The sequence below is a fragment of the Stegostoma tigrinum genome, chromosome 36, assembly GCF_030684315.1.
Source record: "Stegostoma tigrinum isolate sSteTig4 chromosome 36, sSteTig4.hap1, whole genome shotgun sequence".
Lineage (NCBI taxonomy): Eukaryota > Metazoa > Chordata > Chondrichthyes > Orectolobiformes > Stegostomatidae > Stegostoma > Stegostoma tigrinum.
Genome location: NC_081389.1, coordinates 7709933 through 7770880, shown reverse-complemented (window position 1 = coordinate 7770880; position 60948 = coordinate 7709933). Strand labels below are relative to the sequence as shown.

The 60948-nt window shown below is 46.5% G+C and overlaps 1 protein-coding gene across 1 annotated transcript; it reads left to right on the top strand.

Moving 5' to 3' along the window:
• The first annotated feature begins 2452 nt into the window (after nucleotides 1–2452).
• Nucleotides 2453–54252, top strand: LOC125446929 (annexin A2-like). Its single transcript, XM_048520943.1, has 13 exons — nucleotides 2453–2570; nucleotides 6121–6188; nucleotides 31009–31096; nucleotides 32884–32978; nucleotides 37056–37169; nucleotides 39417–39507; nucleotides 43234–43313; nucleotides 45340–45399; nucleotides 45627–45720; nucleotides 47674–47769; nucleotides 50238–50293; nucleotides 50383–50502; nucleotides 53699–54252. The coding sequence occupies exons 2-13, from the start codon at nucleotides 6138–6140 to the stop codon at nucleotides 53756–53758; spliced, it is 1005 nt and encodes a 334-aa protein (XP_048376900.1). The 5' UTR covers nucleotides 2453–2570; nucleotides 6121–6137; the 3' UTR covers nucleotides 53759–54252.
• Nucleotides 54253–60948: the final 6696 nt, after the last annotated feature.

The following is a 60948-nucleotide window of genomic DNA, read 5'->3' as shown; positions in this document are numbered from 1 at the left end:
ATACATCTCAATCAGATCCCCTCTCATCCTTCTAAACTCAAGAGTACACAAGCCCAGTCGCTCCAATCTTTCAACATATGATAGTCCCGCCATTCTGGGAATTGACCTTGTGAACCTACGCTGCACTCCTTCAATAGCAAGAATATCCTTCCTCAAATTGGGAGACCAGCCAGGGACTCCCCCCATCGCACCCCCCCCCCCCAGCCCACATACAGGGATTCCCCCGTCCGCCTTGCTCACAGACAGGGATAACCCCTCCCCAGCTCACAGACAGGCATTCCCCCCTCCCCCAGCTCACAGACAGGCATTCCCCCCTCCCCCAGCTCACAGACAGGGATACCCGCCTTCCCCAGCTCACAGACAGGGATACCCCTTCCCCCAGCTCACAGACAGGGATACCCCCCTCCCCCAGCTCACAGACAGGGATACCCCACTCCCCCATGCTCACTGGAATGTGCTTCTGCCTGAGCTGTACATTCCCAGTAACCATGCCATTTGCAATTTTTGATGCAGGTGACGTGTTGTTCTCACAGCCCACTTTGAGGAAAGAGACAGCAGGAACTGCAGATGCTGGAGTCAGAGATAACACGGTGTGGAGCTGGAGGAACACAGCAGGCCAGGCAGCATCACAAGAGCAGGAAAGTTTACATTTCAGACTGGGACCCTTCTTCAGAAGTTTGGGAGAGGTAGAGGGTTCTGAAATAAATAGACAAACAAGGGGTGGGTCTAGTGAAGATGATGGGATGGTGACAGTGAGTGCAGGAGGGCAGTGGTTGGGGTTGGTCAGTGAGGTGGGAGGAACGGATTGGTGGGAGAGAAGACGGACAGGTCAAGGAGGCGGGGATGGTCATGGGATGAGGCCGGAGGTGGGGAAATTTTGAAACTAGTAAAGTCCACATTGAGACCATTGGGTTGTAGGATCCTGAGGTGGAATGTGGGGTGCTGTTCCTCCAGTTTCCGGGTGGCATCGTCCCGGCATTGGAGGAGGCCCAGGATGGACATGTCGTCCAAGGGGCGAGAAGGGGAGTTGAAGTGATTTGTGACTGGGAGGTGTTGTTTCTTGCAAACCTAGCGTAGGTGTTCCACAAAGCAGTTTCTGAGCCTCCAATTGGTTTCCCCCATGTAGAGGAGGCCACAACGGGAACAGCGGATGCAGTATACCACATTAGCAGATGTGCAGGTGAACATCTGTTTGATGTGGAAGGTCTTCTTGGGGTCTGGGCTGGGGGTGAGCGGGGAGGTGTGGGGGCAGGTGTAGCACTTCCTGCGGCTGCAGGGGAAGGTGCCGGGGGGTGGTGGTGCTGGAGGGGGAGTGTGGAGCGGACAAGGGAGTTACAGAGAGAGTGATCCCTCTGGAAAGCAGACAAGGGCATGGAGGGAAATATATCTTTGGTAGTGGGGCCAGACTGCAGATGGCAGAAGTGGGGGAGGATGATGTGTTGGATCTGGAGGTTGGTGGGGTGGTGCGTGAGGATGAGGGGAATTCTTTATTGTTACTATGGGGACGGATGAGTGAGGGCTGAGTTTCAGGAAATGCAAGAGAAACAGTCAAGGGCGTTTTTGACCGCTGTGGCGGGGAAATGTGCGGTGCTGGAAATACGAGGACATCTGGGATGTCCGGGAATGGAACACCTCAACTTGGGAACAGATGCAGCAGGGGCGAAGGAATTGGGAACAGGAAAGTAAACTGTTTAAAAGGACCTGAATCACAAAGGGAAGTCTGAAGGATTATTTTATGAATTTCACGTGTTCTGGAATTTGCTGTTTGACATATTGACTGTGCTTGTTCTGTGTTTAAATATCTGTAGCCTACCCCTTTAAACACTGACTTATCCCTGTAACAGGGCCCCACAATAAACTTCCCAAGCTCAGCTAAAACAGATCAAAACTGCACCAAGTTGACTTTTGAAGTTATGTATGAGCTAAGGATATCAGCTTTGCACTCCTGATTGCTGCAGGAAAGTGGGTAGAATTCTGTGCTTTTAAGCCAAATAGACGTCATTGGGCTTATTTGGATCTGAGGATGGAAGTAGTGTTTGGCACATTGAGTGGCGGGAACACTCACTGTCATTTCCTCCCCCTGCCTGAAGTTACAGCCATGAGCAACACCCTGTGGGTTTGCAACTGAACTGTGGATATGAACAGTAGGCACAGTGGAGCAACTGGTTGAGATTGTCAAAACTATTGAAATAGTGAGGACCACAGCAAAAAATCTAAAAAGAATTGGCGGTGGGGGGGGAGGAGCAAGGGAAAATAAATGTGAGCTGTTGTCATCAGAGAAGCTGCTGCAAATTGATTAAGTCACATCAGTGGGGTTGTTTGTATTTTATGGGAAGTATATATCCCACCTTTCAGGCAGCATTTACTGCAGAGATTGTGTTCGTTTGTAGTTGAGACAGTCTCAAGTTTTCTTTGTTCGATGGGAAAGAAATGGCTTTGGTGCTGTGGATAGGGCTGGGTGTTGCAGGGGTGGGGAAACAGTGTTGATGTGGCTGCAATCAGCTGGTATTTAAAAACCACACCCTGGAGCCGGAGTGAGGTTAGTTCTTACCCAGGGGTTGAGCAGGCAGGTAAGTGTGTCATTCTGTCCCCTGTTACAGTCGAATGCAGGGTGACTTATGCAGCATTGCCACATTAAAAAAGAAGCAGCATTTATTGATTTGGCTAGACTGTTATCGAGTGTGTAAACAGCTCAAACTTTTTAAGCTGTAATTTTTTGATCAGTTGAAGGCTTTTGAAAAATGTGCAAGCTAACTGATTGCTCTCGGTTCTGTCATTGTGAAATGTGAAATATGTGATTTCAGTTATGTTGGGAAGGCTACACCATCTGGAATAGAGCCAGTGACTAACTATGTTCCGTTTGCACCGCGCAGAGCTTAAGTAACAAATCTGGTGTGTTAGTTACTGTTAGATTACCCCAGGAATTAATGAGAAACTTCTTGTCGAGAGCAGAGGCTATGTGTGTCTTATGGTATTGCTCCAATTGTCTTTCTGACTCCTCAGTTGTTGTGAGGACTTTGTTTGACTGGGAATGCTCAGTGAGCTGGGGAAGTGGGGTAACTGCCCATGTGCTGGGATATTGGGATAACTGACCAAGAGCTGGGGTATTGGGGGTAATTGCCCATGTGCTGGGATATTGGGGGTTACTGTCTGTGTGCTGGGATATTGGGGGTTACTGTCTGTGTGCTGGGATATTGGGGGTTACTGTCCATGTGCTCGGACATTGGGGGTTACTGCCCTTGTGCTGGGACATTGGGGGTTACTGCCCATGTGCTGGGACATTGGGGGTTACTGCCCATGTGCTGGGACATTGGGGTAAGTGCCCATGTGCTGGGACATTGGGGTAAGTGCCCATGTGCTGGGGGCGTGGGGTACCACAGCCAGAAACATTACACCATTGCCTCAGAGACCATGTCATCCTGAGAGTCTTACAGCAGTCTGATAAAACAGAATTTGCATTAGAAAAACTGTGGAATGCCCTTCCCATCACTGATTTGCAGCAAATGGCTCCTGGGGAAGTTACAGGAGCGTTGTTTTCAGGGCGGAGTAGCATGTGAGGTTGAGGAGGTTACGCAGGGTCGGGGTTTTATATTTGAGTTGTCAGAGGAACCATTTGTAGTTCTGGGGGCTAGAAGTGACTGATGAGGAGGATTTGGTGCGAGAAAGACTTTGGGCGGGAGAGCTCTGGAGGAGTCGAAGGGAGACAGCCAAAGTTCATGGTAGTATTGGAATTTTTAAGTCAGGAGTGATGCCTGAGGATATCAGAAGCAGATTGGCTGAGGCAAGGGTGGGGATGGTCGATGTTATAGAATAAATGGATTCTCACTTGAAACTGGAGCATGTTTAGCAATGAATGATAGTCTTGTGCTTTTAAACAGCCATTTACTCTTGCTCCCAAAAAAAAAGGCTGGTCAATGTCATTTTGGTCTTGGTGAATTCTCACTGGAGCAAGGTGCCTATATACTGGGGGCACTGTTCAGAAGCCCCCTCCGCCCACCCCACCCCCCACTCCCTGTTTCTGCCTGTCTCCCTCGCCCTCTCAAGCTGACCCTCGCCTTCTGCATTGCTCAGCTTGAACTCAAAACACAGACTTTGTCTGCAGCCCTTTGCTGACTCCCCATTAGCTTTTGAGTTTAAGCACTGGCGTTAAAAACTTTTGGTGTTAGAAGTGGGAGTGTCAGGAAGGAGGCTGGGTGGGACCATGCTCCCGGATATTGGGGATTAAGCGGTTTAATGTATAAGATTGTCCCCACCCCCAATTCCAAGCTTCCCATCAGAGTGAGAATGGGGTGGCTCTGCTCCCTCACTGTTGACCCACCTGTTTTTTGCCCCTTTCCCTGTTCCCATATCCAGCATATTTTGGAACATTCTGGAGTCTCAATGTGATTGCAAGGTTCCCACCCTTTAACCATTACTGCTGTTTCCTTCCTATCAACTTGATCTCCACAGTCAGCTTGATCTCTGTTCCCGTCTTCTGATCCAACAATGTCCAATAGAGCCTCGCAACCACATGTATCCAGCCCTGAGTTAAAAACCAGCAGAAAGTGCTGGAGAAATTCAGCACCTGTGGGGAGACAAAATCCAGCGAACAGTCCCAAATCTGTGTTATTTAGCCTTGACCCTCCATCTCTCTATGGTCTGGAATGCTTTACTGGAACCATTCCAGCTCTGACTTGGGTGCTTGGTCCTTACGTAACTTAAAACTTTAGAAGTTTTGGCCGGTAACAGTTTGAGTTCAGCAAATAGTCAGCTGGAAGTGAGAAAGAAAATGAGAATGTCATTGAGCTACAATGCTGCTGTTTTAGCTATCCATGCCTCTCAATGACTCACGTGTTGTACAGCACAGGAACAGACCCTTCGGCCCAGCTCATCCATGCCAACCAGATATCCTAAACTAATATCGTCCCATTTGCCTCTAACCCCTTCCTATTCACGTACCCATCCAGACGTCTTTTAAATGCTGTAATTGTACCAGTCTCCACCACTTCCGTTATGTAGCTCATTCCATACACGCCCCACCCTCTGTGTGAATTAGTTGCCCCTTATGTCTCTTTTAAATCTTTCCCATCTCACTTTAAATGTGTGCCCTCTAGTTTTGGACTCCCCTGACCTTGGGAATAACACCTTGGCTATTCACTCTATCCGTGCCCCTCATGATTTGATTACATTTTTGGAATGCAAGCTGGGAAGTTTAGTTCTGATATTGCAGAAAGTGGAAAGATGGTCACTAATATCTGCAGGACTTTGGAGAGAATGGAAAGTGAAAATTAGGTCACTAAACGCTTAGGAGCAATGAACAGCTTCCTTTCTTATTTTGCCTAAGTTCCATACTCTTCCAAGCTCAGAATTAGCAGCACAACATAATGCATCTGATCTTTTTCTCAATTTCAGATTAAAGTGTGTTGGTCCTGCTCCATTTATTGGTGCTTTAGATATTTGATTTGATTTTAGTGGGAGGATGGTGATTTGGCCTCAAGTGTAATTTGGCCCATCCTGCTGTCTGCCGTTTAATTCAGTTTCTAATGTTCATGTGTTCTGCCAGCAGTCTCTGCCAGTAACAGTTGAACTTTTCAGTTTAAATGTTGCTATGGTTTTAGAGGAATTGTACCCACAGACACATTCCATTCTGTGTGTGTAATAAGGGAGTGTTTGCAGAATGCTTGTGCTAGTATAAACCTTGATCTGCCCCTCTGCTTGTTCACACAGCAATCTCAGAGTTCCAAATAATTTGACTCACACACTTTGGAACAATGTGACTTTCATTGTCTTAGAGTTTTACTTAGCCTGCAGATTCTAAAAGGCAATTGATCGCACTCTGTGCAATGTTTTGCTGAGCAGCAGCCGGAGCATTTCATAAAAGAGGTGGAAATCTCCCAGTCTGGCTCTGCTGTTTGTGAGTGTGATTCACTCTTTCCAGAATGAGGCAGAAATTGGCAATGAGTTAGCTGTTTCTCCTCCAGCCCCACCAGCAGTGCAGAAGGAGAGGAAACCAGTGATTTACCAATACGAGACTGACTGGTGAAGAGAGAAAGCTGCAGAAAGAATACTTGTTAAATTCACTTCGTTCTGGGACATATCATGTTGAAAACTCTTGATCTTTTGATTCTTTCTCCAACCTAGATTGTTCTGTAGACAAAATGGCAGAAGTTCACGATATCTTATCTCAAGTGTGCCTGGGCACTGATGATGTAAGTATTTGAATATATCCCCAGACTGTGTGAGTGGGGTTTAGTTATTGGGTGAGTGTCTGGTTTTGGGACAGAGTGACTGTGTGTGCAGAGCTGCACTCTGGGATGGAACGTGGGACACAATTAGACTTGAAATCCTGACGTTCCTTCACTGACTAAACACTTCTCCTGTTGAATGACAATAAAATATTTTCAAGACACAGCACAAAAGTGGCCCTTCGGCCTATTGAGTCTGCTCTAACCTATCTACAATAATTCCACTTTCCACTGATGCCCTGTGAGCTGAGCCTTGCACAAACAGTCTCTCACCAGTCATTCATGGGGTCTAAGCTTGGAGACAATGAAGATTCTAACCTTCTCAAACACAACACTCCATCGACACGGAATTCTCTGGACTCCCATTTCTCACCTAAAGTTGTCCACTGACCTTCCTGAGCACCAGAACTTGAGGAGCATTGGTACACTTTCCCAGAGCTGGACACGAGATCCAGGAGATTACAAAGTGTGGAGCTGGATGAGCACAGCAGGCCAAGCAGCATCTTAAGAGCACAAAAGCTGACGTTTCGGGCCGAGGCCCTTCATCAGAAAACGTCCCGAAACGTCAGCTTTCGTGCACCTAAGATGCTGCTCGGCCTGCTGTGCTCATCCAGCTTCACACTTTGTTATCTCGGATTCTCCAGCATCAGCAGTTCCCATTATCTCTGATGTGAGATCCAGGAGTGTGTGATGGCATTGCCTTCCATCAGTGTGAGCAGCGCCTGCCTCCACCAATCACAGATACAGGATCTATCTCAGTCCATCTACACTGTGCATTTCCTGATCTAATAGTCCTTTTGGAGTCGGTGGCTTTACCTCCTTTCTCACAGAGGATATGATCAATAATGCTATCGGGAAGACCTGCTCTCATCACTATTCTCCTCATAAAACCAACCCTTAATTCCTTCATTCTAGCAAACCAGCCGTCAGTCTCCATCTTCCATTCCTTGTGTGGTAATGTGCGCTAAATTAAGTTTCCGGCCCTGCTACTGAACCTTATCGAAGTCACAGGTGATATGCTTGTTGACAGTGGTGAACCATCTGTACCAGCCTTTAGTTTGGTGACCCTGCCTTTTTTCTCCCACACCTCTTCACTGTAGTCCAGCTTGGTCAGACTGGGACTGTTCTCACTGGCTTTCATTCTTAGCTCATTCATCATCGCCAGAGAAACGCCAACAATGGCTTCCCTTTCTGATCCCTCACTGTCGCCTGTGGCATTCTTCCAACCTCTAACTTTGGCCCGTCCACACTCTTTTATTTCCCATCCACATGCTGGCCCTCGGTCACATCACTGGAAAACACAGCCTTAGTTTTCACATGTACACCCAGCTCTACTTCACCACCGGATCTGGTCGCACCTTCTCCTTTGATAAATTGTCCAGCGCCTTGTTTGAACAGCAATCTGCCCAATTCACTACTGGGTGAACTGAAGCCATTGACTTCAGTCTCTGTGTCCCGTAGATACCCAAATTCATGAGAGCCTCACTGATGACAGTCTGAGGTGGAATAATTATTTGCGCCCCTGTTTTCATACTTGTCTGCAATGCAAGCTACAAATCTCACATTCACACACTCCCTTGGATTTCCATCTCCATATCACTGCCCACCAATACCTCTGCAGTGATTAGAGCAAGGGCCAGGTGGATCTCTTTGACTATGAGTTCCCTGATTGGGCTGTTAACCTGGGCCGATCAGGGAGCCCTGGCTGACAGATATAAACAGGAGATTCAGAGAGTCTCCTCATCCTAGGGACTGGCTCTGAGTTAGTTGGTCAGAGGCCATGTACTGTGCAGATTTAAATAAAGGGTGAATCGGTGACCGGATACTGGTCTCCGTGGAGTTATTTAAGTCAGATAATCTGCTGACATTCTTATTCCAATATTGTGAATTCTTCTGGACTGGATTAGTCTGTCCTGATTAATTGCACACTCCACAAAACTTGGGATCATCCAAAACTACTCAAGCTGCCATGCCCTAGCTCACCCTTTGGTACCAAAGCCAGGTGCCATTGTATCATTTGAGTTTGATGCAGTGCTGATTTTGCTGTAGTCACTTACTGGTGCCTGATGGATAAGGGGGTTAGTTAGCTCAGTTGGCTGGAAGGCTGGTTTGCAATGCAGAGTGATGCCAACAGTGTACATGTAATTCCCAAACCAGCTGAGGTTACCATGAAGTTCTCTTCTTCTCAACCTCCCCCCTCACCTGAGGTGTGGTGACCCTCAGGTGAAACCATCACCAGTTGCCTCTGTCTGTCTATTGAGAGAGCTGTCCCACAGTTTTTCGGGATAGCTGTGATTTTACCTTTTCGATGGTTGCAGTGATGAGGGAGCTCCCAGGGCAGTATGGCCATCTCAGACCCTGGCCGCCAGGGTTTGGAAGGTTGGGCTGTTCGCACACTGTCTTCCCTCTTCCCCCAAAGGTTTTCGAAGTTATGCTTCAGCCCCGTTGCCCGAGAGCGGGAAGTAAAGTCCATGACCAAGTGCACACATGACGATATTTTTGTCAGTCTTTGTTTCCAGTGACAAACCCTTTCCTTTTATTAGTTTTGGCCCTTTGACAGAGCAACGCATGAATTTTTTTCCCGATAAAATGCCAAGTGGAATTGTTCAACATTAGAAGTTCTTAATAAGTCTTTATGATTGTCTGACATTATCTCTCATGGTCAAAGACTATGTGTAGTTCCTTCTGTCTGCCCAGCAATGTTCCTGTAGAATTCTACAGAGTGGAAGTGGGTCATTCAGTTCATACTGAGTCTCCAAAGGACATCCTGCCAGACTCACCACCCTACCGTGTAACCCTATATTTCCCATGGCCAATCCACATAACCTGCACATCATTGGACAGTGGGAGGAAAACAGAGCACCCAGAGGGGTCACACACAGACTCAGGGAGAATGTGCAAACTCCACACAGACAGTTACCCGAGGGTGGGATTGAACCCAGGTCCCTGGCGCTGTGAGGCAGCAGTGCTAATCACTGTGCCACTCACTGGGCTTGTTTTCTACTTCTGCTCTGTTCTCTGCACTTAATTCCATTTCTTTTCATTCATTCTGTCTGTAATACCCTCCTCACTGTGGTCACCTTGTCCCAAGTCACCTCTGCCTTCATTCCCCTGGCAGTTGTTTTGAGCTTTGACTTCTGGGAAGCCAAAGGCTTGGAGCCTGGATGCACCATACAAGCAGAGGACACCTGGGAGCTGAGGCATCTCACTCAAGGACAGGACACTGCCACTTCAGGAATTATGATGTTGGCAAGCAAATTATACAGTCCCTACGACATGAAAGCAGGCCATTCAGTCTGTTGAGTGCACATCAACCCTCTAAAGAGCATTTTGCTCAGACCTTATCCCTGCAACCCTGCATTTCCCTGCTAACCTAACTAGCCTTCACAATCCTGGACACTATGGGCAATTTAGTATGGCCAACCCACCCTAACCTGCACATATTTGGACACTGTACACAATTGAACATGGCCAACCCCCGCTAATCTGCACATCTTTGGACACTGTACGCAATTTATTATGGCCAACCCCCGCTAACCTGCACATCTTTGGACACTGTACACAATTTAGCACGGCCAATCCACCCTAACCTGCGCACCTTTGGACACTATACAGAATTTAGCATGGCCAACCCACCCTAACCTGCACATCTTTGGACACTGTACACAATTGAACATGGCCAACCCACCCTAACCGGCACATTTATTGTCACTATACAGAATTGAACATGGCCAACTCCCCATAACCTGCACATCTATAGACGCGATACAGAATTGAACATGGCCAACTCCCCATAACCTGCACATCTATGGACACTGTACACAACTGAACATGGCCAACCCCCCATAACCTGCACATCTTTGGACACTGTACACAACTGAACATGGCCAACCCCCCAATAACCTGCACATCTTTGGACACTGTACACAATTGAACATGGCCAATCCCCATAACCTGCACATCTTTGGACACTGTACACACTTGAACATGGCCAACCCACCCTAACCTGCACCTCTATGGACACTGTACACAATTGAACATGGCCAACCCACCCTAACCGGCACATCTATGGACACTATACAGAATTGAACATGGCCAACTCCCCATAACCTGCACATCTTTGGACACTGTACGCAATTGAACATGGCCAACTCCCCATAACCTGCACATCTTTGGACACTGTACACAATTGAACATGGCCAACTCCCCATAACCTGCACATCTATAGACACTATACAGAATTGAACATGGCCAACTCCCCATAACCTGCACATCTTTGGACACTGTACAGAATTGAACATGGCCAACGCCCCGATAACCTGCACATCTTTGGACACTGTATACAATTGAACTTGGCCAAACCCCATAACCTGCACATCTTTGGACACTGTACGCAATTGAACATGGCCAACCCACCCTAACCTGCACATCTTTGGACAGTGTACGCAATTTAGCATGGCCAATCCCCCATAACCTGCACATCTTTGGACACTATACAGAATTGAACATGGCCGACCCACCCTAACCTGCACATCTATGGAGATTGTACACAATTGAACATGGCCAACCCCCCATGACCTGCACATCTTTGGACATTGTACACAATTGAACATGGCCAACCCCCCATGACCTGCACATCTTTGGACACTGTACACAATTGAACATGGCCAACCCACCCTAACGTGCACATCTTTGGACACTGTACGCAATTTAGCATGGCCAACCCCCCATAACCTGCACATCTTTGGACACTGTACGCAATTGAACATGGCCAACCCCCCATAACATGCACATCTTTGGACACTATACAGAATTGAACATGGCCGACCCACCCTAACCTGCACATCTTTGGACACTGTACACAATTGAACTTGGCCAAACCCCCCATAACCTGCACATCTTTGGACACTGTACGCAATTTAGCATGGCCAACCCGTCCTAACCTGCACATCTATGGACACTGTACACAATTGAACATGGCCAACCCACCCTAACCGGCACATCTATGGACACTATACAGAATTAAACATGGCCAACTCCCCATAACCTGCACATCTTTGGACACTGTACACAATTGAACATGGCCAACTCCCCATGACCTGCACATCTTTGGACACTGTACACAATTGAACATGGCCAACTCCCCATAACCTGCACATCTATAGACACTATACAGAATTGAACATGGCCAACTCCCCATAACCTGCACATCTTTGGACACTGTACACAATTGAACATGGCCAACGCCCCGATAACCTGCACATCTTTGGACACTGTATACAATTGAACTTGGCCAAACCCCATAACCTGCACATCTTTGGACACTGTACGCAATTGAACATGGCCAACCCACCCTAACCTGCACATCTTTGGACACTGTACGCAATTTAGCATGGCCAATCCCCCATAACCTGCACATCTTTGGACACTATACAGAATTGAACATGGCCGACCCACCCTAACCTGCACATCTATGGAGATTGTACACAATTGAACATGGCCAACCCACCCTAACCGGCACATTTATTGTCACTATACAGAATTGAACATGGCCAACTCCCCATAACCTGCACATCTATAGACGCGATACAGAATTGAACATGGCCAACTCCCCATAACCTGCACATCTATGGACACTGTACACAATTGAACTTGGCCAAACCCCCCATAACCTGCACATCTTTGGACACTGTACGCAATTTAGCATGGCCAACCCGTCCTAACCTGCACATCTATGGACACTGTACACAATTGAACATGGCCAACCCACCCTAACCGGCACATCTATGGACACTATACAGAATTAAACATGGCCAACTCCCCATAACCTGCACATCTTTGGACACTGTACACAATTGAACATGGCCAACTCCCCATGACCTGCACATCTTTGGACACTGTACACAATTGAACATGGCCAACTCCCCATAACCTGCACATCTATAGACACTATACAGAATTGAACATGGCCAACTCCCCATAACCTGCACATCTTTGGACACTGTACACAATTGAACATGGCCAACGCCCCGATAACCTGCACATCTTTGGACACTGTATACAATTGAACTTGGCCAAACCCCATAACCTGCACATCTTTGGACACTGTACGCAATTGAACATGGCCAACCCACCCTAACCTGCACATCTTTGGACACTGTACGCAATTTAGCATGGCCAATCCCCCATAACCTGCACATCTTTGGACACTATACAGAATTGAACATGGCCGACCCACCCTAACCTGCACATCTATGGAGATTGTACACAATTGAACATGGCCAACCCCCCATGACCTGCACATCTTTGGACATTGTACACAATTGAACATGGCCAACCCCCCATGACCTGCACATCTTTGGACACTGTACACAATTGAACATGGCCAACCCACCCTAACGTGCACATCTTTGGACACTGTACGCAATTTAGCATGGCCAACCCCCCATAACCTGCACATCTTTGGACACTGTACGCAATTGAACATGGCCAACCCCCCATAACATGCACATCTTTGGACACTATACAGAATTGAACATGGCCGACCCACCCTAACCTGCACATCTTTGGACACTGTACACAATTGAACTTGGCCAAACCCCCCATAACCTGCACATCTTTGGACACTGTACGCAATTTAGCATGGCCAACCCGTCCTAACCTGCACATCTATGGACACTGTACACAATTGAACATGGCCAACCCACCCTAACCGGCACATCTATGGACACTATACAGAATTAAACATGGCCAACTCCCCATAACCTGCACATCTTTGGACACTGTACACAATTGAACATGGCCAACTCCCCATGACCTGCACATCTTTGGACACTGTACACAATTGAACATGGCCAACTCCCCATAACCTGCACATCTATAGACACTATACAGAATTGAACATGGCCAACTCCCCATAACCTGCACATCTTTGGACACTGTACACAATTGAACATGGCCAACGCCCCGATAACCTGCACATCTTTGGACACTGTATACAATTGAACAGGGTCATCCCAACCTAATCTGCACATCTTTGGACACTGTATACAATTGAACTTGGCCAACCCCCCATAACCTGCACATCTTTGGACACTGTACGCAATTGAACATGGCCAACCCACCCTAACCTGCACATCTTTGGACACTATACGCAATTTAGCATGGCCAATCCCCCATAAACTGCACATCTTTGGACACTATACAGAATTGAACATGGCCGACCCACCCTAACCTGCACATCTATGGAGATTGTACACAATTGAACATGGCCAACCCCCCATGACCTGCACATCTTTGGACATTGTACACAATTGAACATGGCCAACCCACCCTAACCTGCACATCTTTGGACACTGTACGCAATTTAGCATGGCCAATCCCCCATAACCTGCACATCTTTGGACACTATACAGAATTGAACATGGCCGACCCACCCTAACCTGCACATCTATGGAGATTGTACACAATTGAACATGGCCAACCCACCCTAACCGGCACATTTATTGTCACTATACAGAATTGAACATGGCCAACTCCCCATAACCTGCACATCTATAGACGCGATACAGAATTGAACATGGCCAACTCCCCATAACCTGCACATCTATGGACACTGTACACAATTGAACTTGGCCAAACCCCCCATAACCTGCACATCTTTGGACACTGTACGCAATTTAGCATGGCCAACCCGTCCTAACCTGCACATCTATGGACACTGTACACAATTGAACATGGCCAACCCACCCTAACCGGCACATCTATGGACACTATACAGAATTAAACATGGCCAACTCCCCATAACCTGCACATCTTTGGACACTGTACACAATTGAACATGGCCAACTCCCCATGACCTGCACATCTTTGGACACTGTACACAATTGAACATGGCCAACTCCCCATAACCTGCACATCTATAGACACTATACAGAATTGAACATGGCCAACTCCCCATAACCTGCACATCTTTGGACACTGTACACAATTGAACATGGCCAACGCCCCGATAACCTGCACATCTTTGGACACTGTATACAATTGAACTTGGCCAAACCCCATAACCTGCACATCTTTGGACACTGTACGCAATTGAACATGGCCAACCCACCCTAACCTGCACATCTTTGGACACTGTACGCAATTTAGCATGGCCAATCCCCCATAACCTGCACATCTTTGGACACTATACAGAATTGAACATGGCCGACCCACCCTAACCTGCACATCTATGGAGATTGTACACAATTGAACATGGCCAACCCCCCATGACCTGCACATCTTTGGACATTGTACACAATTGAACATGGCCAACCCCCCATGACCTGCACATCTTTGGACACTGTACACAATTGAACATGGCCAACCCACCCTAACGTGCACATCTTTGGACACTGTACGCAATTTAGCATGGCCAACCCCCCATAACCTGCACATCTTTGGACACTGTACGCAATTGAACATGGCCAACCCCCCATAACATGCACATCTTTGGACACTATACAGAATTGAACATGGCCGACCCACCCTAACCTGCACATCTTTGGACACTGTACACAATTGAACTTGGCCAAACCCCCCATAACCTGCACATCTTTGGACACTGTACGCAATTTAGCATGGCCAACCCGTCCTAACCTGCACATCTATGGACACTGTACACAATTGAACATGGCCAACCCACCCTAACCGGCACATCTATGGACACTATACAGAATTAAACATGGCCAACTCCCCATAACCTGCACATCTTTGGACACTGTACACAATTGAACATGGCCAACTCCCCATGACCTGCACATCTTTGGACACTGTACACAATTGAACATGGCCAACTCCCCATAACCTGCACATCTATAGACACTATACAGAATTGAACATGGCCAACTCCCCATAACCTGCACATCTTTGGACACTGTACACAATTGAACATGGCCAACGCCCCGATAACCTGCACATCTTTGGACACTGTATACAATTGAACAGGGTCATCCCAACCTAATCTGCACATCTTTGGACACTGTATACAATTGAACTTGGCCAACCCCCCATAACCTGCACATCTTTGGACACTGTACGCAATTGAACATGGCCAACCCACCCTAACCTGCACATCTTTGGACACTATACGCAATTTAGCATGGCCAATCCCCCATAAACTGCACATCTTTGGACACTATACAGAATTGAACATGGCCGACCCACCCTAACCTGCACATCTATGGAGATTGTACACAATTGAACATGGCCAACCCCCCATGACCTGCACATCTTTGGACATTGTACACAATTGAACATGGCCAACCCCCCATGACCTGCACATCTTTGGACACTGTACACAATTGAACATGGCCAACCCCCCCATAACCTGCACATCTTTGGACACTGTACACAATTGAACATGGCCAACCCACCCTAACGTGCACATCTTTGGACACTGTACGCAATTTAGCATGGCCAACCCCCCATAACCTGCACATCTTTGGACACTGTACGCAATTGAACATGGCCAACCCCCCATAACATGCACATCTTTGGACACTATACAGAATTGAACATGGCCGACCCACCCTAACCTGCACATCTTTGGACACTGTACACAATTGAACTTGGCCAAACCCCCCATAACCTGCACATCTTTGGACACTGTACGCAATTGAACATGGCCAACCCACCCTAACCTGCACATCTTTGGACACTATACGCAATTTAGCATGGCCAATCCCCCATAAACTGCACATCTTTGGACACTATACAGAATTGAACATGGCCGACCCACCCTAACCTGCACATCTATGGAGATTGTACACAATTGAACATGGCCAACCCCCCATGACCTGCACATCTTTGGACATTGTACACAATTGAACATGGCCAACCCCCCATGACCTGCACATCTTTGGACACTGTACACAATTGAACATGGCCAACCCCCCCATAACCTGCACATCTTTGGACACTGTACACAATTGAACATGGCCAACCCACCCTAACGTGCACATCTTTGGACACTGTACGCAATTTAGCATGGCCAACCCCCCATAACCTGCACATCTTTGGACACTGTACGCAATTGAACATGGCCAACCCCCCATAACATGCACATCTTTGGACACTATACAGAATTGAACATGGCCGACCCACCCTAACCTGCACATCTTTGGACACTGTACACAATTGAACTTGGCCAAACCCCCCATAACCTGCACATCTTTGGACACTGTACGCAATTTAGCATGGCCAACCCATCCTAACCTGCACATCTATGGACACTGTACACAATTGAACATGGCCAACCCACCCTAACCGGCACATCGATGGACACTATACAGAATTGAACATGGCCAACTCCCCATAACCTGCACATCTTTGGACACTGTACACAATTGAACATGGCCAACTCCCCATAACCTGCACATCTTTGGACACTGTACACAATTGAACATGGCCAACTCCCCATAACCTGCACATCTATAGACACTATACAGAATTGAACATGGCCAACTCCCCATAACCTGCACATCTTTGGACACTGTACAGAATTGAACATGGCCAACGCCCCGATAACCTGCACATCTTTGGACACTGTATACAATTGAACAGGGTCAACCCAACCTAATCTGCACATCTTTGGACACTGTATACAATTGAACTTGGCCAACCCCCCATAACCTGCACATCTTTGGACACTGTACGCAATTGAACATGGCCAACCCACCCTAACCTGCACATCTTTGGACACTGTACGCAATTTAGCATGGCCAATCCCCCATAACCTGCACATCTTTGGACACTATACAGAATTGAACATGGCCGACCCACCCTAACCTGCACATCTATGGAGATTGTACACAATTGAACATGGCCAACCCCCCATGACCTGCACATCTTTGGACATTGTACACAATTGAACATGGCCAACCCCCCATGACCTGCACATCTTTGGACACTGTACACAATTGAACATGGCCAACCCCCCCATAACCTGCACATCTTTGGACACTGTACACAATTGAACATGGCCAACCCACCCTAACGTGCACATCTTTGGACACTATACGCAATTTAGCATGGCCAACCCCCCATAACCTGCACATCTTTGGACACTGTACGCAATTGAACATGGCCAACCCCCCATAACATGCACATCTTTGGACACTATACAGAATTGAACATGGCCGACCCACCCTAACCTGCACATCTTTGGACACTGTACACAATTGAACTTGGCCAAACCCCCCATAACCTGCACATCTTTGGACACTGTACGCAATTTAGCATGGCCAACCCGTCCTAACATGCACATCTATGGACACTGTACACAATTGAACATGGCCAACCCCCCCATAACCTGCACATCTTTGGACACTATGCCCAATTTAGCATTGCCAACCCCCCCTAACCTGCACATCTTTGGACACTGTACACAATTGTACATGGCCAACCCCCCCGCTTCTGCACATCTTTGGACACTGTACGCAACTTAGCATGGCCAACCCCCGCTAACCTGCACATCTATGGAAACTATACACAATTGAACATGGCCAACCCCCCACAACCTGCACATCTTTAGACGCTGTACGCAATTGAACATGGCCAACCCGCCCTAACCAGCACATCTTTGGACACTGTACGCAACTTAGCATCGCCAAACCCCGCTAACCTGCACATCTATGGAAACTATACACAATTGAACATGGCCAACCCCCCCATAACCTGCACATCTTTGGACACTGTACGCAATTGAACATGGCCAACCCGCCCTAACCAGCACATCTTTGGACACTGTACGCAATTTAGCATGGCCAACCCCCGCTTCTGCACATCTTTGGACACTGTACGCAATTTAGCATGGCCAACCCACCAATAACCTGCACATCTTTGGACACTGTACACAACTGAACACGGCCAACCCGTCCTAATCTGCACATCTTTGGACACTCTACACAATTTAGCATGGCCAACCCCCCCCATAACCTGCACATCTTTGGACAATGTACACAATTGAACATGGCCAACCCACCCTAACCGGCACATCTTTGGACACTGTACGCAATTTAGCATGGCCAACCCCCCATAACCTGCACATCTTTGGACACTGTACGCAATTGAACATGGCCAACCCACCCTAACCTGCACATCTTTGGACACTGTACACAATTGAACTTGGCCAAACCCCCCATAACCTGCACATCTTTGGACACTGTACGCAATTTAGCATGGCCAACCCGTCCTAACCTGCACATCTATGGACACTGTACACAATTGAACATGGCCAACCCCCCCATAACCTGCACATCTTTGGACACTATGCCCAATTCAGCATTGCCAACCCCCCCTAACCTGCACATCTTTGGACACTGTACACAATTGTACATGGCCAACCCCCCCGCTTCTGCACATCTTTGGACACTGTACGCATCTTAGCATGGCCAACCCCCGCTAACCTGCACATCTATGGAAACTATACACAATTGAACATGGCCAACCCCCCATAACCTGCACATCTTTAGACGCTGTACGCAATTGAACATGGCCAACCCGCCCTAACCAGCACATCTTTGGACACTGTACGCAATTTAGCATGGCCAACCCCCGCTTCTGCACATCTTTGGACACTGTACGCAATTTGCAATGGCCAACCCACCAATAACCTGCACATCTTTGGACACTGTACACAACTGAACACGGCCAACCCGTCCTAACCTGCACATCTTTGGACACTGTGCCCAATTTAGCATTGCCAACCCCACCCATAACCTGCACATCTTTGGACACTGTACACAATTGTACATGGCGAACCCCCCCTAATCTGCACATCTTTGGATACTGTACGCAATTTAGCATGGCCAACCCCCCATAACCTGCACATCTTTGGACACTGTACACAATTGTACATGGCCAACCCACCCTAATCTGCACATCTTTGGACACTGTACACAATTGAACATGGCCAAACCCCCATAACCTGCACATCTTTGGACACTGTGCCCAATTTAGCATTGCCAACCCCACCCATAACCTGCACATCTTTGGACACTGTACACAATTGTACATGGCCAACCCCCCATAACCTGCACATCTTTGGACACTGTACACAATTGTACATGGCCAACCCACCCTAACCTGCACATCTTTGGACAATGTACGCAATTTAGCATGGCCAACCCCCCCCCTAACCTGCACATCTTTGGACACTATACAGAACTGAACAATGCCAACTCCCCATAACCTGCACATCCTTGGACACTATGCACAATTTAGCATGGCCAACCCCCCCATAACCTGCACATCTTTGGACACTGTACACAATTGAACAGGGCCAACCCACCCTCACCTGCACATCTTTGGACACTGTACACAATTGAACTTGGCCAACCCCCCCATAACCTGCACATCTTTGGACACTGTACGCAATTGAACATGGCCAACCCACCCTAACCTGCACATCTTTGGACACTGTACGCAATTTAGCATGGCCAACCCCCGCTAACCTGCACATCTTTGGACACTGTACACAATTTAGCATGGCCAATCCACCCTAACCTGCACATCTTTGGACACTGTACGCAATTGTACGTGGCCAACCCACCCTAACCTGCACATTTTTAGACACTGTACACAATTTAACATGGCCAACTCCCCATAACCTGCACATCTTTGGACACTATGCACAATTTAGCATTGCCAACCCCCCCATAACCTGCACATCTTTGGACACTATGCACAATTTAGCATGGGCAACCCCCCCATAACCTGCACATCTTTGGACACTGTACACAATTGAACATGGCCAACCCCCCATGACCTGCACATCTTTGGACACTGTACACAATTGAACATGGCCAACCCCCGCTAACCTGCACATCTTTGGACACTGTACTCAATTTAGCATGGTCAACACACCCCAACCTGCACATCTATGGACACTATACACAATTTAGCATGGCCAACCCACCCTAACCTGCACATCTTTGGACACTGTACACAATTGAACATGGCCAATCCCCCCATTACCTGCACATCTTTGGACACTCTGCCCAATTTAGCATTGCCAACCCCCCCATAACCTGCACATCTTTGGACACTGTACACAATTGTACATGGCCAACCCCCCCTAATCTGCACATCTTTGGACACTGTCCGCAAATTACAATGTCCAACCCCCCATAACCTGCACATCTTTGGACACCGTACACAATTGTACATGGCCAACCCCCCTCATCTGCACATCTTTGGACACTGAACACAATTGAACATGGCCAACCCACCCTAACCGGCACATCTTTGGACACTGTACACAATTGAACATGGCCAACCCACCCTAACCGGCACATCTTTGGACACTGTACGCAATTTAGCATGGCCAACCCCCCATAACCTGCACATCTTTGGACACTGTACGCAATTGAACATGGCCAACCCCCCATAACCTGCACATCTTTGGACACTGTACGCAATTTAGCATGGCCAACCCCCCCTAACCTGCACATCTTTGGACCCTGTACACAATTGTACATGGCCAACCCACCCTAACCTGCACATCTTTGGACACTGTACGCAATTTAGCATGGCCAACCCCCCATAACCTGCACATCTTTGGACACTGTACGCAATTGAACATGGCCAACTCCCCATTACCTGCACATCTGTAGACACTATACAGAATTGAACATGGCCAACTCCCCATAACCTGCACATCTTTGGACACTGTACACAATTGAACATGGCCAACCCACCCTAACCTGCACATCTTTGGACACTGTACGCAATTTAGCATGGCCAACCCCCCATAACCTGCACATCTTTGGACACTGTACGCAATTGAACATGGCCAACCCCCCATAACCTGCACACCTTTGGACACTGTACGCAATTTAGCATTGCCAACCCCCCCTAACCTGCACATCTTTGGACACTGTACACAATTGTACATGGCCAACCCACCCTAACCTGCACCTCTTTGGACACTGTACACAATTGAACATGGCCATCCCCCCCATAACCTGCACATCTTTGGACACTATGCCCAATTTAGCATTGCCAACCTCCCCTAACCTGCACATCTTTGGACACTGTACACAATTGAACACGGCCAAAACGTCCTAACCTGCACATCTTTGGACACTGTACCCAATTTAGCATGGCCAACCCGTCCTAACCTGCATATCTTTGGACACTCTACACAATTTAGCATGGCCAATCCACCCTAACCTGCACATCTTTGGACACTGTACGCAATTGAACGTGGCCAACCCACCCTAACCTGCACATTTTTAGACACTGTACACAATTTAACATGGCCAACCTGTCCTAACCTGCACATCTTTGGACACTGTACACAATTGAACATGGCCAATCCGTCCTAACCTGCACATCTTTGGACACTGTACACAATTGTACATGGCCAACTCCCCATAACCTGCACATCTTTGGACACTGTACGCAATTTAGCATGGCCAACCCCCCATAACCTGCACATCTTTGGACACTGTACACAATTGAACATGGCCAACTCCCCATAACCTGCACATCTGTAGACACTATACAGAATTGAACATGGCCAACTCCCCATAACCTGCACATCTTTGGACACTGTACACAATTGAACATGGCCAACCCGTCCTAACCTGCACATCTTTGGACACTGTACACAATTGTACATGGCCAACTCCCCATAACCTGCACATCTTTGGACACTGTACGCAATTTAGCATGGCCAACCCCCCATAACCTGCACATCTTTGGACACTGTACGCAATTGAACATGGCCAACTCCCCATAACCTGCACATCTGTAGACACTATACAGAATTGAACATGGCCAACTCCCCATAACCTGCACATCTTTGGACACTGTACACAATTGAACATGGCCAACCCACCCTAACCTGCACATCTTTGGACACTGTACGCAATTTAGCATGGCCAACCCCCCATAACCTGCACATCTTTGGACACTGTACGCAATTGAACATGGCCAACCCCCCATAACCTGCACATCTTTGGACACTGTCCGCAATTTAGCATTGCCAACCCCCCCTAACCTGCACATCTTTGGACACTGTACACAATTGTACATGGCCAACCCACCCTAACCTGCACATCTATGGACACTGTACACAATTGAACATGGCCATCCCCCCCATAACCTGCACATCTTTGGACACTATGCCCAATTTAGCATTGCCAACCTCCCCTAACCTGCACATCTTTGGACACTGTACACAATTGAACACGGCCAAAACGTCCTAACCTGCACATCTTTGGACACTGTACCCAATTTAGCATGGCCAACCCGTCCTAACCTGCATATCTTTGGACACTCTACACAATTTAGCATGGCCAACCCCCCCTAACCTGCACATCTTTGGACACTGTACGCAATTGAACATGGCCAACCCCCCATAACCTGCACATCTTTGGACACTGTACGCAATTGAACATGGCCAACCCACCCTAACCTGCACATCTTTGGACACTGTACGCAATTTAGCATGGCCAATCCCCCATAACCTGCACATCTTTGGACACTATACAGAATTGAACATGGCCGACCCACCCTAACCTGCACATCTATGGAGATTGTACACAATTGAACATGGCCAACCCCCCATGACCTGCACATCTTTGGACATTGTACACAATTGAACATGGCCAACCCCCCATGACCTGCACATCTTTGGACACTGTACACAATTGAACATGGCCAACCCCCCCATAACCTGCACATCTTTGGACACTGTACACAATTGAACATGGCCAACCCACCCTAACGTGCACATCTTTGGACACTGTACGCAATTTAGCATGGCCAACCCCCCATAACCTGCACATCTTTGGACACTGTACGCAATTGAACATGGCCAACCCCCCATAACATGCACATCTTTGGACACTATACAGAATTGAACATGGCCGACCCACCCTAACCTGCACATCTTTGGACACTGTACACAATTGAACTTGGCCAAACCCCCCATAACCTGCACATCTTTGGACACTGTACGCAATTTAGCATGGCCAACCCGTCCTAACCTGCACATCTATGGACACTGTACACAATTGAACATGGCCAACCCCCCCATAACCTGCACATCTTTGGACACTATGCCCAATTCAGCATTGCCAACCCCCCCTAACCTGCACATCTTTGGACACTGTACACAATTGTACATGGCCAACCCCCCCGCTTCTGCACATCTTTGGACACTGTACGCATCTTAGCATGGCCAACCCCCGCTAACCTGCACATCTATGGAAACTATACACAATTGAACATGGCCAACCCCCCATAACCTGCACATCTTTAGACGCTGTACGCAATTGAACATGGCCAACCCGCCCTAACCAGCACATCTTTGGACACTGTACGCAATTTAGCATGGCCAACCCCCGCTTCTGCACATCTTTGGACACTGTACGCAATTTAGCATGGCCAACCCACCAATAACCTGCACATCTTTGGACACTGTACACAACTGAACACGGCCAACCCGTCCTAACCTGCACATCTTTGGACACTGTGCCCAATTTAGCATTGCCAACCCCACCCATAACCTGCACATCTTTGGACACTGTACACAATTGTACATGGCCAACCCCCCCTAATCTGCACATCTTTGGATACTGTACGCAATTTAGCATGGCCAACCCCCCATAACCTGCACATCTTTGGACACTGTACACAATTGTACATGGCCAACCCACCCTAATCTGCACATCTTTGGACACTGTACACAATTGAACATGGCCAAACCCCCATAACCTGCACATCTTTGGACACTGTGCCCAATTTAGCATTGCCAACCCCACCCATAACCTGCACATCTTTGGACACTGTACACAATTGTACATGGCCAACCCCCCATAACCTGCACATCTTTGGACACTGTACACAATTGTACATGGCCAACCCACCCTAACCTGCACATCTTTGGACAATGTACGCAATTTAGCATGGCCAACCCCCCCCCTAACCTGCACATCTTTGGACACTATACAGAACTGAACAATGCCAACTCCCCATAACCTGCACATCCTTGGACACTATGCACAATTTAGCATGGCCAACCCCCCCATAACCTGCACATCTTTGGACACTGTACACAATTGAACAGGGCCAACCCACCCTCACCTGCACATCTTTGGACACTGTACACAATTGAACTTGGCCAACCCCCCCATAACCTGCACATCTTTGGACACTGTACGCAATTGAACATGGCCAACCCACCCTAACCTGCACATCTTTGGACACTGTACGCAATTTAGCATGGCCAACCCCCGCTAACCTGCACATCTTTAGACACTGTACACAATTTAGCATGGCCAATCCACCCTAACCTGCACATCTTTGGACACTGTACGCAATTGTACGTGGCCAACCCACCCTAACCTGCACATTTTTAGACACTGTACACAATTTAACATGGCCAACTCCCCATAACCTGCACATCTTTGGACACTATGCACAATTTAGCATTGCCAACCCCCCCATAACCTGCACATCTTTGGACACTATGCACAATTTAGCATGGGCAACCCCCCATAACCTGCACATCTTTGGACACTGTACACAATTGAACATGGCCAACCCCCCATGACCTGCACATCTTTGGACACTGTACACAATTGAACATGGCCAACCCCCGCTAACCTGCACATCTTTGGACACTGTACTCAATTTAGCATGGTCAACACACCCCAACCTGCACATCTATGGACACTATACACAATTTAGCATGGCCAACCCACCCTAACCTGCACATCTTTGGACACTGTACACAATTGAACATGGCCAATCCCCCCATTACCTGCACATCTTTGGACACTCTGCCCAATTTAGCATTGCCAACCCCCCCATAACCTGCACATCTTTGGACACTGTACACAATTGTACATGGCCAACCCCCCCTAATCTGCACATCTTTGGACACTGTCCGCAAATTACAATGTCCAACCCCCCATAACCTGCACATCTTTGGACACCGTACACAATTGTACATGGCCAACCCCCCTCATCTGCACATCTTTGGACACTGAACACAATTGAACATGGCCAACCCACCCTAACCGGCACATCTTTGGACACTGTACACAATTGAACATGGCCAACCCACCCTAACCGGCACATCTTTGGACACTGTACGCAATTTAGCATGGCCAACCCCCCATAACCTGCACATCTTTGGACACTGTACGCAATTGAACATGGCCAACCCCCCATAACCTGCACATCTTTGGACACTGTACGCAATTTAGCATGGCCAACCCCCCCTAACCTGCACATCTTTGGACCCTGTACACAATTGTACATGGCCAACCCACCCTAACCTGCACATCTTTGGACACTGTACGCAATTTAGCATGGCCAACCCCCCATAACCTGCACATCTTTGGACACTGTACGCAATTGAACATGGCCAACTCCCCATTACCTGCACATCTGTAGACACTATACAGAATTGAACATGGCCAACTCCCCATAACCTGCACATCTTTGGACACTGTACACAATTGAACATGGCCAACCCACCCTAACCTGCACATCTTTGGACACTGTACGCAATTTAGCATGGCCAACCCCCCATAACCTGCACATCTTTGGACACTGTACGCAATTGAACATGGCCAACCCCCCATAACCTGCACACCTTTGGACACTGTACGCAATTTAGCATTGCCAACCCCCCCTAACCTGCACATCTTTGGACACTGTACACAATTGTACATGGCCAACCCACCCTAACCTGCACATCTTTGGACACTGTACACAATTGAACATGGCCATCCCCCCCATAACCTGCACATCTTTGGACACTATGCCCAATTTAGCATTGCCAACCTCCCCTAACCTGCACATCTTTGGACACTGTACACAATTGAACACGGCCAAAACGTCCTAACCTGCACATCTTTGGACACTGTACCCAATTTAGCATGGCCAACCCGTCCTAACCTGCATATCTTTGGACACTCTACACAATTTAGCATGGCCAATCCACCCTAACCTGCACATCTTTGGACACTGTACGCAATTGAACGTGGCCAACCCACCCTAACCTGCACATTTTTAGACACTGTACACAATTTAACATGGCCAACCTGTCCTAACCTGCACATCTTTGGACACTGTACACAATTGTACATGGCCAACTCCCCATAACCTGCACATCTTTGGACACTGTACACAATTTAGCACGGCCAATCCACCCTAACCTGCGCATCTTTGGACACTTTGCAGAATTGAACATGGCCAACCCACCCTAACCTGCACATCTATGGACACTGTACACAATTTAGCATGGTCAACCCACCCCAACCTGCACATCTATCGACACTATACACATTTAGCACGGCCAACCCACCTTAACCTGCACATCTTTGGACACTGTACACAATTGTACATGGCCAACCCACCCTAACCGGCACATATTTGGAAACTATGCACAATTTAGCATGGCCAACTCCCCCTAACATGCACATCTTTGGACACGATGCACAATTTAGCATTGTCAACCCCCCCATAACCTGCACATCTTTGGACACTACACAGTTGAACATGGCCAACCCCCCATAACCTGCACATCTTTGGACACTGTACACAATTGAACATGTCCAACCCCCCATAACCTGCACATCTTTGGACACTGTACACAATTGAACATGGCCAACCCCCGCTAACCTGCACATCTTTGGACACTGTACACAATTTAGCACGGCCAATCCACCCTATCCTGCACATCTTTGGACACTGTACACAATTTAGCATGGCCAACCCACCCTATCCTGCACATCTTTGGACACTGTACACAATTGAACATTGCCAACCCACCCTAACCTGCACATCTTTGGACACTGTACACAATTGTACATGGCCAACCCACCCTAACCTGCACATCTTTGGACACTGTACGCAATTGAACATGGCCAAACCCCCATAACCTGCACATCTTTGGACACTGTGCCCAATTTAGCATTGCCAACCCCACCCATAACCTGCACATCTTTGGACACTGTACACAATTGTACATGGCCAACCCCCCCTAATCTGCACATCTTTGGATACTGTACGCAATTTAGCATGGCCAACCCCCCATAACCTGCACATCTTTGGACACTGTACACAATTGTACATGGCCAACCCACCCTAATCTGCACATCTTTGGACACTGTACACAATTGAACATGGCCAAACCCCCATAACCTGCACATCTTTGGACACTGTGCCCAATTTAGCATTGCCAACCCCACCCATAACCTGCACATCTTTGGACACTGTACACAATTGTACATGGCCAACCCCCCATAACCTGCACATCTTTGGACACTGTACACAATTGTACATGGCCAACCCACCCTAACCTGCACATCTTTGGACAATGTACGCAATTTAGCATGGCCAACCCCCCCACTAACCTGCACATCTTTGGACACTATACAGAACTGAACAATGCCAACTCCCCATAACCTGCACATCCTTGGACACTATGCACAATTTAGCATGGCCAACCCCCCCATAACCTGCACATCTTTGGACACTGTACACAATTGAACAGGGCCAACCCACCCTCACCTGCACATCTTTGGACACTGTACACAATTGAACTTGGCCAACCCCCCCATAACCTGCACATCTTTGGACACTGTACGCAATTGAACATGGCCAACCCACCCTAACCTGCACATCTTTGGACACTGTACGCAATTTAGCATGGCCAACCCCCGCTAACCTGCACATCTTTGGACACTGTACACAATTTAGCATGGCCAATCCACCCTAACCTGCACATCTTTGGACACTGTACGCAATTGTACGTGGCCAACCCACCCTAACCTGCACATTTTTAGACACTGTACACAATTTAACATGGCCAACTCCCCATAACCTGCACATCTTTGGACACTATGCACAATTTAGCATTGCCAACCCCCCCATAACCTGCACATCTTTGGACACTATGCACAATTTAGCATGGGCAACCCCCCCATAACCTGCACATCTTTGGACACTGTACACAATTGAACATGGCCAACCCCCCATGACCTGCACATCTTTGGACACTGTACACAATTGAACATGGCCAACCCCCGCTAACCTGCACATCTTTGGACACTGTACTCAATTTAGCATGGTCAACACACCCCAACCTGCACATCTATGGACACTATACACAATTTAGCATGGCCAACCCACCCTAACCTGCACATCTTTGGACACTGTACACAATTGAACATGGCCAATCCCCCCATTACCTGCACATCTTTGGACACTCTGCCCAATTTAGCATTGCCAACCCCCCCATAACCTGCACATCTTTGGACACTGTACACAATTGTACATGGCCAACCCCCCCTAATCTGCACATCTTTGGACACTGAACACAATTGAACATGGCCAACCCACCCTAACCTGCACATCTTTGGACACCGTACACAATTGTACATGGCCAACCCCCCTCATCTGCACATCTTTGGACACTGAACACAATTGAACATGGCCAACCCACCCTAACCTGCACATCTTTGGACACTATACTGAATTGAACATGGCCAACGCCCCATAACCTGCACATTTTTGGACACTATGCACAATTTAGCATGGCCAACCCCCCCTAACATGCACATCTTTGGACACTGTACACAATTTAGCATTGCCAACCCCCCATAACCTGCACATCTTTGGACACTGTACACAATTGAACATGGCCAACCCTCCATAACCTGCACATCTTTGGACACTGTACACAATTGAACATGGCCAACCCCCGCTAACCTGCACATCTTTGGACACTGTACACAATTTAGCACGGCCAATCCACCCTATCCTGCACATCTTTGGACACTGTACACAATTTAGCATGGCCAATCCACCCTAACCTGCACATCTATGGACACTGTACACAATTTAGCATGGCCAACCCACCCCAACCTGCACATCTATGGACACTATACACAATTTAGCATGGCCAACCCACCCTAACCTGCACATCTTTGGACACTGTACACAATTAAACATTGCCAACCCACCCTATCCTGCACATCTTTGGACACTGTATACAATTGTACATGGCCAACCCACCCTATCCTGCACATCTTTGGACACTGTACGCAATTGTACATGGCCAACCCACCCTAACCTGCACATCTTTGGACACTGTGCCCAATTTAGCATTGCCAACCCCCCCCCCATAACCTGCACATCTTTGGACACTGTACACAATTGTACATGGCCAACCCCCCCTAATTTGCACAGCTTTGGATACTGTACGCAATTTAGCATGGCCAACCCCCCATAACCTGCACATCTTTGGACACTGTACACAATTGTACATGGCCAACCCACCCTAACCTGCACATCTTTGGACAATGTACGCAATTTAGCATGGCCAACGCCCCCTAACCTGCACATCTTTGGACACTATACAGAATTGAACAATGCCAACTCCCCATAACCTGCACATCTTTGGACACTATGCACAATTTAGCATGGCCAACCCCCCCATAACCTGCACATCTTTGGACACTGTACACAACTGAACATGGCCAACTCCCGCTAACCTGCACATCTTTGGACACTACACAATTGAACAATGCGAACCCACCCAGCCTAAATGGGAGGGACTGACTTCATTTGATTCTGGCTGACTCTCCAGTAAGCTTTCAGAGTTTGTGCTTCAGATGTTTTTTTGTTGTGTGTTGGTGTTGGATGCATTTGAGTTGTGGGTTTGAAGGTCACTACGTTTAATTGTATAAAGCAGCTGAGTGAAGGGCCATGGATAGCATTGGACAGATTGAGCGATACAAACAGAACAAGGAATATTAATTAATAATATAGTGACAAGCAACTAATGAATAGGTTAAAGCTATAAGGGGGGCAGCATGGTGGCTCTGTGGTTAGGACTGCTGCCTCACCGAGCAGAGACCCAGGTTTAATTCCACCCTTGCGTAACTATCTTTGTGGAGTCTGCACATTCTCCCTGTGTCTGCATGGGTTTCCTTCGGGTGCTCCGGTTTCCTCCCACAGTCCAAAGATGTGCAGGTGAGGTGAATTGGCCATGCTAAATCGTCCCATAATGTTCAGGGATGTTTGGGTTATACATGGGGAAATTCCAGGGTTGGGGAATGAATTAGGGTGGGATGCTCTTCGGAGGGCCGTTGTGGACTTGTTGGGCTGAATGGCCTGTTTCCACACTGTAGGGATTCTATAGGTTTTGAAAATTATGAACATTTTAGCATACAAATAATTACAATATGTCACCAAGTGTAGGCCTCCTTAATTTATAAAATAAAAATGAAAATCTCCTCCCATCTACATTTTATGTCAAAGTTGATTGATCACTTGTCAGGTTGCATCCATTAAAATCTCAGAGAGGGCCAGAATTTGCAATGAGCTGTTTGCGAGCAACAAGTTCCGACTATGGCAGCTCTCTCATCAGCCCAGCTCTGCATTGAGGTCTCCGCGGGAGAGTAAACCAACGTCAAAAGATGGCTTCCACTTCCCCAGCCATCTTTTGAAGCATGGAAGCTTGCTCACAAATCCATCAATAAAAGTGGTTGCCTTGTCAGAATTATTGTGATGTGGGTGGGACTCGCTGGAATATGCCTGAGGTCTTTGCTGGGACTTTATGGTGGAATTCCCAGGACCGTGACTTACTGAGGATTGTGACTGAGGAGATTTCCGAGATTGTGGTGGCAGGATTCCGAGGATTAGGATGAGATGATCCCCAGGGTTGTGACATGGTGACATATAGTTGTGAACTGCTTACCTTGTCTTTCAGCTTTCTGATGGAGCTACAGTGAAACCATCTGTTAATTTCAATGCAGAAAATGAAGCTATAGAACTGGAACGCGCTATTAAAGTCAAAGGTAAGCTCCTGGCTTTGGGTCAGTGCCAGGGATGAGCCTGCGCCAGTCGGGGACTGTGTTTTGCAGTCATGGTTCAGGCCGAAATCCTTCAACCCGCAGTGCTTTCAGCCTGCATTTCCTCCAAATATGATCCAAACTCACTCTTGATCTCAACCTTACCTCAGAGTCAGTAAGGCCTGATGCAGACACCCTCCACAGACTGGAGCAGTGTGACTCTGGCCTGAGTCGCACTGTTGAAAATACGCCACCTTCAGATTTGATTTGTTTTATCATTGTCTGGTGAAAAGTTTGGTTTTGCGAGCTGTACAGGCAGATCATTGGCAAACGAGCACATATAGATCATTGGGTGCTCAGACGGAGCAACGGATACAGGTCACATTTCACAGGACGTGCGTAAAGCAAGATCAATGTTAGACCTGAAGTTAGAGAGATCCATTCAGCAGACTAATAACAGCAGGGAAGAAGCTGTTCTTGAATCTGCAGCTTCGTATTTTGAAGCTTCTGTATCTTATGCCTGATGGAAGGCATTTGGAAGACAGTATATTGAGAGTCAGGGGGGCCTTTAATGATGTTGTCTGCCTTTCTGTGTCTACGAGAAGCATAGGTAGACTGAGGCCCGCACCTGGGAATAGGATTCCACAGCGTTTGCTCGCAGAGGAGCCGGGAATTTCTCCTCAGTGACCAGGACAACGTTTATCCCTTGACCAAAGTTGTCGAAAACTGATTATTGGCTCATTCGTCACCCAATTGTTCAGAACGTGAGCATTGCTGAGAAAAGATGCGCACTGTAGAAATTGTTCGCCTCATCAGAACAAGATACAAGAATGCCACATTTCAAAAGGGATGACAATTTGCAGTGCATGTGAAAAAGGTGACTGGTTGGTTGGCAAGTGGAATTTGGTTGCACCGTTGCCATGGAGATTGCATGGTGGTAGGGCACATTGGCGGTTACTCCCCAAGCTTTTGTTAAATTGAAAACAATTAAGGCACTGCATCTTTTTTGATGAACTATCCATGGCAACGGCTTGACCAGTCTGAGCCAACCTGCATTTTTTTTGTATTTGACCAGAAGTTTGTGGGTTTTCTGTTGTCTGGTGCATGCTCCATTGGCAACTCGCAACCAAGCAGAGTCCACTGGCCATCCAATCATCTCCCTTTTTCGCAGGCAGTATAAATTCCTGATCAACCTTGGAACCCTTTGATTGATCATGATGAACACAAGTCAAAAAACTTCGACAACATGCTCCTTTTTGTCAGCCATATCGGTTCATTATTTTGTCTCTGTTTGCAGGAGCTTGGGGCATGGCATGGTTGCTCAATAGTTAGCACTGTTGCCTCAGGCCGCCGGGGATCACACCCTCGGGTGACTGTGTGGAGTTTGCAAGTTCTCCCCTGTGCCTGCGTGGGTTTCCTCCGGGTGCTCCGGTTTCCCCCCACAACGTAAAGATGTTCCCTGGTTAGGGTGGGTGGGCCTTGCTAAACTGCCCCATCATGTTCAGGGATGTGCAGGCGAGGTGGATTAACCATGGGGAATGTGGGGTTGCAGGGGGTGGGAGGGGCTGGGTGGGGTGGTCAGTGGGCTGAATGGCCTTCTCCCCTACATCCCTGCTCCTGGAATTCTATGATTCTTACCACTGTTGGTTGCACAAACAATGACATCACTTCAGACGTACGTCATTGGACGTCAAGGGGTTTTGGAGTGTTCTGAGTCTGTCAGGTAAATTGTCCGGTCAGGTAAATTGCTGATGTAAGGACTTGAAGCTGTAATATTCTGTTCCCTGTGCTAGGTGTGGATGAGCATTCTGTCATCGATGTGTTGACAAAGTGTAGCAATGCGCAACGACAGGACATTGCCTTTTGCTACGAAAGGAGAACGAAGCAGGTGAGTAGCTCTTAGTTCCTCATCAGTCAGCCTTCCAACCTGTAAATGGGGGAGAGTGTTAAATATCCCAGAGAGTGGCAAGCGCAGGCTGACCTCCAACACAGCGCCTGGGGGCAGGACTCTGACAGGCCAAAGGACCAATAAAAACCCATGCACTCAATGTTCCTCAGGGTGCCGTAGAAGGAGAAATGAAGAGTTCGGGAGGGGAGATGAGGCAGGAGGGACAAATGGAGGGGAAATAGAGAGATGGAGCGGAAAGGAGAGGAACGGAGAGGACTTGGGAAGGAGGGAGAAGAATGCAGGGAAAGTGGGGGGTGGAGAGGAAATGGGGAATGATGGAGGGAGAGGAAATGGAGAAATGGACGGGCGCAGAGAGGGGAAGTGGAGAGATGGAGGGAGAGGAATGGAGGGGAAGTTGGGAAATGGGAAGGAAGGGATTGGAGGGGAATTGGGGTGATAGAAGGGAGATGGGGGGAGGAAGAAAATGATAAGGAATCCAAATGATGGGGAAGAACAGGAGGAAAGTGGGGAGGGGGGTCAAAGCAGAGGATTAATTTATTTTATAACGTCAGATGAATAGATTAAATTTAACTCTGATGTGACATTGGCATGGCCCCATCACATCTGCTAATACCACTGCAGTGTGGATGCAAACCAACCCAAATCCAACAGCTGAAATAGTGGTCACTATGTGAATGTGGAACTCACTATCTCCCAGCTGTTTGAATTGTTGTCTGAAGGAGAGAGGTTCAAGAATGAGGATAGAGCGACTTTGATGACGTTCAACTTACAGCACGAGCCACCTGGGCAAACAGGCTGCTCCTGTTATTTTGTACTTGATACTTAGATGCAAGTTAAGTACCTGTTCACCTCCAATATCTAAACCCTCTTAGGCCTCTTTTCATGATAGTTGAGATTTGCTGGATGTTTGATACATTTAGATATTTTTAATCAAGCTGTTCAGACATCTCTGGAGCAGGTGGGATTTGAACCCATGTTTTCTGAACCACAGCTAGGGACCCTACCAATGCACTGAGTAAACTGTGTCTATGCTGCAGGAAATGCCATAATTCTGGTCAATTTCACCATGGCTGTACTTTTCTCCTTTAAGCGATAGCAAGGAGAAGGTGACTGCCACATCAGTCTCAGGTTAGATTATTCAGTTCAGATCAGGGAGGATTCAGCAACAAAGGTATCAGAACAGAAGGAGTGGACTCTGCATGTTGTGAAATCACACACTCTGTGGTGGTTCAGCGTCACTTGTTTCACTCTGTAATGTCTTCCATCACAAGGGCTCTGCCTCATAAGCATTTTCATTTGATTTGAAACTTTCTAACCCCCATTGACCTTATGAGCCCTTCTTTCCCCAGCACTGCTCCAGAAAACGCACACATGAACTCGCACACTCTATCAGAGACCAGTCTAAGTTCGTCATCTTCTCAATTTCGAGCACACTACACCCGTTTCTCTCTCCATCAGTGCTGTCAGCCTTGACTTTCTCAAACAATTACTGATCTTTATTGCGACAGACTTAGAATGGGCAGACTTAAAAATGAACAGAGAATGCTGGAGAAACTCGGCAGGTCTGGCAGTATCTGCAGAGAGACGGAGAGAGAAAAGCGGAGTTAACGTTCTGAAGAAGGGTCACTGGACTCAAACTGCTAACTCCAGTTTCTCTCCACAGATGCTGCCAGATCTGTTGAGTTTCTGCAGTGCTTCTGTTGTAATTTCAGATTTCCAGCATCTGTAGCATTTAGTTTTTAATTAAGCAGTGATTAAAATGCCTACAGAGAAAGGTGAGGTCGTGTATTTTGACCGAAAATACAGAGAGAAGCAAAGCAGACTGAATGGCTCGGTTCTAAAGCAAGTGTAAGGGCGCGTGTCACATCAACATGTTGATAGTCCAACAGGAAAGGTGTGGTGATAATAGGCATAATTCAGGGGAATAAAATGTGAGGCTGGATGAACACAGCAGGCCAAGCAGCATCTCAGGAGCACAAAAGCTGACGTTTCGGGCCTAGACCCTTCATCAGAGAGGTAACCTCTCTTCATCCTCTCTGATGAAGGGTCTAGGCCCGAAACGTCAGCTTTTGTGCTCCTGAGATGCTGCTTGGCCTGCTGTGTTCATCCAGCCTCACATTTTATTATCTTGGAATCTCCAGCATCTGCAGTTCCCATTATCCATAATTCAGGGGAATGCAGGTTTTTGAGGTGACAGTACTTTAGTGACAGTGACCAAAACACCGTATGTTTTATGCCTGCCATAGAGGGTTTTGGATGGAGTAAGGCAGATTTTATTTACAAAACAGCAGAACCTGGTGAAAATAGACTGGGAACAACTACATGAGGGTAAATCTACAGCAGAATAGTGGGAAGCATTCAAAAAGATACTAGGGAGAGTACAGGCCCAACATGAGGGGCATGGATAGGGTGAATATTCAAGATCTTTTCCCCAGTGTAGGGGAGTCCAAAACTAGAGGGCACAGGATTAAGTTATGAGTGGATAGGGGAAAGATTTAAAATGGATCTAAGGGGCAACTTTTTCACGCACAGAAATGAGCTGCCAGAGGAAGTGGTGGAGGCTGGTACAGTTACAACATTTAAAAACCATCTGGATGGATATACGAATGGGAGAAGTTTAGAGGGATATGGGCTAGATGCTGGCAAATAGGGTTAGATTAAATTAAAATATCTGTTTGGCATAGATGGTTGGATGGTTGGACTGTAGGGTTTATTTCTATGCTCTACAGTTGTATGACTCTATGTTCCCTTTATAGTGAAATGCAGGAACAACAAGTCTAGAGAATATTCAGGACTGAATAAAAAGGAAAAAGATTTATAACAGATTCAAGCAAATCAAAACAACTGAGACTCTAGAGGAGTGTAGAAATTACAAGGGATCTCAAGAAATCAATTGAAGGCCATAGGGCCTGGTCTGTACTGTATGATTCCATTACTCTAGGAAGATACTGGGTGTGTGTGCTTAGATCTTTGAAGGCAGCAGGTCATATTGAGAGACGAGATCGAAGAGTTCATGCGATTCTGGGCTTCATAAATTGAGGTACTCGGTACAAAAACGGTGCAATTACTTTGTAATGAGTTCAACTGAAGAATTGGGTTCGGTCTGGTCACTACACATCTGGAAGACTGTAAACATCCTTTAGAGGATGCAGAGGAGATTTACCAGGATGTAAAATGTCAAGTAAATAGATATCTCTGACTTAAATATAAACTGCTGTTATACAGCTGCCTAATTCTAAATCATTTCTGGATTTGTAAATGGCTTGAGTCTCAAATTTCCAGCTTGGAACCTACTGATTTCTCACCTTCTCCCTTGTATCATTCTGCTGTGTTCTTTTTAATAATGCTCGTATTGCTATTAGATATTACCTCCCTCATTGTGCTGATTGTCTGCACTGTGGACTCTTTCTCCCTCTCACTCTCTCTCTCTCTCTCTCTCTGTATCTCTGTCGCTGTCACTGTCTCTGTCTCAGTGTCTCTGTCTCTCACTCTTTCTCAGTCCCTCTGCCTCTCTCTCTTTCTCTGCCTCTCTCTGTCAATGTCTCTTTCTCTCTCTCTCTCTGTCTCTGTCTCTCAGTGTCTCTGTCTCTTTCTCTCTCTGCCTCTCTCTGTCAGTGTCTCTGTCTCTCTCTTTCTACCTCTGTCTCTGCCTCTCTCTGTCAATGTCTCCGTCTCTCTCTCTCTCTCTATCTCTCCTTCTCTGCCTTTCTCTCTGTCAGTGTCTCTGTGTCTCTCTCTGTCTCTCTTTCTCTCTGCCTCTGTCTCTGTCCCTCAGTGTCCCTGCGTCTCTCTCTCTCTCTGCCTCTCTCTGTCAGTGTACCTGTCTCTCTCTCTCTCTCTGTCTCTCTTCCTCTGCCTTTCCCTGTCAATGTCTCTGTCTGTCTTTCTCTGCCCCTCTCTCTGTCCCTCTCTCTTTCTGCCTCTCTCCCTCTCTGCCTCTCTCTCTCTCTCTTTCTCCCTCTCTCTCTCTCAGTGAGCAATGTGTACTCACTCTCCTCGGATGTGCCTCTGTGCGGTGATTTGGTCACCGTTAAATGTTTTTTCTCATTTCTACAGAAACTGGAGGATAAACTGCGCTCTGCTGTCTCTGAGCCTCTGCGATCTGTCATCCTGGGGCTGCTGAAGACTCCAGCCAAATACGATGCCTCTGAAATGCGAGGTGCCATTAAGGTGAGGATATGACCGGGAGGTTCCCTGGCTGGGGGATGTTGGTTGGTGGGATTGTGGAAGAAGGGACAGTTGGGACAGTTCCCTTTTACGTACCCTGCAGCTCCCTGAGCAGCAGCCTCTTACACTGACTAGCATTTGTAATCGTTAGAGTTTAGTATGAGTATGGTGTGAATTGTTCAAGATGCTTAAAGTCATTGAAAAATTCAATAGGGTAGATTATAGAATCCCTACAGCTTGGTTGCAGGCCATTTGGCCCATTGAGTCCACAACAACCCTCTGAAGAACATCCCACCCAGATCCGCCCCATCTTTGTAACCCTGCATTTCCCCTTGGCTAACCCACCTGTGGGGCAATTTAGCACAGCCAATCCACCCTAACCTGCACATCTTTGGGCTGTGGGAGTACCCGGAAGAAACCCACGCAGACATGGGGAGAATGTGCAAACTCCACACAGACAGTCGCCCGAGGGTGGAATCGTACCCGGGTTCCTGGCGCTGTGAGGGTGCAGTGCTAACCACTGAGAAATGCTGGGAAACTATTCCTTCTGCTCAGGCAGCCACAAAGGAGGGCAACATAGAGTTAAAAATGTGAACCAGGCCATTTAGGGGTAAGTGCAGGAAACACTTCATCAAATAAGAGAGTTCAAAGTTAGAACTCTCATGTCTGGTAGTCACCCAACCAAAACTGTTTGATTAGAACTTTCAAGCCTGGGTTTAATGTTTTTTTTTGTTGAGTTAGGGTGATGATAGAAAATGTGGCAGGAAGATGTAGTTGAGGTACAGATCAGCCAAAATCTAATCTCAGTCCGAACCAATGTCTAGATGGGGTGATTTCCTAGACCAGTAGGGAGGGTTAAAACAAACTAGGTAGAGGTGCAGGAACCATGAAGTACTACCAGACATGAGAGCACGTAGAATACTATGAGAGATAAAAGGCACCAGGTTGAAGACACTTGAGAGACCATTTTTGCTCCAAACGTGGCCGTTCTGTAGCACAGCAAGTGTCCTAGAGGAGCAAGAGTTTCAGACCCTGCCTGCTCCTAAAGCCCACTCTCATCTGCAACCAACCCAACCCACAGCAATCTGGAACCAACCCCTACCTCATCATTCTCTGGACACAGGGAAGTGCGAGTGACAGCACTAAGGAAACGCAGAGAGCATCAGAACATCTCTTCACACTCTCTCAAACACACACACAAACACATACTAACATGCTCACGCATTATACACATTCATGTCCACACAATGTCCTATGCCTCTCACCATACATAAAAACTCATTTGCACATTTACAGATGCTGTCACAAGTATGCCTTTTATATATTGGAAGCACGTTGCAAACAGAGATTTGCTACCACTGCCAGCCTTTCACTTTCCCTTGTCTCAAACTCACAATCACTCTGTCACCTTCAATCATTCTGTAATCGTCTCTCTCTCACACACATGTGAGCACACACTCATGCGCGTTGACTCTCTGACTCACACACACTCTTCTCACACCCAGTCACAAGCGGACTCTGAGATTCATTTGCAGGATGACATTCAGAGCTTAACTTACAGAGTCTCACTTGTGCACTCATACTCCCACGTACGCAGCTACACACTATCCTGCATGCACACGCAGACAGGTTTGTGTGCACAGTGTCCCTGGACCACACAAAGCTGCACATCTGCACAAGCACACTTGTTACACATCAGAGGGAGCTTGTAACTGACAGATAGCAAGATGATCAAATGCCATCTCACAGGAATATATTCCCATACCTAGGTATAAAAACAATCCACACTCTCAGACTGCTCACACTCACTCATCACACTGATATTTGCCCCTTGTTATCTGTCACACTGGTTCAGTGACGGTGTTCACTCACATAGAGGCTGGATGGCTTGCTATGAGGGAATTCATTTTCAAGTTGACTGTCCCATAAGGTGACATTCAATGGCTCCTGAAATCTTCCCAATGATTGGCAGCAAGTCAGTTCCTGATGCACCATCTGACGGATGTTGGCTGTGGTGCGGGAGATAGATCAAAAATTGTTAATGTACAGATCCATGAGTTTCTGAGGCACCAGATTCAATGGGCACAGAAAGATCCTTTGGATGAACCTCCCATTCTCCCTTCCACACGCTGAGTTCTAATGCAAGCTGTAAGTGGCTTATAATTTCTGCTGAGTACCTTTTGACGTGATGTACATTCATGTGATTTTACCAATGAAAAGGTAATGAGTTTTAAAATCTTCTTTCCATAGGGTTTGGGAACCAATGAAGCCAGTCTGATTGAGATCCTGTGCTCTCGCACAAACAAGGAAATCCAGAATATGGCTCTGGCCTACCAAGAGTGTAAGTGGGGAGAAATTTTGTCTGAACACCCACTCTAGCTCGGTTACTCATCATTGTTCAATCTTCCCTCAGTGTCCTCTGTTCAAAAGAAAGCCAAACTTAGCCTATTCAATTTTATTTTAACCTATTTGTTCACAGGATGTAGATGTCGCTGGCTAGGTCAGCATTTATGACCTGTCCCTATTTGCCTTGAGTAGATTGGGATAAGCTGCCTTCTTGATTCGCTGTAGTCCTTAAGGTATAGGTGCACCCATGGTACTGTTAGGAAGTTCCAGGAATCTGACCCAGTGATGCTGAAGGAATGGTGATGTAGTTACAGGTCAGGGTGGTGTGTGGCTTGGAGGGGAACTTGCAGGTGGCCCGTGTATGCACTGAAATATGTTATCATGTGTTGGCTTCGCTTGTCCGCCTAGGTGCGAGTTTGGTCTGCGTTTTCCTTTTCAGTTAAAGTCTTCACATGAAGCAGTCTATTCTGTACGTGTACATGTTATAAAATTATGAAGGGTATAGATAAGGTAGAAACAGGGAGGTCGTTTCCACTGGTGGGTGAAACTAGAACCAGGGGGCCAAGCCTCAAAATAAGGGGGAACAGATTTAGGACTGGGTTGAGGAGGAACTTCTTCACCCTAAAAGGGGAGGTGATGGCCTAGTGGTATTATTGCTGGACTGTTAGTCCAGAGACCTAGCTAGTGTTCTAGCCAATGGGTTCGAATCCTGCCAAGGCAGACGGTGGAATTTGAATTCAATAAATATCTGGAATTAAGAGTCTAATGATGACCATGAATCCATTGTCAATTGTCAGGAAAAGCCCATTTGGTTCACTAATGTCCTTTAGGGAAGGAAACTGCCTTCCTGATCTAGCCTGGCCTACATGTGACTCCAGACCCACAGCGATGTGGTTGACTCTGAGTCATCTGCTGGGCAATTAGGGATGGGCAATCAATGCTGCGTGGCCAGTAGCACCCTCATCCCATGAATGAATAAGGAACCCAAAGGGTTGTGAATCTGTGGAATTCCCTGTCCAGTGAAGTAGTTGAAGCTATTTCATTGATTGGTTTTAAGGCAAAGATAGATTTTTGAACAGTAAAGGGATTAAGGGTAATGGTGAGCAAATGGGTAAGTGGAGCTGAGCCCATGAGAAAGATCAGCCATGATCATATCGAATGGCGGACCAGTCTCGAGGGGCTGAATGGCCTTCTTCCTGCTCCTGTGCTTTTGGTGATTTAAAGACTTCTCATGTTTTATTGCAAAAACACCAATGATAAATTGATATTCTATTCCACACTTCTTTTTATCCACTTTTGGAATGTAAATCAGACCCACATTTGCTACTCATTCTTAAAAACCCAGATGGTAGTTGAGAGTCAACCACGTTGCTGTGAATCTGGAGTCACATGTAGGCCAGACCAGGTAAGGATGGCACTTTCCTTCCCTTAAGCAAACCAGATGATTTTTTTCCCAACAGTTGACAATGGATTCTTGGTCATCGTTAGATCCTTAATTCCAGATTTCTTTGGTTACTGAATTAAAATTCCACCATCTGCTGTGGAAGGATTAAAACCAGGGTCCCCAGAACATTACCTGAGCCTCTGGGTTAATCGTTTAGCGATAATACGACTAGGCCATCATCTCCCTGTGAAACATATGGAGCAGTTAGAATTTGAACCCTGGTCTCCAGAGCCAGAGATAGGGGCACTGCCATAATACCATAAGATCCCAAATATTTGCATGGGGTTCCTTGTCCTATTAGCCTTCCCCAAAAGCATTGCTAGAGTGCACTCCATTTCTCACTAGGTCACCCACTTGGCTAGTTAATTGTTATCTTCTAGCAGTCGACAGCTCTCTTACTCACCGTAAACCTACACTAGTAATTTTTGTATCAGTCACAAAGTTTCTAATCATGCTTGCAGTATTTAAACCAAAGTGATACGTGGTGAAAACAGCAAGTCTTTCTGCATAATTTAAACAAAATTGGCATACAGGGCCATGTTATGTTAACTAAACATTGTGAAAATCTTCCTTGAGGCTTTTCCCTGACCGTGAGATGTTCTTTAACGACAAGGCTCAATAAAGAGTTGTTTTTTTATTTTTATCTAAAGAGCCTCCATCTCATTCAAGAGGTTTCAGGCCAATTCACTTCCAGCAATCTGCTCTGAAAACTCTGTTCATATTTTGACAGTTACTTGGACTTGCCCACATGTGCCCAGGCCCGCAGCAGATACATGTGAACGTCACCACCACCAAGTTCCCCTTCAAGACACTTCCAGACTTGGAAATATATCACTGTACCTTCACTGAGGGTGGATTAAAATCCTGAACAGTGTTGTGTGTCTATCTACAGCTAAGGACTGTAGCAATCCTGGAAGACAATTCAGAACCAACTTTCCCTTGGGCTGTTAGGGAAAGGCTGTAAATGATGGACCAGCCAGTGACACTTCAGTTTGTGAATGAATATGTAAAAAAAAAGCTTTATTTAGCTCACACCTTCATCTTCTGTAACCAACTGAATATAAACCAAGTCGATTTAACCTACTCTTATAATTCAACCCTCCCTGTTCCGGAACCATACACTTGCTGGGGGATAGGGCTCAGAGTTGAGCTTGATGCTCTGTTGAGACTTTTGTGCCTAGTGAAACCATCTCTGTACTCCAGACAGACTCAGGATATCATATAGACCTTTCTCCTCAGTGTAGTGAACGTATAGAAATGAGGAAATCGGGGACAGGAGTAGGCCATTCAGTCCTTGGAGCCCGCTCATCAATCAATGTGATAATCCAATCACTACCCTTTCCCTGGTTTTACTCTAACTCTTTGATCACTTTATCTCTCCGAACTCTATCTGACTTTTTCCCGAAAAAATTCAATGTTTTAACCTGAACTGTATTGTTCTGTTTAAATAGGTCACCTCCTCCATTAAAAAGCAGCCACAACAACCATAGGATCCCAACAGTGTGGAAAGAGGCCACTCAGCCCATCAAGTCTGCACTCCCGACCTAACCACCCCAACCTAACCCTGCATTTCCCATGGTTAACCTACCTAACCTGCGCATCCCTGGACACAATGGGGCAATTTAGCGTGGCCAATCCACCCTAACCTGCACACCTTTGGACTGGTGAAGAAACCAGATCACCCCAAAGAAACTCATGGAGACACGGGGAGAGTGTGCAAACTGCACGCAGACAGGAGGCCGGAATTGGCCGCGGGTCCCTGGTGCTGTAACTGGGCCACGGTGCCACCCCTTCTAATATAAGAATATTGGAGAAACAAGTTTGTAATGTTCTGACATCTTCATTTGGGATTCTCTTTTTTTTGTACTTTCATGGGATTTGGACATCTCTGGCTGGGCCAGCATTTATTGTCCATCCCTCATTGCCTAAAGGGCAGTTAAGAGCCAACCACATTGCTGTGGGTCTGGAGTCATACATAGGCCAGGGCAGATGACAATGGCAGGTTTCTTTCCCTGAAGGACATTAGAGAACCAGATGTAAGCTTTTACAAAAATTTGCCTAATGGTTCTTTCATGGTCCCTATAACTGAGACTGGCTTTACATTCCAGATTTATGAATTGAATTCAAATTCCTCCAATTACTGTGGTTTTCATAACTATTTTTCACCCAGATGTCAGAGTGATAATGATGGGAGAAATATTCTCACAATAACACCTCCACCCCCCACCCTAGTGGCAATCAATATTATTAATGACTGTAAAATGTTTCTGTTTGCAGTGTACAAGAAAGATATGATTAAGGACATCAAGGAGGATACTTCTGGAGATTTCTGCAAGCTTCTTTGTGTCCTAGCAAAGGTATATCCCTAATTATATGTTAAACATTTGACTTAGAGTCATGGAGGTGTACAGCATGGAAACAGAACCTTTGGTCCAACTTGTCCATGTCAATGAGATATCCTAAATGAATCTAAACCCACTTGCCAGCATCTGCCTCATATCCCTCTAAACCCTTCCTATTCATGCACCCATCCAGATGCCTTTTAACTGTTGTAACTGTACCAGCCTCCACCACTTCTTCTGGCAGCTCATTCCATACGCACACCACCCTCTGCATGAAAATGTTTCCCCTTAGGTCCCTTTAAAATCTTTCCCCTTTCTCACCTTAAACCCATGCCCTGTAGTTCTAGACTACCCCACCCCAGGGAAAAGACCTTGGCTAGTCACCCTGTCCATGCCCCTCAAGATTTTATAAGCCTCTATGTATTCATCCCTAAGCCTCCAACACTCCAGGGAAAATAGCCCCAGCCTATTCAGCCTGTCCCCAAATCTCGAGCCCTCCAACCCTGGCAACATCCTTGTAAATCTTTTCTGAACCCTTTCAAGTTTCACAACCTCCTTCCTATAGCAGGGAGACCAGAATTGCACACAGTGTTCGAAAAGTGGCCTAATCAATGTCCCTTACAGCCACAACATGATCTCCCAACTCCTATACTCAATGTACTGACCAATAAAGGCAAGTGTACCAAACACCACCTTCACTATCCTGTCCAATCTACTGGCAACTCCACTTCCAAGTAACTGTGAATCTGTACTCCAAGGTCTCTCTGCTCAACAACACTCCCCAGGGCCTTACCTTTATATGTATAAGATCTGCTCTGATTTGCCTTTCCAAAATGAATCACCACACATTTAAGCTCCATCTGCCACTCCTCGACCCATTGGCCCAACTGATCAAGGTCCTGTTGAACTCTGAGATCACCTTTTCACTATCCTTGACAACCATCAATTTTAGTGTCATCTGCAAACTTGCTAACTATACCTCCTCTGTTCTCGTCCAAATGATTTATATAAATGATGAAAAGCTGTGGACCCAGCACCGATCCTTGTGGCACACCATTCATCACAGTCCTCCAGGCTGAAGCAACCCTCTACCACCACCCTCACTTTTCTACCTTTGAGCCTGTTCTGCATCCAGATAACTAGCTCTCCCTGTATTCTATGTGATCTGACCTTGCTACCCAGTCTACCATGAGGAATCTTGTCAAACACCTTAACTGAAGTCACCTCGCACCAAGTCACCCGTTATTTACACATGAACAGTCCCTGTCTTTAGTACTGCCTCATTCTGAGTCCAGTAGTCAGTGTCTGTGACACTTTTATTCTTATCTGTCAGCCAGGGTTCCCTGATCGGACCAGGTTAACAGCCACAATAAGGGAACTCATATCCTATGAGGTCCATCTGGCTGGCCTCGTTACAATCACTACATATCGATCAGATTTAAACAGAAATTCAGTTACTGACAGACAGTTCTACAGTCTTCTGTCTTTTTGAAGACTGATTTAGTACACAACTACTTGCATGTTCCCTCCAAACCACTGGCCATCCCGACCTGGGACAGTATTGCTGCGTCTCCTCCCGGAATTCCTCCCTGAGGACACTGTGGATAACTGCAGCAGTTTCAGAAGGCAGCTCACCACCACGCACACTGGTAACGCAGAGTGTCCGTGCCAGGATCTCTCTGTGACCCAAGGTGAAGTCGATCCACTTTCCTGATCTTGCGTCACCTCTCAGTCTAATTCAGCGAACAGCAACTATCTGGTATAGTGCCAGTCAGAGAGGGAATGGGTGGAGAACACATCTCTGGGAGTGGCTGAAGACCATACAAGGATACGCAGCCAAAACACAATGAGAAGGATACACAAACAAGTCAAAGAATATAAAGGGGAACAGAATAGATCTAGAAGTGAAGGTAATCACAATGGTAACTGTGAGCATCACTAGGCAGCATGGGTTTAACCAGAATAGTATGTACAAAATGTGATATGGATTTAATGTGACTGTGTCTGGAAGTGAATTTCACAAGGGTCTTTCTGTGTGCAGGGAAACCGTCCAGAGCCCTCCAACGTGGTCGATAATGAGCAGATTGATGAGGATGCACGGGTAGGTTAACCTTCAATAACATGTTGGTCAAACATGCCTCCATCTCTTGCCCACACTCACCCCCTTTTACTAGCACCGGACTGGCACCATAGTGGCCAGGACTTCGGCTGGCCTTTGGGTTTGGTGAGTCTTGAGGTGTAGAGCCACTGCCTTGCAACAATACAAAGTAAAGAGCCGGGGCTACACCCATTTCTGAGGTGGCTCATTGTTGGATTGGTTCTCCTCAGGCCCTCTATGAAGCTGGAGTGAAGAACCGTGGGACCGATGTGAAAACATGGATCTCTATAATGACTGAGAGGAGCATTCCTCACCTGCAGAGAGGTATGAAGCACTCAAACACAGCAATTAGGAGTAGGAGGGATGATACAATGGCTTTAAGGGGTGTATTTTGTCCTGTTTTAATTGAAGAGAGGCTTTAAGACAGAGGTGTGAGCTGTCTATGGAAAGCCATTAAGTAAATGGCTTTTGAGGCCTTTTAAAGTTGGAACAATAGAAGCAGCCTGATTGGGTGGGACAATCTCCCACAGTACCAAGATTTATAGTTTAGCTTTTTCAGTAGCATTCACTGCTGGGGTCTCAAAGTTGGGTTTAGGAGCTACAGTACATTCCTCCCTGCTACTCTCTGCCTCAGAGTTCTCTTTTGATATTGATCCTCATGAATAGGAGAATTGCCTGTGAGACAATCTATTTTGCCTTTGCCAAGGGCGTTTATGGGACTATAGTTACTATATAATAGTTAAATAAACTATTATTCCGTTAGGTTTTCCACTAGAGTTAAGTTATTCCTATCCTTTTTTTGTGGCATTTTATGGTGTATGAACAAAGTGTGTTTTGATTCAAATCTGGTAACTTGACCAATCAAATTGCATCCAGAACACAGCACCTGGCACTTGTTTTTAAAATAACAGAATGTTAGGGTCTAGACCAGATTCTGAATGGTTTGAGGCGATTTGTTACAGTTTGTTATGTTCAGCCTTTGAATCATTTTCACCATTCAGTGTGGTGCTGTCGCCAGTGTCTGTGCCCCCATGTGTAACTCAGTAACTTTCAACTCCCTTGCTAACATGTCACTCCTTCTGTTGCCACAGGAATTAGTGAACTGATGCAAACTCTCACTCACACCCTCGCTCACAATCTCACACTACCAGAATTAGTGACCCAGTGGACACTCTCACCCTTGTTCACAATCTCACACGACAGGGATTAGTGACCCAGTGCACACTCACACCCTCGCTCACAATCTCACACGACAGGGATTAGTGACCCAGTGCACACCCACACCCTCGCTCACAATCTCACACGTCAGGGATTAGTGACCCAGTGCACACCCACACCCTTGTTCACAACCTCACACTACCAGAATTAGTGACCCAGTGCACACTCACACCCTTGTTCACAATCTCACACTATCAGAATTAGTGACCCAGTACACACTCACACCCTCGTTCACAATCTCACACTACAGGGATTAGTGACCCAGTGCACACTCACACCCTCACTCACAATCTCTCACTACCAGAATTAGTGACCCAGTACACACTCACACCCTCGTTCACAATCTCACACTACAGGGATTAGTGACCCAGTGCACACTCACACCCTCACTCACAATCTCTCACTACCAGAATTAGTGACCCGGTGCACACTCACACCCTCGCTCATAATCTCACACTACAGGAATTAGTGAAACAGTGCACACTCACACCCTCGCTCACAATCTCACATTACAGGGGTTAGTGAAACAATGCACATTTCCTCTCACTCATACCCTAGCTCACACTTACACAGTACAGGAAATAGTGAACCATTACACATTTGAGCCCTCTTACACTTGCTTGAAGGAAATACAGGAAAGAGTGCACCAGTGCACTCTCATACCCACTCTCAGTCGCTCACACTCATACAGTACTGTAAGCCAACTCACAATCTCAGCGCAGGAAATCGTGAGGAAATGCATGAGCTCACGCTTATAGGACAGGAAGTAGTGAACCGGTGTGGACTCTCAGTCACTAACTCACACTTTGAAACAATAGAAAGCAGGAACCAGCAAACACACCAAAACATGTTTATCATGAATATTTTGGTTCGTCATGGCTGTATTTGGTTTCAGTCTGCTTGTGTGCCTCAATCGAACATCGATAGGAATTATCGACAGCTTCATGTATATATCAGGAACAGGGAGCTGTCGCTCACATTAATTTGACCCAGTATCATTTCACTCTCACCATGAACAGCATGTTTTCCACATTCTCATCTGATTCTTCCTCTGTTTAGTTTTTGGCCGATATAAAACCTACAGCTGCTATGATATGTTGGAAAGCGTTGATCGCGAGGTCAAGAAAGATCTGAAAAATAACTTTTTAGGCCTGGGTAAGTATGACTTCATCTTTGGCACAATTGTGGTGGACTTTTCTCTTCCTGCAAATGCACAAGTTCAGTTCCAGGTCGAGATGAGGGATTACTGATTTGCTAGAACTGTGTTCTATGTTCTATGTTCTATGTCCTGACTTTGAACCGGCTGCATTTACTGCCTGTGGAACTGTAGAGATACACTCACTGCACCTACCATTAAATCAACCTATCCAGAGACATCTCTAGAGCAGGTGGGACTTTAAACTGGGCCTACTAGCCCACAGGTAGGGGCATTACCACTGTACCACAAGAGATCCAACGTCCAACCCTTGTAGATATTTTCTAACCAACCCGTTCAGACATTATATTGCTCCTCTCTGGAATAGGTGGGACTTGAGTTGGAAAAATGCCTTATGATCTGATTTCAGTTGGGTGTATGGAGGCACATTATATAATTATTCACTCAGTGATTGCGCAAAAACAAGGGGAAAAAGCTGATCACATTGTCGGGGGAGGGAGTAATGAGGGCCAGGATTGCAGAAGTTCGAGTGGACCAGAGAGGGGAATGGTGGGGAGAGCAGTGACGCGTGATAGGAGAGGGGAATGGTGGGGAGCGGGGAGCGCTAGGGAAGGAGGGGAGAGGGGAATGGCGGGCAGTGGGAGTGGTGGGGAGTGAGGGGAGAGGGGAATGGTGGGGAATGGGGAGCGCTGTGGAAGGAGGGGCGATGGGAATGGCGGGCAGTGGGAGCGCTGGGGAGTGAGGGGAGAGGGGAATGATGGGGAATGGGGAGCGCTGGGGAAGGAGGGGCGATGGGAATGGTGGGGAGCGGGGAGTGCTGGTAAGTGAGGGGAGAGGGAAACACTGGGCAGTGGGGAGCACTGAGGAGTGATAGGAGAGGGGAATGGTGGGGAGCAGGGAGCGCTAGGGAAGGAGGGGAGAGGGGAATGGCGGGCACTGGGGAGGGCTGGGGAGTGAGGGGATAGGGGAATGGTGGGCACAGGGGAGGGCTGGGGAGTGAGGGGAGAGGGGATTGGTGGGGAGTGAGGGGAATGGTGGGGAGTGGGGAGTGCTGGGGAGTGAGGGGAGAGGGGAATGGTGGGGAGTGGGGAGTGAGGGGAGAGGGGTATCTGGGGGGTGGGGAGTGGGGTGTGAGGGGAACGGTGGGGAGCGGGGAGCTCTGGGGAGTGGGGGCGAGGGGAATGGTGGGGAGTGAGGGGGAGGGGGAATGGTGGGGAGCGCTTGTGAGTGAGGGGAGAGAGGAACGGTCAAGGATGAGGGAAGAGGGCAGCACTGGGGAGTGAGTGGAGAGGGGTAAGGTTGAGGGAGAGGGGAGAAGGGAATGGCAGGGAGTGAGGGGAGAGTGGAGGCCTGGGGAGTGAAGAAGGAAGGCAGTGAGGAGAGTGGGGATCAAGGACAAGGGGGAGTGATATAGAGTCACCTCCTGGTCCTGTATAACAGCAATGTAAGGGGGCTGAATGGCCTCCAAATCCTGTATAATAGGCTCTTGATGGGTGGAATGGCCTCCAAATCCTGTATAATAGTATTGTGAGGGGGCTGAACGGCCTCCCAGTCCTGCATAATAAGATTGTGTGGGAGTGGAATGGTCTCCTGGTCCTCAATGATAGGATAGTGAGAGCGCTGAATGGCCATCCGGCCCTGAATAGTAGGACCATTGTTTTTGCAGAATCACTGAGTGAATAATTATATAACGTGCCTCCATAGACCCAAATGGAATCAGATCATAAGGCATTTTTCCAATTCAAGTCCCACCTATTCTGGTGTATAGTAGGATAGTGAGAGGGCTAAATGATCTCCAGGCCCTGTATAATAGGATGGTGAGGAGGTGAATGGCCTCTTGGTCCAGTGTGATAGGATGGTGGGGTGAGCTGAATGGCTTCCAGGCCCTGTATAATAGGGTGTTGGTGGGTGGGGGGTCCGGAAAGACAGGTCTTGTCTTGGGGACGCTGACCTTCAGCACGTCTCACTGTTAGATTCCCAGTGTGAAGCTCACTCAGTGCACCATCAGCCCTGGGTACCCCGAAGGGTGCTCATGCGAACTGTAACAGCCTGACTTGTTGCAAAGTGAACTGACGAAAAGACAGATCTGAAAGGGAGATGGCAGTTTCATTGATAGTAGGAATTGAAGATGCTGGAGAGTCAGAGATAACTAGGTGTAGAGCTGGAGGGACACAGTAGGCCAAGCAGCATCAGAGGAGCAGGAAGGCTGACGTTTCAGGTCTGGACCCTTCTTCAGAGAAAGAACGCTGCTTGGCCTGCTGTGTTCGTCCAGCTCTACACCTTGTTATCTCTGGCTGCTTCATTGTTCCAGTTCATGGGTACAGAACTCAGAACCCCACAGATTCACACACAGCACACGTCCTGATGTGCAAATAAGCTCATCCTGATATGAGGCTAATTCTTCAGCTCAATGTATCTGTCTCAGAGCAAGCTGATAACGGCGTCCTCTCTCTGTTTCTGCCTGCAGTGCAATGTATCCTGAACACTCCAGAATTTTTTGCTGACAAGTTATCCCATATGCAGGTAAAATACGTGAGTTTCTGAAACCTCTGTCAGCCCTGAGTGCACACAGCTAAGTGGGGAATGTAATCTGATGTGTATGTTCTCTACAGGGAAGTTTGAAGAAGGATGTTTTGACAAGGATCATGGTGTCTCGCTCAGAAATTGACCTGCTCTACATCAGGAAAGAGTTTAAGAAGAAGACTGGAAAATCCCTGCAGCAATTTATAATTGTAAGTATCTCTCAGTCTGTCACCTTGCTGCATGGTAACCCAGCCACATAGCCACTCACTTATATTGCTGCATTTTTCTTATGGTGTGGAGGTGCGAGCGTTAGATTGGGGTGGGCAAAGTCAGAAACCACACGACATCAGGTTATAGTCTGACAGTTTGATTTGAAAACACAAGCTTTTAGAGTGCTGCTCCTTCAAGCATTTCGCCTGATGAAGGGGCTATGCTCCAAAAGCTTGTGATTTCAAATAAACTTGTTGGACTCTAAACTGATGTTGTGTGACTTTTGACTTTTCTCTTAGACATTGCTGAGGAGTTTGCTGCACACTGCAACAATTAAGGTGGGCAATCCATCGCGTTTCCAGTGAAAGATCTGACCATGCCGGTATTGTGAGGTTCAGAACAGTTACAGCACGCAAGGAAGGTATTCATTCCACTCTGTTTGTACAGCTCTACAAACTAGTAGCATGACCGAAATTGTCACAGAGATAGTAGGAACTGCCGATGCTGGAGAATCTGAGATAACACGGTGTAGAGCTGGATGAACACAGCAGGCTAAGCAGCATCAGAGGAGCACGAAAACTGACATTTCGGGTGCTTGGCCTGCTGTGTTCATCGAGCTTCACACTGTGTTATCATTACCGAAATGCTGACTTTTTCCTCTATCTCTGCACACTGCTTCTATCCAAGTAATTATTCACTGAGTGTCTCAGTTAAGCCTGTCTCCTCCACAACTGCAGGCAGTGCGCTCTATACCCAAACAACTCACTGCATGGGAAGTAATTTTCTCAAACTACCCTTGCTTCATTTGCACATCACTTTAAATCCATGCCCTCTCGTTCTTGTTCCATTTATGCATAGGAATAGCTTCTCCCTATCAGCTCTATCCATGACTTTTGAAAAACCTCTACTAGATCTCCTCTTACCATTGTTCTGCCCATGGAGAACAATCTTCAATCTATCCTCATCACTGAAGTTTTTCATTTTATACTGCGCGGCAGTGCATCTGCTGGGAGGAGGTTTAGATTAGATTAGACTCCCTACAGTGTGGAAACAGGCCCTTCGGTCCAACAAGTCCACACCGCCCCTTGAAGCATCCCAACTAGACCCATCCCCCAATAACCCACACATCCCTGAACATTACGGGCAATTTAGCATGGCCGATCCACCTAGCCTGCACATCTTTGGACTGTGGGAAGAAACCCACGCAGACAAAGGGAGAAATGTGTAAACTCCTCACAAATAGTCACTGGAATCGAACCCAGATTCCTGGTGCTGTGAGGCTACAGTGCTAACCACCGAGTCTCTGAGCCACCGTGCCGCCCCATTTACCTGTACTGAATGCTGGTGCCTGTGCTGGACAGTGTGTTCGTTGTCTGGGTCCTTGCCTAGCCAGTAGTGTGTGTAATAAGCAGTTTTTACAGTAGGTCATTGTGCATTACAGAATTGGAAAAAGGAGACCAATTAGCCCATTGTATCAGAGATAATGGGAACTGCAGATGCTGGAGAATCCGAGATGACAAGGTGTGGAGCTGGATGAACACAGCAGGCCAAGCAGCATCATAGGAGCAGGAAGGCTGACGTTTCGGGCTAAAAGCCTTCATGATGCGCTTGGCCTGCTGTGTTCATCCAGCTCTACACCTTGTTATCTCGGATTCTCTAGCATCTGCAGTTCCCATTATCTCTGATACAATGGGCTAATTGGTCTCCTTTTTGCACACCTTGTTATCCAGCCCATTGTATCTGTTCTGTTCTTAGGATCCCATTTAGACTTTTCCCTAGTTCCATATCTTTCATGAATTCAATTTTAATAATCCCTGTGAAAGGGTGATATTTAACTATGAGTTATTATTAAAATATAATTCTCCTCTGTTTATGATAATTGATTTTGACAAGCCATTAGAAATGCTGGGAAATTGCAAGTCAGGATGTTCATACTGGAGAACGTGTGTGGGCTGCAGAATGCAAACGTGTATTTAACCACTCGTGAATGTACAGACTCTTGGACAATACCACAGGTTTTACTGTCTATTATGTAAACCAGTACGCTGACAAACTTCTCTCTGAACATACAAACATAGAAAACAGGAGCAGTAGTAGGTCATTTGGCCCCAGGAGCCTGGTCTGACCTCCATAGCTGGTCATCCAATTCAGTTCTGAAGAAGGGTCACTGGACCTGAAACATTAAGTCTTTTTTTTCCTCTCCACAGCCACTGCCAGACCTGCTGAGTTTCTCCAGCAATTTCTGTTTCTCTTTCAGATCCGCGGCATCCGCAGTTCTTTTGTTTTAACTGACTCTGTCAGAAGAACTAGGAGCAGGAGTAGGCCGCTCGGCCCTTTGAGCCTGCTCTGCCAATCAATAAGATCATGGCTGATCTTTTCGTGGACTCCGATCCACTTACCCGTGTTCTCACCGTATCCCTTAATTCCTTTATTGCTCAAAAAAAATCTACCTTAGCTTTAAAAATGTTTACTGAAGTAGCGTCAACTGCTTCACTGGGCAAGGAATCCCAGAGATTACTATAGATTACTGACCACTATTTCCGCTTTCCCCCACACCCTATGATCCCCTTAGCCCTAAGAATTACATCTAACTCTTTGAAAATGTTTTGGCCTCAACCACGTCCTGTGGCAGAGAATTCTGTGTCTGCATGGGTTTCCTCTGGGTGCTCCAATTTCCTCCTGCAGCCCATGTTAGGGTGGATTTGGCCATGCTACATTGTCCCACAGTGACCAGGGACCTGCAGGCTCAGTGGCTTAGCTGTGGGAAATCCCCATTGATAGGTTAGGGTGTGTGGGTCTGGGTGGGATACTCTTTGGAAGGTCAGTGTGGACTTGATGGGTGACACGACCTGCTTTAACACAGTTGGGATTTTCTGGAAACATCTGCAGCAAGACAGCAGAGACTGGGTGACAAAAAACTAGTTCTTGTGGGGTCAAGAGCAATAGTACAGGAAATGAATCAAAAGACCAAGAAAGTAAAATACTAGAAGAAGCAAAGAAAAGGAAATGAAATGGGAAAGAGATGATGGTTTAAAGTTGTTAAACTTCATATTGAGTCTGTCATGCGCTTTAGCTGTGAATTTTCTGTTTTCTGTTTCAGATTTCTAACTCTGCAGTATTCTCCACTTCAGAAATGTATGTATGTGTCTACAGCTTTCAAATTATATAACTGGTCCTTGTATCTTTCTGTTTTAGGCTTCTACGAAAGGCGACTACCAACGCGTTCTACTGGCTCTGTGTAGAGGTGATGATTAAAAGCGCCTTCACAGACAGGAATTCCAATTCTGTTCCTGCTTTTAACTCAAAGAATTGCTGCAAAAAGCTGTGAGGGGACCATGTCACATTAAACCACTTAAACCTTCCTCACTCTGTCTGTGTAAAAGTCAAGTATTAAAATAGTAAACTGTAACAAGTTTGTGCTTGAAAAGTTCTCAACCATAAATCAGTCAATCTTTGAAAAGCTGCCAATAGATTACCTGCTGTTAACTGGAAATAATGCTTTGAGTTTGAGTTACATCTGTACCCAGAACCACTGCATGCTGTTTTGAGGTTTGAGATCAAATAGATCCAAATTTTGAAGCAGCACAGTTTGTTCACCCATAACTCAAAGCAGGAGACTTGCAGGATGAAATGTTATCAGGCACACATGTAAGGTGTTGTGTGTATGCAGTACTTAGTCTGGAAATGCATTTGCTTTCAAGCCACCGTGTCTTTTTATACAAAATAAAGAAATTGGATTATTAACGTAACACGGTTTCTGAAATGACAAACGTTTTGAATTTATTGCATGTTGTACAAGAGAGAAATCAGACTATTGCAAATCAGAAACTATGGGCGGTATCTTCCCAGGCATTAACCAATGAGAAAGTTGGGGGAATTGCATGAGAAGGGCAGTGAGGAGTAAAAAGACGCATTTTACAAATAAGTGTTAAATACTGAGACAAATTAAGAGGCCTATTTGCAATAACATGTTCATTATGATGTTATTTCACCGCATCAAAATGTAGTTCCCCATTTTAGGGATGCTCTTGGACTCTGCAAAATTAGTGTCTAGTTGGTTGAAAGTAGGATGGTGCAAGAAATCCTTCAAAGTTGGTGGTGATGCAGTGGAATGATTTTTTTATACAGAGAATTGGTCCATTTTGTGGGTAAATATAAGTGTTTTTATTTGAGAGATAGTAAGAACTACAGATGCTGGAGAATCCGAGATAACAAGGTGTGGAGCTGGATGAACCCAGTAGGCCAAGCAGCATCTTAGGAGTTGGAAAGCTGATGTTTCAGGTCTCGACCCTTCATCAGAAATGGGGCTTCACAGTGGGGTTAGAATTGTATCAGTGATAATAGGAACTGCAGATGCTGGAGAATCCGAGATAACAAGGTGTGGAGCTGGATGAACACAGCAGGCCAAGCAGCATCAGAGGAGCACAAAAGCTGACGTTTCGGGCTTGATTTCATTTATTATTATCATATATACCTAGGTACAATGAAAAGTTTTGTTTTGTGCACAGTATAGGCAGGTCATATCATACAAAGCGCATTAAGATAATAGAACAGAACGAGGAATACAATGTTACAACTACAGAGAAGGTGCATAATGAACAAGATCAGCATTAGATTTAAAATTTGAGAGCTCCATTTAGAAGTCTAATAACAGCAGGGAAGAAGCTGTTCTTGGATCTGTTTGTACATGTGTTTAAGCTTTTGTATCTTCTACCTGATGGAAGAAGTTGGAAGAGATTGTACCTGGGGTGGGAGGGGTCTTCAATGATATTGGCCGCCTTCCCAAAACAGCAAGTAGTGTAGATGGAGTCAATGGATGGAAGCTTGGCTTGTGTGATGGATTGGGCTGTGTTCATAACTCTCTGTAGTTTTTGACAGCCCTGGGCAGAGCAGTTGGTATAGCAAGCCATGATGCAACCAGGGAGACTGCTTTCTATGGCACACCTATAAAAGTTGGTGAGAGTCCTTATGGACATGCCAAATTCCCTTAGCTTCTTGGGGAAGAAGAGGTGTTGTTGTGCCTTCTTGACCATCACATCAATGTGAGTGGTCCAAGACAGATTGCTGGTGATCATCACCAACAGTTTTTGTGGGAAACTAAGTTTCAGGGAGGCTGACTTGGGCACAAGGATAGCTTGGAACGCGACAGCTGTGCTACCAGCTGGTTAGATTTCTAGCAGACTTGAAATTAACTGCAAACCAGCAATAGACTGAAGCAAGGGAATCTAGAAATTATAGTTAGACCTTTTCGAGACCAGTGAGGTTTTAGTTACGTGACATGTTTCCTGGATGACCAAATTAACCAGGTAAGTTTCTCTTCGTCTGGTCAAAAGCCCAATTTTCAACATATGTGTGGCAGACCATTAGTATCTTTGTGGCATAATGATTTTTGTCAACACCTTGTTCTCAGCTTGACTTCAGAGACTGAAGATCTGCTGCTGTCTTTGCCTCATAGCATCTAAACAGTTACTGGATAAGAAATTCCACTAAGATTAATCTGTTTAGCTCTCAAACAGTGCTTGATTAAAGGTCTATTCCACTTTGCTAAATCACTAAGTCAGTTGGTTAGTCAATAATGTAAGTTCGAAGAGCAAGCTGCAAAGGATGATAGGTGGATTAAGCAAATGATCCAAATGATGAGGACTCACTGGGTAGCACACCAGGAAGTCCTGCAATTCCTGGAATCATCGTAATAGTTACACGTTTCAAAATTCCAGCTGACCTGTCTTTTAGTCTCAGGTTGATGGAAAGTATTAATTAGGTTTCTGTAGTTAACAAGAAATGCTGCTTATTATAAGTAACTAGACCATAACTACAGGTAAGCAGTTATATATCATTGTCATATAATGCTCCTAATTAACACCCTAATCCCCTATTAAACTTTACCTTACTTGCACGCGCGCGCGCACACACACACACACACACACACACACACACACACAATCATACAGGCAAACATACATTGATGGGTGGAAAGCTGGAAGAGAAATTCAGTTGTCGTTGTTCAAAAGATTTATTGAATTGGTTCTTACTGATCAGAAGGTAACTTCTTGCTTTTTCTTTTCCAAATGCTTCCACAGGTTTACAAAAGGCACAGGGTGGCTGGTTCACTTACAAAATGCCTCTCTGACTTATCAGTTAAAGTCACAGCTTCCAACAACTGCTGAATGAAAGATAACTGGTTTTCTTCAGGTTTAAAAGGGGATTTTACTGCAGAGAACAGATAGACATCTCATGAGCTGGTGGAGATCTGATCAATCTCAGTATCTTGTTCCTAGGCCCGAGCTGCTCCAATGCCTGGGAACCAATCACAAAGTTGTTGGCAGACAGAGGACCTTTACCACTGATAACTGGTTACTGATTCACAAAGCAATCAGCTGGTTCTGTACACAAGTCCAGTTCATCTGCAAACACTTCAATTACTGTTTGTTCAAACAGCTATAAGTATAAAGCTTGCCATGAATACCAGATTAATTGTTTTTCAAAACATACAACGACCATAGAAATCATAGAATTGTACAGCATAGAAACAGATCTTTCAATCAAACTTGTCCTTGCTGATCAGATATCCTAAAATAATTCAATCCCACTTTTCAGCATTTGGCCCATATCCCTGTAAACCCTTCCTATTCATGTACCCATCCAGATGCCTTTTAAGTGTTGAAATTGTACCCATCTCCCCCACATTCTCTGGCAGCTGCTTCCATACACATACCTATCCTCTGTGTGCAAAAGTTCCCCATTAGGTCCCTTTTAAATATTTCCTCTCTCGCCTTAAACCTATGCCCTCTAGTTTTGGACTCCTTTGCCCTAGAAGAAAGGATCTTGGCTATTCACCCTATTCATGACCTCATGATTTTACAAAACCCTATAAGATCACCCTTCAGCCTCCAACCCACCAGGGAAAGTAGCCCCAGGCTATTCAACATCTCCCTAATAGCTCAAACTGTCCAACCCCAGCAACATCCTTATAAATCTTTCCTGCTGCATCCTTTCAAATTTCACAACATCTTTCATGGCAGGGAGACCAGAATTGCACGCAATATTCCAAAATCTATCCTGATCTCAAGTTTTCTCCCCACAACTCTATATCACACTGGGTAGTCCTTATGGCACTCTTCAATATTAACCATTTTGGACCCATATTATACAAAGGCCCAAAGATGTTCAGGTTATGTGGGAAATGCAGGGTTGTAGGGCTGAGCTGGGTGGGATGCTCTTTGGAGGGTTCATGCAGACTCAAAAGGCCAAATGACCTGCTTCCACTCTGTAGGGATTCTGTAATTTTGAACTCAAAGAATCACCAGAATTTGGGCTTGCCCTCCACAACTGACAATTCTTGCAAAGTCAATTACAAATGTAATCTTGAGCTAAGGGATGTTGATATTGGAAGAAAAGGGAATATATGGAATTTGGATGCAGTTCATGATTTCATTAAATGTTTGAATAGCTTTGAAAAGATAAATGGTCTGTGATCTTCCATTGGTCCTGTATTGTAGGCATGAAGGTGATCTGAGCCCATGAAGAGATTTGAAAGAAGGTTGAACATTTTAAAATTGAGATGTTGCTTAGATTGGAACATATGAATGAGGAGCTGGACCCATTCTAACTTATTCAATCACTCAATAAACTTAAGGCTGGTGTCAGCTCCAGCATCCCATGTTCTCCTGATGATCCCTCGTGTGCAAGAATCCAACTCTGAATCGTCGAATCCCTATGGGGCAGAAGCAGGCCATTTGGGCCATCAGGTCCACCAGACATCATACCCAGACACACACCCTTTACCCCATCCCTGTATCCCTGCATTTCCCATGGCTAATCCATCGCGCCTGCATATCTTCGGATTGTGCGAGGAAACCAGAGCAGCCCAGGGAAATGCACACGGCCATGTGGACTGACACATGCACAAATTCCACACAGACAGTCACCCAAGGGTAGAGCTGAACCCAAGTCCCTGGGGCAGTGAGGCAGCTGTGCACACCACTGAGCTACCCCTTGAACCATTGGGATAGTCAAATCTGCAGGTAAAATGGTAGGTGTAGTAGGCAGTGAGGAAGGTTATCTAAGATTGCAAAGAGGCCTTGGTCAATTAGGTCAACGGGCTGAGGACCGATCGATGGAGTTTAATTTGGATAAGTGTGTGGTATTACACTTTGGTAAAACAAACAAGAGCAGAACATATACAGTTACTGATAAGGCCCTGGATGGTGTGGAACAAAGAGACCTAGAGGTTCAGTTACATAATTCTTTGACATTTGCAAAGAGGATGGTTAAGAAGAGGTTTAGCGTGCTTGTTTTCATTGCTTAGGTTTTTGAGTAGACGAGTTGGCCCATCATGTTGAGATCATACAGGATGCTGGTGAGGCCACTTCTGGAGTACTGTGCACATTTCTGGTCACCCTGCAATAGGGAGGACATTATTACATTGGAGAGGGTTCAGAAAAGATGTCCCAGGACGTTGCTAGATACGGAGTGTTTGAATTATAAAAATACACTCAATAGGCTGGGACTTTTTTAACTGGATTGTGGGAGGTTGAGGCGTGACTTTACAGAAGTTCATAAAATCGTGAGAGGTGTAGATAAGGTGAATAACAAGGATCTTTTCCCATCCCGAGGGGAGTTCGAAACTCGGGGACATATGTTTAAGCTGAGGGAAGAAAGCTTTAAAAAGGACATGAGGGGCAGCCTTTTTACATAGACAGTGGTTCCTGCATACTTCCAGAGAAAGTGGTGGATGAAGGCAGGTGCAACATTTAAATGCTGTTTGGATAAATACATGAACAGGAAAGGTGTATGTGAGTTTGGGCCAAATGCAGGGAAGTGGGACCAGTTTAGTTTGGGAACACAGTCAGCATGGACAGAAGGGTTTGTTTCTGTGCTGGGTGACTCTATGAGTCTAAAACAAAAGCAAGTTGAGGATGATTCTAGCAGCAAATGAGCAGAGGAAGGAAGGGGTGAAGTCAGGCGATGTTAAGGAAGTAGAAATAGGTTGTGGTGTTGGAGCTGATCTGAGACTGGGAGCTCTCTTTGGGGTCAAATACAGCACCTAGGGTTTGAGTACTGTGATGCAGCCCGAGACAGAAACCCTGCAGCACTTTACTGGAGCTGCTAATGGGACGATAAAAATTGGATGGCCTGAGCTTTCACCTGCATTCAGCTTGTGATAAACTGGGGATAGGATCCTTTGAGTGTCTCTGAGTGGTGGTTCTCTAATGTTCCTCTCATCTAAAGCGAAGGAGATGTGACCAGGACCTCCTCTCAATCTGCTCAGCATTAATTGCTATTCTCTATCTAAGCGTCAGATCAGTGAGAAATGGATCCACAGGCTATGAGTTACTGAAATCTCATTTCTCTCCATATTGCAGCAAGGATTTAAGGGGCACTTGAACCAAATGACTCCTGTGAATTGCAGCTCTCAGAGGTGACTGTTTTGGATTGCCTGGTGAATGTATTGCAGCCTAACTTCTACTGATGATGTCCGATCATTTGTGTGCTTCTGTAACAATTTGTCCCTTTGCTAAATAGGTCACTGAATGTGTGAACGTGGAAACAAAGTCAGACAAGCCACCCCTAACGAATTTGAGAGAATACAGCAATAAATGTGGCTGTGTATCTTCAGGAGGCTTCCATCTGCTGCCCCCTATTGTCTGGTTGGGATAAGCCTGTCATCACAGTTCACGTTTGCAGTCTTTATTTGAAAATTAACGATCATTAATTCCTTATTCAGCATCATGTTGCCCCTTTCAGGACCCGATCCTCTATTGTCTGCATAGATCCAGAGTCCAGGCCTATTATAAAGAAACACAGAATTGTGGAACAGTTACAGTACAGAATTAGCAGGAACTGCAGATGCTGGAGATAACAAGGCGTAGAGCTGGATGAACACAGCAGCATCAGAGGAGCAGGAAAGCTGACGTTTCGAGTCTGGACCCTCCTTCAGAAAATCGAAACGTCAGCTTTCCTGCTCCTCTGATGCTGCTTGGCCTGCTGTATTCATCCAGCTCTACACCTTGTTATCTCAGATTCTCCAGCATCGGCAGTTCCTACTATCTCTATCACAGTACAGAATTGTTTTTTTTTCTATTCTCACACAGGGTGGGGGCATTGCTAGTTAGATCAGCATTTATTGCTCATTCCTAATTTCCCAGAAGGTAATAAAGAGTCAACCCACATGGTTAAGGGTGATAGTTTCCTTCCCTAAAGGACATTAATGATCCAGCTTTCTTTCAACAATTGATTTGTAGTGATTGTTAGACTCTTATTCCCAGATTTTTATTTGAAATTGAACTTGTATTAAATTCAAATTCCACCATCTGCAGTGGCAGGCATTCGAAGCCGGGCCTTCTGGAACATTACCTCAGTCTCTAGCTTAATCACCCAGTGACAAGACCACCACCTTCCTGAGACTGTTCACTCCTTGTGATTACAAGATCACCCTGCAGGAG

What these genes read in the sequence shown, in the direction of transcription:
- LOC125446929 (XM_048520943.1), top strand. Translation starts at nt 6,138, where the DNA reads ATGGCAGAAGTTCACGATATCTTATCTCAAGTGTGCCTGGGCACTGAT. An exon ending in TTCTTTGTGTCCTAGCAAAG is followed by an intron (nt 43,314 to 45,339) that starts GTATATCCCTAA and finishes TTCTGTGTGCAG; the next exon opens with GGAAACCGTCCAGAGCCCTC. An exon ending in CCCTGCAGCAATTTATAATT is followed by an intron (nt 50,503 to 53,698) that starts GTAAGTATCTCT and finishes TTTCTGTTTTAG; the next exon opens with GCTTCTACGAAAGGCGACTA.